Source organism: Myotis nattereri, assembly GCF_964212035.1.
Source record: "Myotis nattereri genome assembly, chromosome: 2".
Lineage (NCBI taxonomy): Eukaryota > Metazoa > Chordata > Mammalia > Chiroptera > Vespertilionidae > Myotis > Myotis nattereri.
In genome coordinates this window covers 209,798,666-209,868,380 of record NC_138076.1, presented here as the reverse complement: position 1 = coordinate 209,868,380, position 69,715 = coordinate 209,798,666, and the positions used below count along the sequence as shown (strand labels likewise).

Sequence of the window (69,715 nt, the reverse complement as noted above, 5' to 3'; positions counted from 1 at the left end):
TGTGCAAACGAATCCCCTGGGGATCTTGTTAGAATGCAGATTCCGGTCCAGCAGCCTGGGATGGGGCCTGGGACTCTGCATTCCACCAGGCTCCCAGGCAAGGACAACACAGAGTGTTTGGAAGGGAAAGTTCTGGGTCAGCTCAGCAAAGTTCCTGGTCAGTCGTGAATCTCCCGGGCAGGTCCCGGACCAGACTGTAGGATGGGGTCACCTGCCTCATGCCAACTGTGTCCTGAACTGTGTCCTGAACCTCTTTCCTGAAGGCCTGCTGCCTCCTGCATGCCCCACACTGGGGATAGAGAAGCATGCGTTGAGTTGCGGGGGGTCACAGACCATGGGGAGCTGAAGTCTGGTAAGGCAGAGCACGGAGTTACTGTTGAAAGGGACCCTGGAGGCTACGACCCTGTTCCCATTTTACAGATGGGGAACCTGAGGCTGCAAAGCTGACTCAAAGTCTCAAAAGTAATTGGCGAGGCCAGGACTTGAGCCCCAGCCCTCTTGCTCTTGGCAAGATTCTTTCCTTCCCCATCCCAGTCGAGAGTGCTTGGGAGAAACAACGACCGTGGTGGAGGAGGTTGGGAGGGGCGGGGTGACCCTGGGCCCCATGCAGATCCAGAAGGGCCTGAACACTTCCGTCTGGCTGGGCCTTTGGCTATATTGAAAGCATGAAGACATACCCAAATAGGAGTGGGAACGTCATACTGTGCTTTAGGTTTTTGACTTTGGTCAAATCAGCGCCCAGGACACAACCTACCATTTGTGGCTCCTTATTTGGAAATAACCTGCAAAGGCAAAGTGGGTCTTCCCTGAATATGAGGCACAAGCCCACAGGCCTCCCGACCCCCACCGGCAGCAGGACCCTCTGTGTGGGACCAGGAGGCTCGGATGGAGGATGGAGGCGGGAGGGCGGGATGCCGGAGGGGACCGGTGTGAATGTAGCTGGGAAGGGAAGGTGTCTGTGTCTGCTTTGTTCGCTGCTGCTCCCCAGGGTCTAGAACGGTGCCTGGCTCCCCGGCGGCTCTCCGCCTGTATTGCTGGGCGATGGTGACTGAGCCGGGGTGTGGCTGGGGGACGAAGAGAGGCAGGGAGGCAGGGGACTCTGATGACCAATCCTCGGTGTGCAGAGCGGGCTCTCTTTCCTCCAGTTCTGACCGAGTGAAGCTGGCGGAGAGCTGCTGCCCGGGTCCGGGTCCTGCCTGCTGTGTGTGTGATGGGCCGGGCCAGCTCCCCTGGAAGCATCAGCACTCCTGCCTGTAAACGGGGTATGTCACCTTCCACCTTCCAGGGCTCAAGGCAGCATCAGACCACCCTCTGAGGTCCTTCCTGGCTCTAGCACCCGAGGAAAGATTGGGAAAGGGGAATTCTGAGGGGAAACAGAGAGAGGGGACAGAGGGACAGTTTTTTGTGGCCTCAGTACGAAGCGTCTTGCAGACGCAGGGGTTTCAGGGTGATGAGGAGTGGAGAGCACGTGTGTGGTCCCGCATTGACCAGCACACGCAGTGCATGGCTACGGTTTCCAACCATCCGGCAATTAGATCGCACTCGTTCGATCGGGTGTACCCCTGAGCTGGGCTGTTGGGGTCCCAGTTCCTTATGTTCACATAGGGATGTCTGAGAGTGATGTTCTTTTTTTAAAAAATATATTTTTATTGATTTCAGAGAGGAAGGGAGAGGGAGTAAGAGATAGAAACATCAATGATGAGAGAGAATCACTGATCGGCTGCCTCCTGCACGCCCCCCACTGGGGATCCAGTTTGAAACCCGGGCCTGTGCCCTGACCGGGAATCAAACCGTGACCTCCCGGTTCATGGGTCGACGCTCAACCACTGAACCACACTGGCCAGGCGTGAGAGTGACGGTCTCGTGCTATACGTTTCCACACAGAGGGTCCCCGCGCTCCCTGGGTTCCAGCTGGCCTGTGCAAGCCCGGACGTTGTCCCGCCCCCTTGACGGTTCCCTAGAGACGGCCTTGGCTCCTGCGGTTCACACATTCCCCCAGCCCTCTCCACCCTCGCCCTCTCCAACCATCAGTCCCCGCCAGCCTGGCAGTCCGCCAGGGCTATGTCCCGCTCTCCATGTCTGTTTTCTGGTGTCAACATTTCCCACTTTTTGACATTTGAAACACTTGCTTGCCTTTGGCACCCGGCTCCACCCCATTCTCTGAGTTTCCTCAAAGGTGATGCGGTGGTTCTGGCACCCCGGCTCCCCGGCCACATCTGGACTCGGGGTCTTTTGACTTTGAGATAATTGTCGATTCGCGTGCAGAGATCCATGTCCCTTTTACCTGGTTTCCCCCAGTGCGAACATCCTGCAGAGCAAGAGCACAGCGTCACACCCAGGGCGTCAGCACGACACAGCCAAGATACAAGGTGGCCGTCAGTCACCACAGGGACCCTCGCTTTAAAGCCACACCCACTTCCCTTCAGGCCCTACCCCCTCCTTCATTCCCCCCCCCCCCCCCCCCCCCCCCGCCTCCCCGCCAGCACGAACCTGTTTTGCATCTCTGTAATTTTGTCATTTCACGAATGTTACAGGAATGCTTTGTGGGGTTGACTTCTGTCACTCAGCCTAATTCTCTGGAGAGCCATCCAGGTTGGTCTGTAGATCAATAGTAGTCACTCCTTTTTATTACTGAGTAGTTTTCCATCACATGAATGCCCACCGTTTGTTTAACCACTCCGTCGTTGAAGGACATCGGGGCTGTTCCCAGCTTGGGGCTGTTCTGAATTAAGTTGCTATACACATTCCTGCACAGGTGAGTTTGTGAGCCGTCCTCATTTCTCTGGGATAAACGTCCCGGAATGCAATTGCTGGGCTGCACGGTAGTTGCACTTTTAATGTTTAAAAAGAAATTGCCAAACTCCTTTCCAGAGTGGCTGCACCGCTCGAAGTTTCTGCCGGCCGTGGAGGAATGAGCCCGTGTCCCTGCGTCCCTGCCAACAGTTGATGTTGTCACTCTCTTTCATTGTAACCGTGTTGATAGGTGTGAAATGCTATCTCATGATTTAATTTGCATTTCACTAATGGTTAATGGTGTTGAACATATTTTCTAGTGCTTATCTGCCATCTGTATCTCCTCTTCGGTGAAAGGTCTCTTCATGTGTTTGCCCATTTTCTAATTGATTTTTTCCTTTTTTTTTTTTTTTTTTTTTTACTGTTGAGAGTTCATTAAATGTTGTGGCTACTGGCCCTTGGTCAGATACTTGGTTTGCAAATATTTCCTCCCAGTCTATCGTCTTTTCATCTCTTAACTTTTTCCTGAGGGAAAAGTTTGAAACTTGGATTGAAGTCCAGTTGTCAATCTTTCCCTCTGTGGGTCATGGTTTTGGTGTCAAGTATGGGAACCGTTTGCCTAGCCCTTGATCCCAAATTTTTGCTCCTGTGTTTTTTTCTAAAAGTTTTATAGTTTGACATTTTACATTTCAGCCCATGGTCCATTTTTTCAAAATATATTTTATTGATTTTTTTTTTTTTTTTTACAGAGAGGAAGGGAGAGGGATAGAGAGTTAGAAACATCGATGAGAGAGAAACATCGATCAGCTGCCTCCTGCACACTCCCCACTGGGGATGTGCCCACAACCAAGGTACATGCCCTTGACTGGAATCGAACCCAGGACCCTTCAGTCCTCAGGCTGATGCTCTATCCACTGAGCCAAACGGATCAGGGCCCATGGTCCATTTTGAATTGATTTTTGTATGAGGTGTGAGGCTTAGGTCAAGTTTTTTTTTTGTTTTTGTTTGGTTTACGGATGTCCAGTTGTTCCAACACCATTTGCTTAAAAGTCTGTCTCCTCCACTGAATAACTTTTGCATTCTTATAAAACATTAGTCAGGAACATTTGTGTGGTTAATTTCTGGGTTCTCTAACGTGTCCCACTAATCTATGTGTCAATCACTCTGCTAATTGCTGTAGGTATATAATACGTTTTATATGCCTTGTACATACGCTTTATAATAAATCAAGTAGGCTGCTTCCTCTCATTTTGTTCTTTTTAAAAATTGTTTCAATGATTCTGGTTCCTTTGCTTTTCTACTTAAATTTTAGAATAATCTTGTCTATATCTACAAAAAATCTTCTTGGCATTTTGTTTGGTCATGGTGTATAATTCTGTTCATATATTGCTGAATTTTACTTGCGGATGTTTAGTTAAGGATATTTGCATCTCTAGTCATGAAAAGAATTGGTTTGTAGTTTTCTGTTTTTGTTCTCTGTCTCATGCTGGTATCAGGATAATATCAGCTTAATAAAATGAACAGGGAAGTTTTCCCCACTCTTCTGTTTTTCTGGAAGAGGTTGTGTGGGTTCGATATGAATATTTGTTAAACAGTTGATAGAATTCTCTGGTGAAACATCTGAGTCTGGAGACTTCTTTTGAAGGAGTTTTAAGATTACAAGGTCAAATGATCAATTTCATATTGAATGAGTTGTGGTAGGTCGTGTTTTTCTAGAAATGAATACATTTCGTTTAAGTTGCCAAATTTATGTATGTAGAGTAGTCTGTAGTATTTCCTTATTATCCTTTTGAGGTCTATAAGGTCTGTAAAGATATCTACCCCCTGTTTTGTTCTGATATTGGTAATTTGCATCTTCTGTTTTTCTTTTTTTGTACATCTTGCTGGAAGTTTATCAATTTTATTAATCTTTTCAAAGAAATAGCTCTTTGTTTCATTTATTTTCTCTACTAGAGACCTGGTGCACGGGATTCATGCACTGATGGGGGGGCGGGGTGTGGCCTGCAGGGATTGCCCTCTGTGGGAGAGCAACTCATCCCAGTCAGCCCAGCGGCTGTGGACCTGCGCTCTGAGCGGCTGCTCCCTGGTCCGGCATCTTCCGTGGAGCTGGAGCACTCACCTCTCCGGGGGACCCAGTTGAGGCCGGGCCCAGGGACAGTAGCACTGAGAGGTGGCGGAGTGGGCCCCAGTCCCACGGCGGTCACGAACCCGGCTTCCCGGCCTCCGGACTCAGCTCTGCAATCCCAGCGGCTGGCTTCCGGAGGAGGCAGCAGGGAGCGAGGAGGAGGAGCCTGGGGCGAGGAGGCGATGATCATAGCCCCGCTTCCTGCCGGTCGGCCCGGGGTTTGCAGCAGGAGCAGCCCTGGTCCCAGTCACCTGAGTGGCGCTCCCACTGTGGTAGGACACTGACCACCAGGGGCCAGCTCCTGTGTTGAGTGTTTTCCCCCTGGTGGTCAGTGTGCATCATAGCGACTGGTCTACTGGTTGTTCTGGTTGTTCCACCGTTCAGTTGCTGGGCTTTTATTATATAGGATTGTTTTTCTGTTTTCAGTATCATTGATTTCTGCTTTCATCTCTATTATTTCCTTGTTTTGCTTATTTTGAGTTAATTTTATTCTTCTTTTTCCTAGGTTCTTGAGGTGGGATACTTCACCTCTTTCCTAGTGCATTTAGCGGTATACTTTCCCTCTCAGCACGACTTTAGCTGTGTCCCACAAATGTTGCTATGTTTTATTTTCATTCCGCTCAATATATTTTTGGAATTCCCTTGAGACGTCCTCTTTGATCTGTGGATTATTTAGAAGTGTTTTTGTTTAGTTTTTAAGTATTTGGGTATTTTCTTGTTAGCTTTCTGTTAGTGTTTCCTAGTTTGATTCCATTGTAGTGAGAAAACAACTTTGTATAATTTTAGTTATTTAAAATTTACTGAGTTTTTTTTTTTTTTTTTTAATGATCCAGGATGTGGTCTATCTTGGTAGATGGTCCAAAGGAACTTGAACAGAATGGGCTGTTTCTGGGTGGAGTGGTCCTATAACTGTCGATCAGATCCTGTTGGTTGATGTTGTTATTGAGTTCTATATCCTTGCTGATCTTCTATTTGTTCTATCATTTATTGAGAGACAGTGTTCAAGTCTCTAACTATAGTTGGGAACATGTCTACTTCTCCTTTTAATTCTATAAGTTTTTGCTTTACATATTTTTGCAGTCCTATTATTTGGTGCATACATGTTTAGGATTGCTATGGCTTATTGGTGGACTGGCCTTTTTATCATTATACAATATTTCCCTGTCCCTCTGGTAATTTCCTTTGCTTTGAAGTCTACCTTATCTTATACTACGATAATTGCTTTTGCTTTCTTGTGATGAATGTTTGCATGGTGCATCTTTTCCCATTTTTTTTTACTCTCAACCTGCTTATAGCATTATATTTGAAGTAATTTTCTAATAGGCAGCATAAAATCGAGTCATGTTTTTTAGTCTTCTCTGCCAGTCTTTGTCGTTAATCTGTATACAGCGTGATTAATGTAATGATTGGTGTGTTAGGGTGCAGTTCTGTCATTTTCTTTCTTCGGTTTTCTGTTTGATCTGTATTTGGACATTTGGGGTGCTGTGCTATGAGACTGTATCTTATTCAACTTTCTTTATCTGGGTTCCTCTGGCGCCGCCTCAGCAGGGAGCTGGGGATGTCGCCTCATCGCTGCCAAATAAGGTTAGGAGTCCAGATCCTCATTGGCCTCGGTGGATACACGAGGTGGGGGGGGGGGGGTTCTTGTTATCCTTCGGTGGGGAGGAAAGTCCAGCTCCCTCTGTGGCCTTCTCTGCCAGCACCTTGGCAGGGCCCCTGGAGCGAGCGCCCTGTTACACCTGCTGAGGGGGCCAATCGGGGGTTCCCATTTAGTCTTGCTGGCATGGATGGGGCCCCAGAGTTTTGGGAGGTGTTTGGCCAGAGAAGAATAATTATTGAATAATTATTGTCTTAAATGTTTCTGACTTGCTAGCTGCCTCTTTTCTGGTTCTTTGGCTAAAGAGGGAAGGCTTTTGGTGTCCAGGCCCCTTGGCATTGCCAAGTGTGGGATGCACGAAGCAAATGTTAAAAAATAAATCAGGTAACTCATAACCATGGACCCTAAAATCCCCAGCTACTGTGCCTTCTCCTCTTTCAGGGCCTCCTGACGCTGGTTTTATCTCTTATGTCTACAGTTTTCACCTGTACTCAGCGGGAGGCATAAGGGCACGGATGTCTACTACATCCTCCCAGAAACAGCAAACGTTTAAAACGTAAATTTTACTCTTTACCTCAAATGAAGATTGTCGAGTTATTAAAATCCCTTTTTTTTTTAGTACACGTTCACTGCCCATGCAAGGCCCTCACTTATTTTATATAAAGAATATACATGTGTTGCCCTGACCGGTTTGGCTCAGTGGATAGAGCGTCGGCCTGCGGACTGAAGGGTCCCAGGTTCGATTCCAGTCAAGGGCATGTACCTTGGTTGCGGGCACATCCCCAGTAGGGAGTGTGCAGGAGGCAGCTGATCGATGTTTCTCTCTCATCGATGTTTCTTTCTAACTCTCTATCCCTCTCCTCTTCTCTCTGTAAAAAATCAATAAAATATATTTTTTTAAAAAGAATATACACGTGTGTATTTTTAAAAAAACAAAACTCCCCTCATCCCCAAACCAACTCCCTCTCTCCCTCCAAAAGCTCCCCTCTGACGTATTCAATGTCCGCCCTTAGATATGGACGTGTCCTCAGCAAGCATGCAGCTTTTGGGGGAGGTATATGTGTGCTTTACGTTTATAAAAATGGCCTCACGTCAGACGTCCCATTGGACGCACTTCCCTTTTTACTTAAAACGAGGTCTTCTGGGTTTGATGCGTATTGTCCTACGGATGGGCTGCCTTCTGACTGCCATCTGCAGCCTTCACCCTTCACTTCCTCCGAGGGACGCCTGAGTCTCCAGTTCGCAGCCCCTGCACACGGTGCTGCCGGGAACGCCTGGGGCGCCCGCCCCCCCCCCACCCCGCCCCCGTCCTCCCCGTCCCCATCCACCTGGTTGGACCGTGCCCCGAGGTTTACACCGAGGCTCGGGGTGGCTGGGCCACGGGCGCTGTCACAGCTGCTTCAAGTGCCCGCAGATTGCTCCCGCGGGCAGTGTCCGGGAAATCCTGGCGGGAGAGCAAATTAAGGCAGTGTTAGGGATTCTTTGGTGAAGCAGGTATTATTTTGGCAAAATGAACAACGGCCCCCTAAGTCGTGTTCGGGTGTATACATAACTAGGCAACATCACTCAAGGTTCCCCTGAGATCGGGGGAGAGTCCTGCCCGGCCCAGCGGAGGGGACTGAGCATGGGGGGTGGGGGGAACATTCAGAAGCAGGGAGAGACTTCAACCCCAGAGATCCCAGAAGCGGAAATAGCCGCTGGGAATCGGCATGCAGGGGAGGTAGAGGGGGCAGCCCTTAGTATAGGGCCCGCCACACAGTCGGCGTTGCATTAATATTTATTAACTGGACGGACGGAGGGAGGGATGGCTGGTTTGTGCCTCTGCACACGTGTGCGTGGGGAGGTCTGTGCTGCTGGGAATTCCAACCTTTCCCCCTGCATTGGCTCTGCCAGCCGGGGTGCGCACCTGGGAAGGGACAACCTGTGTCCTCGAGGCCCCAGACCCCTGCCTGTGGCCACCCTGCCTGTCTCAGACGGCCTCCCGCCATTCACTCACTCACAGAAACTCCCAGACGCCTCCCTGGGCCAGGCCCTGTGCGAACCTCCTGGGAGTCTTATTCTCCAGTTGGTTGTGAGGACTTTCCCTTTCGGGCATTTATTACGACTTGTCAGGGCCTTTCTAATCTAACCTGTTAACTTATCACAGTTTCGTTCACAAGCGTAGGTGTTTGGCGCATAGCAAGTGCTCAATAAATGCTGTGGAGGGAGTGTCGGTGGGATAAAGGGCGAAAAGAAGGTGCATATGGCTCCCGAGGAGGGAGTGACCGTCCCTGTCTGGGGCCAGGAAGGAGGGCTTCCTGGTGGAGGTGGTGCCCTCACAGCAGGGTGTTTGCCAACTGGATATGATAGGCCCAGGCAGAGGGAACCCTCTGCATGTCCAGGGAACTGAGCTGGTGGGAGCCGCCTGGAGGTCGTGGGCAGTGTAAGCGAGGGGTTCTTGAAACATTTTTTACTGAAGAGCAATATATGTCAAGAAAAGTGCTCATATCGCGTGCCTGGCTCAGTGAATCTTCACAGGCTCCATACGCCTGCAAGGCAGGACATCGCCAGCCCCCGGGACCCCCCTTGCGCTTCCCCAGGCCTGTTCCTCCGGTGCCCCCAGCAGGAACCATGGCCCCGGCTTGGGCAGGGTTGCACGTGGTTTTGAAGTTCACATAAATGGAATCACCAGTGTACACTCCTGTGTGTCAGCTTCTTCTTCTCACGGTCGTGAGATGGGTCCAGGCGGTTGTGGGGCACGGACCTCAGCCGTTCTCCTTCCGTTCTGCTGTTGATGGACAGGGGGGTTAGTGCTGGGTTTGGGCTGCTCTGAATCAAGCTGCAACGACTGGTCTTGCACGGGCCTTCCTGTGGACGTGGGTGTGGCTTTCTGACAGACACATACCGGGAGTGGAATTGCTGGGTGCAGGGAGAGCTTGCGTTCAGCTTCTGTAGACGCCGACCCGTTTCCCCAGGTGGGTGACCAGGTTACACCCCTTCCGCAGCCGCGTTTGAGCGCTCCTGTTGCTCCACAGCCTCACCAACACTCGATGTTCTCTGCGATTTTATTTTTAGCAATTTGGGTCGGTGTGTGGTGGTATCTCGTTGTGGTTTTATTTTGCGTTTCCTTGATGACTAATGATGTTTTCATGCATTTATAGGCCATTTGAAGATCCTCTTTTGTGAATGGCTCGTTCAAAGTCTCTTGCCCTTTTTCTACTGGCTGCCACTCTTTTTGTTTTTTATTATTGATTTGTAAGCATTCTTTATATATGTTGGATCTGAGTCCTTTGTCAGGTACATGTTTTGCAGATTTTCAGCGAAGGATTCAGAACCTGGCACTGATGTGGTTGAACTGTGTTTCTAAAAGCTCCCCCTGGCTGCGGGGTGCCGGACAGACTGACGGTAAGACAGGAAGGTGGGTGCGACGGTTGCGATGACCAGTGGGGGCCGGGATCTAGAGATACTTCAGCAGCAGACTTGACAAGCAACATCTGTCATGTCATGTCATGACAAAAACAAGATGCGTGCCGTGACAGACAGAGGGGGCGACAAGGCTGACTTCCAGGTCTCCCTGGCTGGCTGAGGAGCTGACGCATTCTGCCCGCCTGGCCTTGGGCAGCCAAAGGCGGCTTTGTCCTCCCAGGCTCCGCCCAGGCCTGTTGGTTGGAGATGCTCTGGGGTCGCCGTCGGGACACTGGAGAGAGCGCGCAGTGTAGAATCTGGGTCTCCCCTGGCAACCAGAGGACAAACATCCCCCCCAACACGCACATGGCTGGGCTGGTCCAAGACGACCCTAGGCCCCCGATGGGTTGGCAGCTGCGGGATCTGGGCCCAGCGGGGATGGACAATGACCCCCTGTCTGCAGGCTCCTCACCCCTGCTGAGCCCCGGGGCAGGGTGACAGCCCTGCTCCAGCCCTGGGAGTGGGTGGGGACACCCTATGGTGTCTGGGCTTCTGCTGAACATTGGGGACCACACGGGAATGGACCCCAGGCCTGAACCCCTGGCTCACTTCCTTTTTATTTTATTTATTTACTTTTATTTTTATTGATTTCAGGGAAGAAGGGAGAAGGGAAAGAGAGATAGAAACATCAATGATGAGAGAGAATCATCGATTGGCTGCCTCCTGCACGCCCCCTACTGGGGATTGAGCCTACAACCCAGGCATGTGCCCCGGCCAGGAATCAAACCATGATCTCCTGGTTCCTAGGTTGACGCTCAACCACTGGCCGGGCCCCTGGTTCATTTCTTGACACACGTCCTGCCCCCACTCTGTGTCTCAGTGCGTACCTGGGAAAACCCCCGCCTCTGCAGCTCACACATGGGTTCCGCCCATCTCAGCGCTTCTTTGCTGGTGGGATTGAACTGCACACTTCCCTTGCATTGCACCGGGGACGTAGCACGCACCACGTGTCCCACTGTGCTCGTTGCTTCACCTGTGGGATGTCCACCCGCCTCCCGGTGACCTCCAGTAGAAGCATCTGTGTCTTCGTCCTGTAAATGAGGACACTGACTTGCCCAAGTTCACACAACCAGGGTGGCAGAGGCGGGACGTGAACTTCGGCCAATTGGACACCTTGGCCCCTGTCTTCTAGCTCCCGGGGGATCTGAATGCCCTCTGCACCAGTGGCCGCATCATTACATTACTCTGTGTGTGGGAAGGGCCTGACTCTGCTGCTATGGGGAGGGACAGTCTTGAGAGAACTCAGGTTCATGCCCTGGCCTTGCCCTGCCCTGCCGGGCCACCTTGGGTGAGTCACTTTCCTCAGGGCCTCAGCCTCCCCATCTGAGCAATGGGGTGATCCCTACCCAGCCTTGCTCCCAGGTTCTTAGTGAGAAAGGCATGGAAGGACCCGGATGGGAGAGGCCATTGGCTTTGTCACATGCTACTTGTTTGGGTCCCCCCCACCCCCCCCCTCGTGCCTAAGCTGACCTTTCCTGTTCCCTTTTTTGGTGTCAGGGGAGAGTCCGATCACTCCCCCCTCCCCCCGGCCTCTCCAGCCTGCACTTTTTCCAGATTAATCAGTCTGCAGCTGCCCCGCGCCCCAGCAGGCCTGGGTTCCGGCCAACGGCGGCCGCCCCCATCCTGGGCTCCAGGGCCGCCAGATGGGCAGCTGGTCCTGGTGCAAGAAATAGCCTTGAGGGGAGATTTCCCGCTTTCCGGCGCTCAACCACTTCCTCTCTGACGGCATGCAGTCTCCAGAAGCTTCTGCTGGTGGCCTGGGGTCACGCCTTGGGTCTTTGTTGTTGTCGGTCGGTGTGTCTTGTAGCAGCAGATACTGGGGGGCCGCCTCCTTGACGTCCATTCTCTGATGGAACCCCACGTTTCCCAGCCCATGGCTGAGTGGGGTCGACACCGCCCCAGCTCCAGGTGGGCTCCGGTTTAAGCCAATCACTAAATACCACCTGGGATTGGTTCAGGGATGGACACATGACCCAGGACTTGAGGTCTCCGGGAGGTAGACTTGCTCTCGCTACTGGGTGTGAAGAGAAGCAGGTGGACCCAGACCTGACTGGGGGCCATTCTGACACCCCCAGGGGAGGTCAGGCCGGGAAAGGAACAAACGAGATAGAGGCAGAGAGACCCGGTCCTGTCCGTCCGTCTGTTTGCACGGCTGGGCCAGACTTCGCTTGAAACCTCAAATACCCCTGTGCTTTCCAGTTGCTGGACAGCCATAGCTTTCGGTTCTCAAAGCCAGAAGGTGACTCAGAGGCTTTAGGTTCAAGGCCCCTGTTTTTCAGATGCAGCACTGAGGCTCACCACTCTCCACCCTTGTCCCAGCCCACTGACTGTGGGCCCCAGGGCTGCGGCCCATGGGAAGGGGGTGCGAATCCAGCTGTGCCCAGAGACCCCAGGCCCAGACCTGTGGCCAGGCCTCTGGGAGACCTTTCTCCTCCCCCGCCCAGTTCATCTGAGGAGGCGGCTGTGTTCTGTATTGCTAAACCCAGGGTAGGCCCAGCACGTGCATGGACTGGAAATAGCTCTCATTAATAGCCTTCAGGGTCAAGTCCAAACAACGGAGCCTGACATCCCAAACCCGGTCCCCTCCACCTTCTCTCCTTCATCCTCTCTACTCCTCTCTTGCAGCAAGAAAGGGAAATTGTGGCCACTGTGCAGCCCCTCAGTCCTGAAGAAAGTTATGGGGCCCAAGGGACGTGTCCCTTTAAATTCACAGCCATGGCCCGGCCAGAGTGGCTCGGTGGTTGAGCGTCAACCTATGAACCAGGAGGTCACAGTTCAATTCCGGGTCAGAGCAGATGCCCAGGTTGTGAGCATGATCCCTAGTAGGGAGCGTGCAGGAGGCACCCGATCAATGATTCTCTCTCATCATTGATGTTTCTATCTCTCTCTCTCCCTCTCCCTTCCTCTCTGAAATCAATAAAAAAATACATTAAAAACATTCACAGCCATGAACCTCAACTTGGCCCTGGGTATCTGTTCCAATTAGCTATTTCTAGCAAAGGCTTCAGGCAACAGTAACTTCATTATCTCTCATGGATTCTGTGCGCCCTGGGCCTGGGAGGGGCTGGGCTGGGGTGCTGAAGGTCTTGCAGGGTGGCGGTCAGGTGGTGGCTGAGGCTGGCGCATCCGGTGCCGTCTCTCTCTCTGGGGACTCGGAGCTCTCCCCGTGCTCCCTTTGCCTGGCCTGGCTGGCCTTCCTCCCAGCGTGGCGGCTCAGGCCCAGCAGGAGTGGCCTCCATGGTGGCAGGCTTTCTCGTGGAGCCTCAGAAGAGTGGCGTCCCATCGGCCACACGTGAGCCCAGCCTGCCCAGGTGACGGGAGAGGAATCAGACGTGACTTCTGAGTGGGGGAGCGGAAGGTTCCAGAAGTGCTTGTGGGGTGAGAGCTGCTGCCGCCACCTTGGAAACGCTGCCACCTTTCTCTGGTCCACTCGCTCCTCTGCACCTGAGAGGCTCCTGCAGGCCTTCCCCGTTCCCCACGAACCTCCAGGGCCTTCGTCCCTTACCAGGAGCACGTGGCCTTGCTGCCTTTCCCCTGAAATGACGAAGGATCAGGGCAGAACTCCCACATGCTCTGGCCCACACCTGTGGGCTCTGCACCCCCCACCCCGCTCTCGTGGATGGAGTACCTGTGCGTCTCCCTAAGGCAGCCCTTCACCGGTGCCCTGGATCGGGCTGTGCCCCCTGTAGGCCACACCCTCCTGTAAGCCACACCCCTCCTGTAAGCCACACCCCTCCTGTAAGCCACACCCTCCTGTAAGCCACACCCTCCTGTAAGCTACACCCTCCCGTAAGCCACACCCCTCCTGTAAGCCACACCCCTCCTGTAAGCCACACCCCCTATAAGCCACACCCTCTCCTGCACCACCACTCTCTCCTCTGGGGACTCCCTCCCCAGGAGAGGATGCCAGCTGTTCTCTCAAAAACAACCCAAACACCAAACGGAGCAAAATCCATCCCTGCTTCACCCCATCGGTCAAGTTCTCTGCTCCCAGGTCAGCTCTTACCTGCAGGACCGGACAAGAGTGCAGGCGGCCCCACACTCTAAGTCAGAATATGGAAATACTATAAACACGACACCCAGCTGTGAAATCAAATATCTCCTCTCTTTCCATTGAGAAGTAGACCTTCGTGAGGGTTTGGAGTTAGACTTCTCCTACTTCCGGCCCCTGGTGGCCTGGGGAGAGCCAGCCCGGGCCCTGCTATCCTCCTTTCCTCACCCCCGCCCGCCTTGACCAGCCTGGGGCCCCTGTGTGTGGACACGCAGCCCAGCCGAGCGCTGTGCAGCGCCCTGAAGAAAGCAGCGGTCCGGTGGCCACAGTGTGGGCGGAGACCCTGGAGCCCTGGCCTCCTGCTGCTTCCGATCCGGCCGCACCCGGGAAGAGCTGCCTCGACTTGCCCTTTTAGTTTTGAATCCTCACCTGAGGGTATGTTCATCGATGGTTTTTAAAAATATATGTAATTTTATTTATTTATTTTTATTGATTTCAGAGAGGAAGAGAGAGAGAGAGAGAGAGAGAGAGGGAGAGAGAGAGAAACATCAATGATGAGAGAGGACCATTGATCGGCTGCTTCTTGCATGCCCCCTCCCGGGGATCGAGCCTGCAACCCGGGCATGTGCCCTGACCAGGAATCGAACCGTGACCTCCTGGCTCATAGGTCGACGCTCAACCACTGAGCCATGCTGGCTGGGCTGTTCACTGATCTTAGAGAGGAAGGGAGAGAGAAACATGGATGTGAGAGAGAAACATTGATTGGTTGCCTCCTGTATGTGCTCCACCGGGGATCAAACCTGTAACGTAGGTATATGCTCTGACTGGGAATTGAACCCACAACCTTTTTGGTGTATGGGATGGGATGACACTCCAATCAACTGAGCCACCTGCCTGGGGCTCCACTCGCCCTTTTGAAGTCCCCTCCCCCCATTCTCTCCGAAGTCTCCCTCTCCTGTGCAGCTCGCACCTGCTCTGCAGGAACGAGTCTCTCTCCTCCTCCATGCTGCTGAGTGCTGAGCTCCTCCCTGAGGACTCGGCTCTCCTGGGCCTCCCCCTCCCCGGCTGCTCAGGCTCCTCTGTGGGTCCCTCCTCATCTCCCCGACTTCCCAATGTGGCGGGGGCGGGGGGGGGGCAGGCTCAATCTTTGGCCTTCTCTGCCCACACCCATTCCACGGGCTCTCATCCCATCTCGTGGCTAAATTGCCACCCACAAGCCAATGATGCTCAAAGGTGTGTCCCCAGCTGGGACCTGTGCCTGGCTGTCGGCTCCGCACCTGCCCATGGATGTCGGTCAGCCCTCACCTGTCCCACCTCAGCGCCTGCTCTCCCTGCTCCCGACCATCTTAGACCAGCCCTTCCCCAGCGGCCCATTCTCCCAAGTGCTGGAGCCCAAACCCGGAACTGACCTTGACCCCTCTTTCCTTTACCCTCCCCCATCCCATCCTCTGCAGACACTGCCAGCTCCTTCCCTACTTCCCACCACCTCCAGCTGCCAGCCAGCCTAGCCTCCACCGCTCCGCCGCCCCTCCCCGCCCCCACCCTCCAGACACACGGTGCACTCACCAGGCAGGGCCTCGATCCCCCTCTGCACTGCCCAGCACACAGTAGGTGCTCACTCCGGGTTTGCTGACTGGGGCTGCACATGGGGCTTCGTTTTATGTTTTCCATCAGGCCTTAGTTTCTTTTCCTTTAAATCATGTTTATTTGTTGTTGAGTTCGTCTTTACTTTGTTTTTTATTGCCTATTTTCTGATTATAAAACTAAAGCGCGCTCATTGCAGAAAATGGTGACAATATGTAAGAGTGTAAATGAGAGGAAGATTACTCATAAGTTAGCAACCTAGAGATAGTCATTATTCACATCTGATGTATTCACTTCAACTTTTTCTCCTGGGCGCACATCTTTGCTTTTACCAAATCTTTCACTGTGAACATTTCTTATGTCTGGTCTTCATCCTACCTCACGGCTACATAATATTCCGCTGTGACAGTTTATTGTAATTTATTTAACAGAGCATTCTACACACAAATGATCATGACACATGCACCGCCTCGCCATCCTACACACACACACACACACACACACACGCACGCACACACACATGCACACACACACATGCACACACTCACATACACACCGACCCCCACCCCCCTCCCCCAAACACACCAGGACACGCTCCCGGGCGCCCGGCCGCCACAGCAGAGGTGGCTTCCCAGCAGAGGGTGACCAGTGCACTGGTCATGTGGACCCAGCTGGGTGGGGCTCCAGCCTTTTCCTCTGACTGTTCCTCAGACAGACAGATGTCGAGACAGACACAGACAGGACAGGCAGACAGGGCGAGCAGGAAGTAGGCAGAGGGGGGCCAGGAAGGAGGAGGCAATGGCTTTGGGGTGTTGAGCGGGGTCAGGTGATGGGGAAAGTGGGGTGGTTGGGGGCAGGGCCCTGGCGGCCCCCGAAGGAGCAGGCTCCCGACAAGGGCAGGCGACAGAAGGGGGTTTCCTCTGCTCAGCACTCTCAAGGGCCTGCAGAGGGAGGTGCATGGTCACAGAACCGAGAACTGGAAACTCAGGATCCTGGGACCCGAGGGGCTGAGCGGGGCGGCCAGGAGGGACCATCTCGTGCAGCCGTCCGATGATGGTCAGTGCAGGCGCTGGGTCCAGTGGTTCGGGCCTCTTGGGGCTCCTGACTTGAGCAAAGGGGCTTTTCTGCCTCCCCATGTGGCCTGGCCCAGGCTTCTGTGGTCTCTGTCCCCAGAGCCAGAGTGAGCTCTTGAACTGTGTAGCGCCATGGGCATCGGGTGCAGCTGCCTGGAGGGTCGCCAGGCCTGGGCAGAGGGGCTTGGGTGGTCCTTGAGCTGCCACAGGAGAGAGGGAGACTGGCATCCCAGACTTGACCTCAGATGTGTCCTACTGGCCCCCACCAGGCCCTGAGCGATGCCTCCAGGACCTTCAGCTGCACAGGGCAGCCGGGGGGAGAGGCGCAGGGGCCAGTGCCCGGGGTCACCTGCATCCTGTGGCGAGGAGGTCTCCGAGGCAGACCCCTGGGGAGCCGCCCTGGCCGGACTCCTTCCCAGAGTGCACTGGCTCTCACGCGGCTGAGACCAGAGGCTGCAGAGAAGCATGAAGAATGAACTCAGCTCTGGTGGCTCTGGGGAGGAGAAGCAAACACACGGGGTCCAGAGTCAGCTCGACCTGGCCACGTGGGATCCTGGACAAGTCATTTCCCTCCCGGGACCCCCAGGCACAGCCAGGCAGGAGGCTCCGGGGCCTGACCACCGGGGACTGCGGTGTTTCCAGTTCTCGGAGCCTGGGAGCCGGCAGGCCATGGCTGCGGAGGGAGTTGGCCCAGATAAATAAACAGCGGGAACCACCGTAACCTGCACTAGGCCAGGCTCAGCACAAAGAAGGGCTGGGTTCCTGCCCTTGGCCAGGGAAGAGGCTCTGCAGAGAGGCAATTACCAGATGGCGACCACAGCGCAGCAGCTCTGAAGTCGGAGACAAGCCTCCCATTTTGCAGATGGAGAAACTGAGTCCCAGCGACGGAAAGCGGCTTTCTAGGCCTCTTCCCTCCCCACCCATCCACCCTGTCCCCTGGCCATTTTCCAGAGCTGGGGGGGCAGGCTGGGGAGCCCTACAAGGGAGAACTGAAAGCAGAAACCCCTCTCGTGTTGATTGACTGCTCCCAGGCCCCCCAGTTCTCTCCTTCCGGGTTGGGGTTTGTCTGCTCCTGTGATAGCTTGGGTGAGTGGGACTGGTAAGAGAGTGTCCCCTGTCCCCCCAAATCCAAGGAGCACCCCAAGTGGGACACTGCTCTGCCGCCAGGACAGAATGGCACTGGGCCAGTGCCCCAAGCAGCGACAGCGAGAGGCAGCTGGCGGGGCTGCCGCCAAGAATGCCAAGAATGCGGAGCCAAGAATGCAGAGCGGCTGTGTCCTTCCCGCTCCTCTTCCTCCCCCAGCGGGAGAACAGGATATTCCCTGTGCAGGGAAGCCCGAGCCCTGCCCCCTTATGGGAAAGCCGCGGGCCTGTGGGCTCTGCTGCTGCCCTGGGATGGGCACTCGATGCGGGGGCGCCCAGGGGGCGGGGGGCTGGCACTGCTGGGGACAGCAGGTCTGTGTGGGTTCCGCTTGTGTTGAGGACCTACTGTGTGCTAAGTAGTTACTCACGCAATCGCACAAGCTTGGGAGACTGTTTTACAGGTCAGACAGTTGAGGCTCAGAGGGGCCAAGGAACTTGCCCGAGGGCACCAGCTGGCAAGTGGCAAAGCCAGGCCTGATCCAGGCCAGTCCGACTCCGATGCTCTTAGCCATTAGGCCGGGCGTCCTCAATGCCACTGTGCTGCTGGGGGCCATCCCCGGCCCCCCATAAACCCTGCAGAGGATGGGCACCTGGTCTTCCTGGCAGTTGGCAAAGGGTCAATCGGGAGGTCTGTCTCTGAGCTGTGGGGGCTTCGGGGGCTGGAAGCGCAGCCCGGGACCCCCTCCCAGTTCCCGCAGGGTCCCAGCACCCAGCAAGCCCAGAGCTTGGCCAGAGCTCCTCTGGGCCCTCTGTGCCAGGCAGGGGCAGGGGAGGCTGTCACTCGAGGAAGGGGGCCCCCCGGGAGAGGAGGGAGGGCTCTGGAAGGCTGAAGGGAGATGCAGGGGCAGGAGAGAACCTGCACCCAGACTCCAGTCCTGTGATTCTAGGGGTCTCTCTGTGCCCCCAGCTGTGCACCCATCTCTCTCCTGATCCCGGCCTTTTGCTGGGCTGGCCCTCTGGCCATCACCCCTTGACTGAACCCAGCCCTGCTGGCAGGTGGGCGACAGATAGGACTACAGAACCTTGGGCTGTGCTGTGGGGGATGCCCAGACCCAGGCCCGCCCCAGACCAGGCCTCGAGTCACTGGAGAACAAGGAGCCATCTGCACGGGGTATTAACCCATTAGAAACAGGGAGGACCCCCCAAAAAAGAAAGAAACAGGGGGACCCAGGCTCATGGGCGCCAGGCCACCTGCTCAGTCACAGAGCTGTGATTTAAATCTTGGTCTTGTCTCTGGCTCCCACCAGCCCTCAAGGGGGTCTGGCCTGGTCTTCCCACCCGGTCCCCTTGCCCCTGGCTCCCGGCTGGTTCGGTTCCAGCGTGCTGTCCTGCACTGGCTCCGGGTCCCTTGGGGAGACCCGGGTCAGGTAAACAGGATCCCAGCGCACTCCCTGACCTTGTTTACCTCCCGAAAGAATGTCAGGGCATTCTTCCCCTTCCCAGCCTGTGAGTCACCCCGCAGCAATGCCAGGCTCCCGCCACTGCCTGCCCGGCCCCCGGTCAACCCCTCTGGACCCCGGCCCCTAGCCTACTCACCCGGTGATGTCAACCGTGTCCCCCTTCCCCCCTCCGGGGAGCCCACTGGGCCTTGGGTCGCCATGGCGACAGCTCACAACAGGAAGCCAGGCCCGCGAAGGCCTGCGCTGGGCCAGAAACACAGGAAGCAGCGCTGAGCACTGCACAGCATTGTCAGCCCCATAAAAAACAAAACAGAACAAAAAATTTAATGAGAACAATTAGCCCAAAGAAAAAGGGAAAAAAAATAGGCCAACAAAACAAACAAAGCCAAACACCCTGAAGGCAGGAGGCTGGCGGAGCTCCAAGGACCCCGTGTTTCCCCTCCCGACACAATGTCGGTTAAATAATACTTCCTTCTCAGAAGGCTCCTGGGGCGTGGGGGTGAGGGGTCCTTCCCAGAAGCTCCTCTGTGGAGCCCCCCAACTTCTGAGGCTCCCAAGGCTAGCCCGGCTGTCCTTGGCTCCTCCCAGCAGCCTGACCCAGCCAGCTCTGTGACCTCCACTGCAGGCTCTGGGGGGCCAGATGGGCTAGTCATCCCCCCACCCCCAGGGACATCCCCCACCCCCAGTGCTCCCCAAGGCCTGCAGGGGCGGCACCAGCTCAGTGGAGAGCGCACAGGCACTGGGCACAGATGGCAACTCGACTGCTGCCCCCCCTGCTGCCGGCTGTGAGCCTGCGGTGACCACTCTCCTGAGCCTGAGTGTCCTCCCCATTTTCCCAGCATCACCACCGCCAGCACCGTCCACCCCACCCCGCTGAGGCCTGTGAAGCTTAAACGAGTTGGCGCATGAACTGCATCCACTCCGTGCGCTGAGGGAACTGGAGAAGGAATGAATGAATGAACCGGCAGAAGTTCCGCGGTGGCGGCTGCAGCTCAGCATGGATGCGCTCAGACACCACCAGGGGCGGAGGGGGTTGGGGGCGGGAGAGACGGCGCCCCCGTCAGCACAGGGGGGCCAACAGAGGCTGGGAGACTTGGTGGGCTCTTTAGAGGGGACCAAGCCCTGGAGGGTGGGGGGCAGCGGAGAGTCTTCAAGGCCCCCTCTCTCTCAGGAGCTGAGGGCTCTGGCCCAGTGGCTCTGCCTAGATGATACCGTCTAGTCTGGTACCCGGCTGGTGTCTGCCTGTGGCTGGGAGCCTGCAGCTGGGGTGGCGGCGGGGGGCGGGGGGGAGGCAGCTGGAGGCAGAGAGACCCTGGGCAGGACCACGACCCCGGACAAAGCGGGCTCTGGGGCAGAGGAGCCACCATTGAAGTCCTTGGGAGCGTGCTGACGATGGATAGCACCGAGGGACGGGGGCAGAGCAAGGCCATCGCTGCAGCCGGGGTTGATCCAGCACCTGCTGTTGGCCTGCAGCTCCTGCCGATGGCCAGTGAGAGAACCGGGCACTCCACGAGGCAGTGCCGGCCGCGGCTGGGCCGTGGGCGGCTGGATGCTTAGGGGACAAGGTTGACTGTGATGGCCCCAGGCCGTCCGGGAGCCACACGGAGGACGCGGGCCAGGAAAAGCTGATAGGAGTTTGTGGAGCAGCTATGAAAGGGGTAGCCGTGCTGCTCGGGGGACCGCGTGCGCACAGGTGTGTTGGTGAGAAAGCCGTCTCCTGGGCGTGGGAACTGGGCCCACGTGACTGCAGTGGAATTTGGTGTCACATTAAGTGCAGACCTGATGGGAAAGCACGAGTTGAGAGCCAGACCGTGGAAGGCCTTGAGTGCCACGTCCAGGACTCCGATCCTGATGCTCAAAGCACAGAAAGCCAGTCTGGTATCTGATATTTCTGGACAAATTAGGAATTGGGGTGGGGGGACCCACCAGGGAAAAGCACAGGAATGGAGGTCAGGCAGTCTGGGGTTTGCCGACTTGGTTTCTTTTATTTGAGCGCAGTAAGAATGACGCAGTAGGCGCTCAGTCAGGATTTAGTGACGGAACGAAGGATGATCACCTCATACTGAGGTATATATTTGTACACATTGTCATTAATTCCCACCTCAGCCCTATGAAGTAGGCCTTTTCTTCCCCGCTTCTACAAATGAGGAAATGGAGGCTCAGAGAGGTTGAGGAAGCTGCCCCAGGCTGCACAGCCTGCGATCCTGGAGCCAGAGTCCAGCCCAGCTGGCTCCACCTGCCGTCTCAGGCAGGCCACCCTGCACCCCCAGGCCAGGCCTGGGGGACACCCAGCTACGCCTCCGAGGAGCCTCCTGAGTGAGTGACCTCAGTTTCCCAGCCGCGGACTGAGAGATGGTGCAGGAAGCCCAGGCCCCTCTGAGCTCTCCCACCACTGGCCTCAGGGGCTGCAGCGCTGGGAGCACAGTGGAGACCATGGAGCGCAGAGCGGCTCCCAGGCCCAGCTGGGGGAGGGAGGGCCGAGACAAGGGGAAGCCTGAGAAGAGATCGGATAACGGGGTGGGGGTGGGATTGGGGGGGCGAGGGGGCGGGGGGGTATCCCTCAGGAGAAGAGCAGAGCAGGGCTGAGCAGGGGAGGAGAAGCAGATGTGAGGGGCAGGCGCAGGGGCAGCCAGGGCGGGAGGAAGTCATCTCAGTCCCGGGCCCTGGGCCTGCTCAGCTGGAGGCCAGGCCCGGGACGCAGCGGGCGGGGGCGGGTGCTGCACCTGAGGGCTCAGGTGCCGGAACGGATGTGCCTGCCCACACCGTCCTCCTGCCTCCTCATCCGGTGCCCCGCACGCACCTGCCCGCGTGGGGAAGGACACGGATCCCTTCCAATCCCGGGGGAAATCCTCGTGGGGGTGTGGAGATGGGCTGCAGGAAAGGGACAGGGCGCGTGGGCGGCCGTGTCTGCAGCAGGTGAGGGACAGGAGGGGCCGCTGGGGGACGATAGAGCAGCAGGTCTCCTAGGACGGGAGGGGGCAAAGGGTCGTCACCAGGAGCTGAGGAAGGGCCCTGGCCTTGCAGCCACGGAGCCGAGTCCTCCTCTCGCTTCTGCTCCACACGGGGGGTGGGGGGGATGGGGGAGTAGGGCGGTGGGGGGGTGGGGACTTTGTGGAGTTGTTCTCTCTGGGCCTCAGGGTCCTGCCTGTGAAGTGAGGGGCTCTGGCTGTAGGCAGAGGCAGAGGCAGCAGGCCGGTCTGTACCTATGAGTGTGGGTTGGCAACTGGACTGTCGGGACGCAACCCTGGGCCCGCAGCCACACCAGACAGACCGTGGGGAGGCATGTTAATAGCACACGGTGCAGCCTGGCCGGCGTGGCTCAGTGGCTGAGCATCGACCTATGAACCAGGAGGTCACGGTTCGAGTCCCGGTCAGGGCACATGCCCGGGTTGCGGACTCGATCCCCAGTGGGGGGTGTGCAGGAGGCAGCCAATCAGTGATTCTCTCTCATCATTGAAGTTTCTATCCCTCCCTCTCCTTTCCTCTCTGAAATCAATAAAAACGACACACAGTGGGGTATGGTCGACAGAGTGGAATGTTCTGGCTCCTGCGCTCACTGGCTGTGCAGCTTGGGCAGGATGCTCAGCGTCTCTGTGCCTGTTTCCCTGCAAGAAGAGGATTGTCACAGCACCCACCCGCTGGGCTGCCAGCCGCGGAGTCAATGCACCTACGCCGGGCAGGTTGTGGGTGCCCACAGAGCCACCCCAGGGTGCTTCTCCCTGGGGTCCCCTGAACAGCGTCACTGCCAGGCCCTGTGTCCGCCCCGGCCCTCGGGACAGAGATGGGAGCAGGTGGAGGAGCAGCAGGCGAAGTGGGAAACTGGCTGACCCAGAGGTTGGAACGGTCGTCCTCGCCGCGGTCTCCCGGCCCTGACCACGGTCATCCTGGGGTGGGGCCCCGGGTCCGGCTGGCTCTGTCCGCCCCTCTCCCTGGACTGAGCCCGTGGGGCCTGCAGAGGAGCTGGCTGGGCGGCGCACGGCCCCAGGGAGAGTGCGTGGCCTGTTTCTCAGGCGGCACTTGACCCTCGGGCTTCAGCGAGCTCCTCTGTAAAGGCAGAGCAAGAGGATCACTCAAGGGGGGCCTGCGGGCCTGCGCCAGGAGGTGCCCCCAGCCTCCTGACCTGGGCCTTCCCTTCCGAGTCCAGCTCCCCCTCTTCCACCGGCTGCGCCCTCTACTGGTTGTCCCCCAGCAGCTCAGACACAGGATCAGTGTCTGCCCTAAAGCAGCGGTTCTCAACCTGGGGGTCGAACAACCCTTTCACAGGGGTTGCCTAAGACCATCGGAAAACACATATATAATTACATATTGTTTTTGTGATTCATCACTATGCTTTAATTATGTTCAATTTGTAACAATGAAAATACATCCTGCATATTAGATATTTACATGACGATTCATAGCAGTAGCAACATTACAGCTATGAAGTAGCAACGAAAATAATTTTATGGTTGGGGGGTCACCACAACGTGAGGAACTGTATTAGAGGGTCACGGCGTTAGGAAGGTTGAGAACCGCTGCCCTAAAGCAAACGAGCCATGACCCCCAGCTCCCACCTATCCTTCTCTCCTCTCCCCTTTGTCCGCACGCCCTCTCCCCATCTTCCCAACGCCACTGCGGTTGCTCCGTAGCTGTCACATCTCTCCCGAGCCTTCAGCACCTTCCATGCCTCCCTCCCGCGGGGCCCCAAGATGCCTCCTCTTCATTCTCCTCCGACCCCTCGTGGCTCCCTCTCAGTCTGGTTGGCTTCCCCTGCCAGCCTGGACCCTCTGGCCTTGTTCCTGGAGCCTCTGCCTCCACCCGCTTCCCTCCTCCCAGTCCCAGGCTCCGCATCCACATCTAATCCCTCTCCGGCAGGATCTTGTGGGCCAGAGCCCACCTCCTCGCTGTGTGACTTTGAGCCAGATACTTAACCTCTCTGTGCATCAGTGTCCTCCTCTGTAAAATGGGGCTAATGGTGGTTCCTACGGCGGTGGAGGGATTAACTGAGTAACAAAAGCACTCAGAATATGCCTGCACACAGCACGACACAGTACCCAAGTCCCACAGCCAGTACGAGGCCGAGTGGGCGCTTGAACCCAAGACCCATACTCCGCCATTTTTTTCTTTTGCTTGTTTGACACGCCTGTCACCCAACACACTCTCCCCTGAAAGGTTTTGCAGTGTAAAGCCGGCCTCCCATCTCCTGTGGTGGGAGCTCGGGCACAAACATGAAAAGATGGAACACGACCCCCTGAGGACTCGACGTGACATCAAGGCCAAGAGGGACCCTGTTGTGTGGCTGCTGCGCATCCTGCAGGAGGCTCTGGCCTCCCTGGGACTCCATCTCAGGAGGGAAGTTGGGGACAGCGCCCAGGGCAGCCAGACACCTGGGCGTCTGGCGCCACCTGGTGCTTAGAGCGAGTCCCACTGTCCTCCGGGACTCGCCCTGGGGACTCCGGCCCAGCATCCTGCAGCCAGCCCTCCGCGATGGTTTTTCCCAACCCTTTTATCAGCCCCACCTTGAGCCCTCGTCCCCTGTGCCCTGCTGAAGGCCGGCCTCTCACTGAGTATTTGTTTATTCACTCAACAAGCACTACCCCCTCTTGTGTGCCTGGCCCCCAGCAGAGCCCCAGGATGGTGAGGTGAGATGAATAAAACATGTTCCCTGTCCTGGGGCACTCCCAGTCTGATGGGGAGACACACACAGACTGACAGCTGAACCAGGACTGTGACTGAGAGAAGCCCAGAGGCTCTGCTGGGGGCGGGCAGAAGGGTAGTCCAGGGGGCTTCATGGAGGAGGAGGCATTGGGAGGAGGGGTGCGGACTGCCAGGAGGAGAACAGACAGCATGAGCCACTGAAGGGTGGCCGGTGTGTGTGTTTTCCGACACCACCAAGCAAAAGTCACCTCCTCAACACAGACTCAGAGGTAGTCAAAGGGTTCGTTATGAATATCAAGACACCTTTACCACTCTTATCACTTAGGCACTTCCAAGGGTTTTGGGAGCTCTGTGCTACAAATGGGGAAGAAGACCAAATATATATATATAATTTTTTATGATAATCACAATAATTAGTATGGAGCAATGCTGTCACTCTGGCTGCCAAAGCTGGAGGTGGCAGGGGCTGAAGAGAGAGGTGCTGGTGGCTTGATCTGGGAGAGGGGGTGGTGGTGTGGTGTTGACACCAGGGGTTGGGAGAAGGGGATGGAATTGAGAGGTGGGTGGGAGGTGAGCCAGAGGAGGGTCTGGGACACCATTCAGGGTCTGAGAATCTGCATGTTTATATTTAAACATCAAACTTTAAAAGAATATATTTAATTTTATTATTGATTTTTAACATCAAATGTTCACTCGCCATTTGTATGGTGAGAAAATATTTGCAAAACATCCTATCTAATAAAGATGTGATATGCAAATTGACCATCACACCATCACAAATCAATTAACTGAACAATACAAAACATGATTATCTCAATATATTCAGGAAAAGCATTTGACAAAATTCAACACTCTATTATAATAAAAACCCTCAGAAAATTAGGAATAGAATGAATCTTTCTCAATCTAATAAAGGGTGCCTACAAAAAAAAATCTGTAGTTATAGTTGATATCAAAACTATTGGTAAAAAATATGAGTGCTTTCTCCCTAACATCAGGAAAAGGCAGAGATGTCTGCTTTCAATACTTATGGTCCTCGTTGTATTGGAGGGCTTAGCCAGTGCAATAAGGCAAGAAAAAGAAGGGCATATAGATTAGAAATAAAGCAAAACTATCTTCACAGACATGAAATCTGGGTGGAATTTACAAAAAAGCTCATAGAACTAATTAATGAGTTTAGTGATATTGTAAGATATAAGGTCAACATTAAAAAATCACATTTGGGCCCTGGTTGGTTTAGCTCAATGGATAGAACATCCGCCTGTGGACTGAGGGGTCCCAGGTTCGATTCCAATCAAGGGCACAGGCCCAGGTTGTGGGCCTGATCCCCAGTAGGGGGCATGCAGGAGATAGCTTATCAATGGTTCTCTCTCATCATTGATGTTTCTATCTCTTGCTCTCCCTCTCCTTCCTCTCTGAAATCAATAAAAATATATTTTTTAAAAAATCACATTTGGGCCCAGCTGGTGTGGCTCAGTGGTTGAGTGTCAACCTATGAACCAGGAGGTCATGGTTTGACCCCCAGTGTGGAGCGTGCAGGAGGTGGCCGGCCAATGGTTCTCTCATCATTGATGTTTCTCTCACTTCCTTCCTCTTCCTTCCTCTCTGAAATAAATTTTTAAATAATCAAATTTGCCTTGACTGGTGTGGCTCAGTGGATAGAGCGTTGGGCTGTGGACTGAAGGGTCCCAGGTTCGGTTCCAGTTGAGGGCATGTACCTTGGTTGTAGGTTCGATGCCCAGTAGGGGACATACAGGAGGCAGCTGGTCAATGTTTCTCTCTCATCAATGTTTCTAACTCTCTATCCCTCTCCCTTCCTCTCTGTAAAAAGTCAATAAAAATATTTTTAAAAAATCAAATTTGGTTTTATTTAGTATTCATAAAAGTTTGAAATTAAAATTTTAAAATACTACTTACAATAGGAATGAAACACTTATGTATAACTCTGACAAAGGTGTGTGGCAACCATACCCCCAAACTACATTGCTAAAATAATTAAACAAGGACTAAATGTCAAGTGTTCCTAAATGGAGAGTTATAACATTTTCATAGATTGGAAAATTCAATATTGTTAAGACATAAGTTGTTTCCAAATTGAGCTACAGATTCAACATAATCCCAATAAAAATTCAAGCAGTCTTTCTGTTTTTGTTTTGTGTGGAGCGTGCAGGAGGTGGCTGGTCAATGATTCTCTCATCACTGATGTTTCTCTCACTTTCTCCCTCTCCCTTCCTCTCTGAAATAAATTTTTAAATAATCAAATTTGCCCTGACTGGTTTGGCTTAGTTGGATAGAGACCTTGACAAAACATATACCTATATAGAAAAAAAAAATGAACCTCACATCATATACAAAAATTAACTCATAATAAATCATACACCTAAATGTAAGAGCATTTGTCTTTTGAAATATACAATTAAGGAAGTAAGCCCTACAGGTTTGGCTCAGTGGACAGAGCGTTGGCCTATGGACTAAAGGATTCTGGGTTCGATTCCAGTCAAGGGCACATGCGTGAGTTGTGGGCTTGATCCCCAGTAGGAGGTGTGCAGAAGGCAGCCGATCAATGATTCTCTCTCCTCATTAATGATTCTATCTCTCTCTTCCTCTTTCTTCCTCTCTGAAATCAATAAAAATAAAAATAAAAATTCCTTAAAAAAAAAAAAAGACAGAAAATAAAAGACAAGCCACAGTATGGGAGAAAATATTTGCAAAACATCCTATCTAATAAAGATGTGATATGCAAATTGACCATCACACCATCACAAAGATGGCGACACCCAGTCCCCCAGCCCTGCCGGAGTCCCCCCGTCCTTTCAGCCCCACTGGGGGGCGGCAGGGGCACAGTGCGGCAGGACCCACCCACTGCCCCCCATCTGACCCAGGGCGGGCCTGAGGCGCAGGCAAGCCTTTGATGTCGGCTGCCCAGCTGCCCAGGGCCGCCTGAGGCTCAGGTAACCAGGGCCGGCCAAGGCTTGCACTGCTGGCAGTGGTGGAAGCAGAGGTGTGACGGGGGCGTCGCCTTCCCCTGATGGCCGGGTCGTCTCCTGCCCCTGAGGGCTCCCGGACTGTGAGAGGGGGCAGGCCGGGCTGAGGGACCCCCCTCCAGTGCATGAATTTTCATGCACCGGGCCTCTAGTATATGTGATAAAGGACTTGGAACATATAAAGCATTCTTATAACTCGAGAATAAGAAGACATACAACCTGAGTTTTAAAATGGACAAAAGATTTGAAAACACAGTTTATCAAAGAGGATACGTGAGTGGCAAATAAGCACATGAAAAGATGCTCGCCATCACTAGTCATTGGAGAAACGCGAATTCTCTACATTATATCAGTACGCATGCTATAAAGAGTTAAAATAAAAAAGACTGCTGGTATCAAGTGTTGGCAAGGCTATGGAGCATCTAGAACTCTCAAATAGTGTTGATGGGGATGTAAAAGAGTCCGGCCATTGTAGAAAACAGATTGACAGTTTATTTATTACTATTAATGTTGACATACGATATTATATTAGCTTCAGGTGTACAAATTGTGACTCAACATTTATATATCTTATGAAGTGATCACTACAATTCTAGTAGCCTTCATCACAGTACAAAGCTATTACAACTGTCTCATGTACAGCTTAGGGAATATAGTTAATAACTAGCGGCCCGGTGCACAAAATTCGTGGATGGGGGTGTGTCCCTCAGCCTGTCCTGCACCCTCTCCAATCTGGGACCCCTCGGGGGATGTCCGACTGCTGGTTTAGGGCCGATACCTGTGGGATTGGGCCTAAACCAGCAGTCGGACATCCCTCTCACAATCCGGGACTGCTGGCTAATTGCTCACCTGCCTGCCTGCCTGCCTGATCTCCCCTAACCACTCGACCTGCCGCACTTGCTCGCCCCCAACTGCACCCCCCTGCCAGCCTGCTCGCCCCCAACTGCCCCCTCCCCGCTGGCCTGATTGTGCCCAACTGCTCCCCCCCTCCCCCCCAGCCTGATCACCCCCAACTGCACTCCCCTCCTGGCCTGATCACCCCTAACCACCTCTGCCTCAGCCCTGCCACCATGGCTTTGTCCAGAAGGTCTCCCGGCCTAATTAGCATATTACCTTTTTATTAGTATAGATATTGCAATGCTTCTTACAAATGTCTTGTTGGATGAGAAAAGTAACCTCCTATTTGTTTTGTTTTTTTATTATTAGTTAAGGTATTACAAATGTGTCCTCATCCCCCCCTTTAACCCCCAACCTCCCCCCCACACACAAACTCATGCTCCCATCCCCCCGTTGTCCATGTCCATTGGTTTGGCTTATATACATGTATACAAGTCCTTCTGTTGATCTCTTCCCCTTACCCCCGCCCTCCCCTACTTTCCTTCTGGGGATTGATAGCCTGATCGCTGTTTCTCAGTCTTTGGGTCTGTCCCTTTTCATCAGTCTATGATGTTCTCTATAATCCACAAATGAACCTCCTATTTGTTGAAGGCACTGTGTTGTATTTTCGGTCACATAGAGCTTTTTTTTTTTTTTTTTTTTTTTTTCATAGAGCATTTTTAACTGGCCCCAAGGTTAGGATTTTAGATTCAAAGTAATTTTCCCTTAGAATTTGCAGGACTTCCTTTGCTGCCCCTGGCCTCTCTGTTATTGGTGATGCCAGACTAATTCCTGTTCCTCTCTTTGTGATTATTTTTTAACAGAAAGCTTTTAAATTCGTGTTCTTTTTCTTCTTGATATTCAGACATTTCTTAGTGTGTCTAGGTGTTGGTCTTAAAAAAATCCATCCTGCTTATCACTTGACAAGCTTTCCAGTTTGGTGTCTGCGACCCTGTTCAGTTCTGGGACATTCTTTTCCACCATCTCCTCCCCTTTGTTCTCCCACCTTCTCTTTCTGCAACTCCTGATAGCAGATGCTGGGCCAGGATCAATCTTTTCGAGTTTTGTCTTTGCTTTCATATTCTCCGTCTTTGTGTTCTATGCTCTAGGGTCCACTAACTCGTCTATTAATTTTTAAATTTTCAACAATGTTTCTCAATGTTCAAGAACTCGTATTTTCTGATTGCTCCTTTCTCATAGCATCTCGTTCTGGCTTTCTGCATGTGATGTCTCCTAAAACAGCTCTGAGGCACTTTTACCACGAAGTTATCTTTTGTATCCTGAATTATTTTTATTTTCTTTTGAGTCAGTTTCCCCCCCCCCCCATTACTCTTAGTATCTCTTCCAGCTACAGTTCTCCCCCAACTCTCAGTATTTTTAGGGTAAAGATAAAAACTCTTAATACAGCTGAACATGCTCTGTATAGTATGACTCCTAAATTTTTTTTTAAAAAAATCCACTTCAGAGGATATTTTTTTTATTGATTTTAGAGAGAGTGGAAGGGGGTGGGGGAGAGAGAGAGAAAGAGAGAGAGAGAGAGAGAGAGAGAGAGAGAGAGAGAGAGAGAGAGAGGGAAATGTCGATGTGAGAGAGAAATACGGATTGGTTGTTAGGGACCAAACCCACAACCCGGGCATGTGCCCTGACTGGGAATCGAACCGTGACCTCCTGATTCATAGGTTGACACTCAACCACTGAGCCACACTGGCTGGGCTGCACTCCTGCATTTTTGTTCCAGTAGGTTGTCTGTCCTTCTTATTGATCCCAGGGATTCTGTCCATGGTCTCCTTGGTCAATTCTGTGTGTTTAAAATATCTTTTTTTATCTTTTACCCCTTTGGAGTCTTTCAATAAAACAAGTTTATAATTTTAATGTAGTCAAAGGTATCAATGTTTCCATGCTCTTTGCTTCTTGTGTAAGAATGATTCCCTAGCCTGGCCAGCATGGCTCAGGTCAGGCAAATGCCCGGGTTGCAGGCTGGATCCCCAGTGTGGGGCATGCAGGAGGCAGCCGATCAACGATTCTCTCTCATCACGATGCTTCTATCTCTCTCTCCATCTCTCTTCCTCTCTGAAATCAATAAAAAAATATATATATATCTTAAAAAAGAAATGATTCCTAGCTCATGTTAATAAAGATATTTTAAAATATCATCTAACAGTTTCAGTTTTGCCTTCCACATTGAAGCTTTGAAGTAATATGGAGTTCATTTGGGGGATGTAGGAGGTCAAAGTTCATCCCCCCCCCCAATATGGCTAACTAGTAACTCCAGCACCATTTATTGAAAAGCTCGTACCCACTGACCAGCAGAGTTTGTCTCTCTCTGTCTCTGCCTCTGTCTCTTGGAAGGGCTTCCATTTTTTCCATTGTCCTATTTGCCTATTGTGTCAGCAGTGCACTGCCTTATTCGCTCTTGCTTATAATGTCTTGGTATCTGCTAGAGACGATGCCATCACCACCACCTCTCCCTCCTCCCCCTCCCCCTCCTCCTCCAGGAATTCCTTGGCTAGTCTCAGCCCACACACATCCATGTACATCTTCATTCAGCTTATCCCGTTCCCCCCAAAATACCCGTGAGTTGCATCAGGATGGTCTTAACTCTATAGACAATTTGGAGGAAACCGGCACGGTTCCAACACGGAGTCTCTCAATCCATAAATTTGGCCGAACCCTCCATTTTTAGATCTTCTTTTATGTCTCATAATAAAATTTTATAGTTTTATTCCATAAAGACCTGGTACATTTTCATTATACTCCTAGGTACTTTATATATTTTTTATTACATTATAAGTGATATATTTTCCTCATTATAGATTTCTTTTTGTTTATTGCTGGCTTAGAGAAATACAAAACAACATATTTTTGTATATTGATTTTTTTAAAATTAAATCTTTATTGTTCAGATTATTACAGTTGTTTCTCTTTGTTCCCCCCATAGCTCTCCTCCACCCAGTTCCCACCCCACCCTCTGCCCTTACCCCTCCCACTGTCCTCATCCATAGGTGTACGATTTTTGTCCAGTCTCTTCCTGTACCCCCACACCCCTTTCCCCCTAAGAATTGTCAGTCCACTCCCTTTCTATGCCCCTGGTTCTTTTATATTCACCAGTTTACTCTGTTCATCAGATTTTTTATTCACTTGGTTTTTAGATTCCCTTGTTGATAGATATGTATTTGCTATTCATAATTTTTATCTTTACCTTTTTCTTCTTCCTGTATATTGATATTTTAAATTGACTAATTAATAACTTGGAGATTTTTTTGGATTTTCTATATAAATCTGAAAATAATGACAGTTTTGCTTATTTCTAATCTTTCCACCTTTGTTTTATTTTGTTATCTTACTCTCTAGGACAGCACTGTCCATATATGCAGGCCACATGTATAATATGAAAATTTCTAATAGCTACATTAAAAAATTACATAGGCAGGTGAAATTAACTTTTATGATATATTGTCATGAAACCCTATGTATCAAAAATAATATTGTTTTAATATGCAATCGATATAAAATTATTAATGAGGTTTTCAGTAGTTTTTTTCATACTAAGTCTTTAAAATCCAATGTGTATTTAATTTTGCTCTTACATCTCATTTCGGACTAGTCACATTTCAAGTTCTCAGTAGTCACACGTGGCTAGTGGCTACTGTACTGGGCAACACAGGTCTGGGATAGCCAATGCAATGTTTATTGGAAATGGAGTTTGCAGCCATCCCTGCCTTGTACCGATCTGAAGGGGAGTGCTCTTAACATTCACTAGGGGAGTTGCTGTAGGCTTCTCGTAGACACCTTTACTAGGATGAAGACATTCCTTGTATTCCTAGTTTGCTACAAGCTTTAAAACACAAACAGATGTGGGTACAGAGCCACCACTCCCCACCTTTCACCCCCAGACCTCCCATTGAGGAGATTGAAGAGTTAATGCAGGGCATAGCCAGGGGTCTCTTGGGCTCTGCTGGGTACCATGAGAGGAACGATATGCATTCAGGTTTTCTTTTGTCAGTTTTGGTAAGTTATACTTTTTTACGAATTTGCCCATTTCATTAAAACATTTAAGCTATTGTAATACATAGTTATTCATAATATCATTTATATTTCCTTTTTTTTCAATGTCTGCAGCCTCTCTAGCTTTTCATTCTTGGTATTAGTTAGTAGTGCCTCCCCTTTTTTCTTGATCCATCTCATCAGAGGTTGTCAAAACTATTAGGCTCTTCCTAGAAATATTTTTTTTGGTTTTGCTGATCATATTTCATTCTTTTCTGCACTTACCGTTATTTTTATTTCCTTTTGTTTTCTAGTTTCTTCAGATGGGTGCTTACTTATTACTTTCAGCCTTTTATTTTTTCTGAGTTTATTGCAAGCCATAAACTTCCCTTTAAGTCTTGTTTTAGTTGTATCTCACATTATTTTAATGTAATATTTTCACTCCCATTCAGTTACATATATTTTATAATTTCCATTATGATTTTTTAATCCATCAGTTATTTAGAATGTACTTCTTAATTCCCAAACATATGGGGCTTTTGAAGTTAGCTCTGGCTTATTTGTGTTGTGGTAAAATATATATATATATATATATATATATATATATATATATACTATCTGATTTCAGACTTGAAATTTCTTGAGATTCACTCATTTTGTAAATATTCCACACATCTTGCGAAGGGGAGTATTCTGCAGCTGAAGCCAGAGTGTTCTAGAAAAGTCCAGTAGACAAGTTTCTTAATCATATCCTTATTGAATATATATCTGCTTATTCTACCAATTCCAGAGGAATGTGTTTTAAAATCGCCCGCTATAACTGTGGATTTGTCTATTTTTCTGTGTAGTTCTCTTCTTTGTGTTTCTTATATTCTAAGACTATTTGCATGCAAATTTGAAATCGTTCTATCTTTCTTGTGAATTGGACCATTTTCATTCTGAAGTGACCTTCTTTATTTCTGTGATGGTTTTTCCTGACATTAACAAACTGCATTAGCCTTCTGTTCTGTCTCTGCATGCCCTTTTCCCATCCGTTTACGGCCACTCTTTCAGTGCCCACATGTTTCGGAAGTGACTCCTCTGGGTGTCTCTTGCAAACTGCACACAGTTAGTTGGATTTTATCCAGGTGAGAATCTTAGTATTTTAACTACAACATTGAGTTCAGTTACATTTGTTGAATTATAGTATATCTGTCATCTTTCTGGCCCATTGATTTTATATTTTTCTCTCCATCCTTGCTTACTTTAGGATTGATTGGGTTTTCTCATTCAATTTTTGCCCTCTCATAATTCGGATAAATATCATATACTGCAATTTCATTCTTTTAATGTTTACCCTGTAATGACAGTTGCATTATTAACTCATCAAAGTTTAAGTGTATTTGGTATCTATCTTCCCTTTCCTCTCGAGGAATAAGGAGCTCAGAACACTAACTCCAGTCGCCCTAGTTCTATGCCATTGTTCTGTGTAGTTGAGCTCTATTTCGATCCAGAAGACAAGGCTATTGTTTTGTATTTTCAATGTTCTCCATTCCCTGTTGCATTAGACCTGGGTCTGTGATCGGCTTCCTCCCGCCTGAAGTACCTCCGTTGAATGTCCTTCAAGGAGAATCTGCTAATGATAAAAATCTTAGTTTTTGTAAATGTTATTTCCCTTCGTTCTGGCGAGATATTTTCACTGGATATCTAGTTTTTGGAAGAAATTTTCACTGGGTATAAACTTCTAAGATGATGTTATCTTCCAATTCCTCTGCCTTCTGGCTTCCATTGCTTCTGATAAAAAGTCAAATATAAAGTTGTCATTTCTTTTTTTCCCGTGCTCCAGGCAGCAGCGTTTGGACTTGGTTCCGAGAGGAATGGGGAGTTGGGGAAGTTTTTAAGCGCTGGGCCGACCCAGCCCAATGCGCCTTTTAGGAAGCGCCCTCGGGCTTTGTGCGGACGCCGGTCGGAGGGACGCAGCTCGGAGAGGGTCGCTGCTGCGGTGCTGAGACGGACGAGGCCGAGGGTGTGGAGGGAGGAGGCCCCAGAGGCGGGAATGGGGGGGACTGCCCTGGGCGCTGGGAGCCACAGGGGCACGGATGACTGCGGTTCCTCGCGAGGATGGATGGCGGTGCCAAGAGGAAACCGAAGGGTGGTTTGGATGGGTGGCTATAAGGAGTTTGTCCCGGACCTCAAGATCCATCCATGCCACCAAGAGCTGAACACCTAGCGTGTGCCGAGCGCCGTGGGGCCGCCAGGCAGCCAACCCCGTTCTGTGCGCACTTTCATCCGCCGCGGCCGCACCTGCCGCGAATTATTGCTTCGCCCGGGGCCCTCGAGACGGCACCCGGCACCCGGGTCTGACCCGGACGCGTATGCACTACCGCTACGGACCGACGGACGGATGGAACGATGGACGTGGAGGGGCCTGCTCTGCGGTGGCCGAACGGTGCGTCTCCGCGGCTTGGATCTAGGGAGACCGCGGTGCCGCGATGTCACGACAGGTGGGGAAACCTGGGCCGTGCCGCCCTTCGGCAGCGCGGGGTCCGCGGCCCCCTGCTCCTTAGTGGGAGAACCTGTGCCCGCTTCCTCATCTGCCCAACCCGGGCCGTGCCGCTTCCGGCCCATCAGAGTCCCCGGGAGGATTTTAGGAAACGCATCTCGGCGTGAAGACCTCGCCCGGCTGGGAGCCGAGAGGAGCGCGCGCCGAGTTAAGTTCCGCGGGCTGGCGGCTGGGGCGCTGCGCGGACCCTGCCTCCCCGGCGGGCGGGGCGGGGCCGGAGGTGAGGGCGGGGCTCCCGCGGGGCGGGGCCGGCGGAGAGGGCGGGGCGGGGCCTGCCGGGAGCGAGCCGCGCCCCCGCCCCGCCCACTCCCGCGCGCTCCTCCGCTCGCTCGCGCCGAGGAAAACGTTGCGCAGGTTCAAAAATGGAACGTCGTCGGCGTGAGGGAGCGCGAGGGGGTGTGCGCGCGTGCGCGTGCGCGTGCGCGCCCGGGCGAGGGTGACCGGGACCCCGCCGCCGGCCCGAGCATCGCGCGCCGCAGCCGCGGGCCCGCAGCTCCGCCCCCGGCCCGGCCCGGCCCGGCCCCGGGCCCGCTCGTCCGCCGCCCCGCATGGAGCTGTCAGCCATCGGCGAGCAGGTGTTCGCCGTGGAAAGCATCCGGAAGAAGCGCGTGCGGAAGGTGAGGCTGCCGGGGGGCGGCTCCCGGGACCCCGGTGGGGTCCCCTCGCGTTCCCAGCCCCGTCACCTCCCCGCTGGGGGCGTGGGGAGATGTGTGGTGGGCGGCCCAGGCGGCCCCGCGCGGCTGGGCCTGTCCCCCCAGCCGGTGCCTCAGTTTCCCCCGGCACCTGGGAGGGCGAGTGGAATAAAAGTTGTCGCCCCGGGATGCTGGGGCCGCTGAGCCGCCGAACTGGAGACTGGGCTCAGACGTAGGGGTCCTGGACGCCATCCTTCCCCCACGCCCCGCTTCTGAACGTGGGGAGACTGAGGCCCAAGTCGAGGAACCGGCTTGCCTAGTGCGTTCGCGTGGGAACTGGGTCTCGAACACAGGACTCTGGACTCTTGGTACCAAGACCTTTGAAGTTGGAGGCGGGGCTCCGGGACAGCTCAGCCTCCGAAGTCGACCTGCTGGACTTGGACCTCCTCCGCTCCGCTCCGCTCCCACCTCCATCTCCTCCTCCTCCCGCGCACGCCCCTCCGGCTTCCCCGCCTCAACTTTCCGCCCCGCCCCGCCCCGCGGGGCCCGGCGCCGCCCACGGTGCGCGGCTCCGCCCCCTTCGCCGCCGAAACGCCCACCTGCCTTCGGGGACGGCCCCGCCGGCGTGGTCCGCGCTCCCGGCTGCAGAGCGGGGTCGCCGCAGGCGGGAGCCGGGGTCGGAGTCGCGGGGGAAGCTCCCCTCGAGCGCTCACCACCGCCTTCCCCCCGCTCCTCTGTGCAGCCCCGAGGGACGCCCCCGGCCGGGCTGGGCGGGTTCAGAGGCCACCGCCCCGCTTTGACGGAGGCAGAAACCCAGGCCCAGGCCCAGGCCCAGGCCCGGGAGGTGAACGGATCAGAGTCACCGGGGAAGTCAGCGATGGAGGGAGAGCGAGGAGCCCAGGGCGGCTGGCGGCTGGCGCCGGCCATCTCCTCTTCTTTTGTGATAGAAAACTCAGTCTTGGCATCTTGGGCTCAAGGTCACGGTGGTCCATGAGCTTCTTTTCTTTTTTTTTTAAATATATATTTTTATTGATTTCAGAGAGGAAGAGAGAGAGAGAGAAACATCAGTGATGAGAGAGAATCATGGATCGGCTGCCTCCTGCACGCCCCCTACTGGGGATGGAGCTCACAACCAGGGCACGTGCCTTTGATGGAATCGAACCCAGGACCCTTTAGTCCACAAGCCCGTGCTCTATCCACTGAGCCAGTCCGGCTGGGCCATGAGCTTCTTTTCTTCCCCATCTCAGATGGGGCTGAACACGGTCCTGAGGTTGGGCTGCCCTCCCCCTTCTCCCCTCCTCCAGTGTGTCCTCGATTTTAATTTATTCCCCAGAGCCCAGCTGGTCATGGAGTGTAGCCCAAGCAGCTGCAGTGGGTCCCCTCTTCCAGGCCAGGCCGGAGGGGTAGTGCCAGCGTCATTCCTTCAGCCATTCATTCAGAACAGATTTACGGAGGATCTGTTATGTACCAGCCACCATTCTAAGCCCCAGGGAGGGATCACTGAGCTGGCATCCTGGCAGAGGAGATGCCGTGAATGAGGAAATAAACACAGATGCCCTCCAGCGGGCTCCGTGCTGCACACCGTGAGGTGGGGGGGATGGCATTCGAAAGCGTGGCCGGGACAGGCCTCTTGGAAGAGGTGGCATCTTGGTCTCAAAGTTCCTGTGTGGACAGGAAACTTTTAAAGGCCCCTGTCAGCTCTGAGGAAGGGAGGGGTCTGCTCTGTTTTCTAACTCCTGGAGGAGTGACCATCGTGTCCGTAGGTGGAGGTTTGTCAGCCTTCTCCGGGTCCTGCCGGGTCTTTTGGGTTGAGAGACGCACTGGCCTGTCACCTCTGGCCAGAGGCAGCCTCTCGGAAGGGGCTGGTGGGATTGGACTGAGGAGTTTTCTGACCTGGAGAGTCTTCTGACCTAAAGATGGTCTTAGCACTCGGATTCTAGACACTGGGTCTTTGGTGATGCACACCCCCATGTGGTCTCCGTTTCCCCATGTGTCACAGGAGCCCCAGAGGTGTCTGGGGCCGGATGCACTTCTGTGCTCTAGTAGGGAGGACATCTGGGGTGGTTGCGCAGCAGCCAGAGTTTGGAGGGGGGTCTCTGGATTGGTGGGGGGTCTGGTGGGGGTCTCTTGTATGTGTTGGGGGACATGTATCTGTAGAGGGGGTTAGGCCGTACTGTCCTGTGGGTGGTCATCGGGGCGGCTGTGCATCTCACTGTGTCTGCTTCTCTTTCTTCCTAGGGTAAAGTCGAGTATCTGGTGAAGTGGAAAGGATGGCCCCCAAAGTAAGGTCCTTTGTGTGTGCGTCTGCCTGCCTGCACCTCCCTCCGCCCGCCGGTGCCCTCTCTCCTGCCTGACTTTCAGCTCCAGCTGCTCTAGCTTGGCCAGCGGGCCTTGATGAGATCATCTTCTCTAGCTTTCAGTTGCCCCTCTGTCAGCTGAGGGGCTTGGAGCACATGAGGGTCAAGGCGGGCCCCAGTTGCCCTTCTCACCTCCCTCAGGTTAAGTTCCATATCTGGTTGGAGGCACCCCCCTCACTCCCCCGCTTTCTGGCTTTTCTTGGCACCTGGGAGGTGAAGGCCCAGCATCTAGGGTTCAGAGATGCCTGCTGGAGGAGTGGAGGGGCTGGGCAGGGGTTTATGAGACTGGGTAAGACAAGGCTAGCCAGCGGCGCATGAGCCTTCAGTGACATAGAACTAGGGACAGTCTGAGCCCACCTTGCCTTTGGACAGCTCTCTCCAATCTACAGAGCAGGTTCCCATTCAGTCTTGTGAGGCAGGTGGGGTAGTAATCTCTCTAAAAGATATAGAAACAGGCTCAGAGAAGGTAGGCAGCTTGCCTTGGATCACACAGCAAGTGAGGTCAGAGTTGAACTAGGCCTCCCCATTTTCAGGTACCTCCTCTGTGCCTCCTCCATCTCAGAGTTGGGGGGCAGGGAGCTGGTCTAGGACCTCTCCCAGTCTCTCCACCTCTCATGCTGAGACCCAATTAGAACCTTCACACCAGCCAATCACCTCCCAGCAGGGAGTTATTTGAAGAGGGTGGGGACGGAGGGAGTCGTGGGGCCTTCCCATTGGTCTGTAGGTGCCCCGCCCCCCTGCCCTGCCAATAGAAACTGGCTCCTGGAATCCCCCTCTACTCAGAGCCGCTGCTGTCTGTGCCAGGCACTTTCTGCAGTGCTGTGCTGAAAGGGGGTGGGGGTGACGACTGACCTGTATTGGGTCGTGGAAGTGTCGGGAGGCATGGTGGAGAAGACAGCAGCGAGGACAATGGCCCACGCTGCCTCAGCATCTTATGTGCAAAATGGGTTCAATAGTCAAGGCCCTGCCCCTCCCCCACAGGCTTCTTTACCTTGTGGGGCATCCTGAAGATTCGAGTTGGTGGATGGCCAAGCAGATAATGCATTTGTCCATTCCTCCTGTCCCTCCTGCCCCTTCCCAAACACCCCAGGACTGAAGGAGGGTCCCTTACTCTCTGGGCAAATGAGGCGTGGACTTCCAGCCTGGGTGCAGGACAGTAAGAGTGCGGGAGGACTAGACAAGGGTGCGGGGGCAGCAGGGGCATGGGCTCCCTGAGCACTGGTGCCCCTGGCTTCTGCACCGGAAGGCATCGCATGGGAGTGTGGTCCCATCCCAGTAGCCTTCAAGGCACTGTTGGCTATTTTTCCTCCTCTAGACTCCATCTCTTGAAAGACTTCCTTCTTTAAACAGCGGCACTTATCCCACTTTTATTAATCCCAGTGAATATGTCTGCCCACTGGAGCTTCCATCAGCAGGAAGGACGCAGAGCTCTAGGAGCAGTCCCTCCCTGTTTCTGCTGGCAGAGCCCCAGCCCTGGGGCCCACTTGTTTCTTTTTTTTTTTTTTTTTTCCAGGTGCCAGCCTGAGTCCAATTCCCACTTGTTTCTTAACATGATGGGACCACTAGATGGGCTTCCATGACCTTTTATGACCCCCTCAAGGGGTTCTGGGAGCTCTGTTTGACCAGATGACAGGTGCACTTCTGGCTCCCCCACACTTTGGTCCTGGGTTCCTATCCACCTGTGAGCCCCAGGAATGTAGTTCCTAGAAGGGTCATAAGAAGAGAATTGCCAACTCCATGCAGCATGGTCCCCACTTCATGCCATTCACTGTGTCACCCACTTCACTTGGGGGAAACAGCTCCAGTCAGAGGGAGAAGCAGGAGCTCCTTTGTAACCATTTGGTCTTCCCTCTCCCCTCGCCAGGGGGTCTGGCTTGGACCCCAGCAGGTGGGGAGTGGGGAGTTGGGCAGGCTGCAACCTGCAGGCCTGGGAGCCTTGGCTAGGGCAGTGCCAGCCTCAGCGGGGAGGGGATCCAGATCCTCCCGCTCCTCACCCTGGCCAGGCAGGCCTATATTAACGACAGAAACAGCAGAATGCTCGCCCTGTGCCTGTTCAGCCACAGGCTTTGCCTGTTTTCTCTCCAAACGGCAAAAAAAAATGACTGCCCTTCCTCCCCAGCAGGTGGGGCAGAGGAGCTGTCTTGCTAGTTATGGAAGGTACAGCAAATAGCACGGAAAAGGGCTGCGGTCACAGGGCAGAGGATGTTAAATCAGCTACAGGTGCTCTCAGCCCCGAAGAAACCCTCAGACATACTACTCTGATTGCAATCTGCCCAGGACTGCGGTCCTTCCTTCCGTTTTCACTAGTGAATGCTACCGCACCTTCTAGGGTGGACCGCCTCCATGGAGCTTTCCTAATGTTACTGTCAGTGGGCACAGCAATAACCAGGCTGCTCAGCAGTCAGTCCCTAGTATGATCAGACATTGCCTATTGATATATGGCAACCCATTTTACAGATGGGAAGGCAGAGATCCTCAGCAGAGGAGCCCTTGCCAGGGCGTGCACTGGGATGCCTGCCCCCAGGGCTTGCGGGTCTAGCCCCTTTGGTACACAGTGGGCTCTGGCCAAGGTGACCCAGGGTGATGGCCTGATGGTCCACTCAGTGGGACGTGCTCAGGCTGTGGAGTCAGACCAGGCTGCCTTTGAACTCAGTTCTATATATTTAACAACTGTACGACCCAAGGCACAGCCCTCAGTCCCTCTGCATCCGTCTCGCTACTTGTAAAAAGGAGGCCCCGGCGCACAGAGCCCGCCGCGGGCTGCCCCAGACGGCACACGGTTCCTAACGGTGTCCGAGGGACGCAGGAAGGGCGCGCCTCCCTCCTCCAGGACGGTTTGGAGTCCAGGATGCGGGCCTGGCAGCTTCTAGTGCTCTCTAGGCTTTCGAAATGGATTTAATGAATGCTTATTTGCTTTCATTATGTACGGTACTGAACTAAGTGCTCACAGGCTAACACAGCTAATAGTCACATCAACCCTAGGGACTATTTTGGTAGCCCCCCTTCACGCAGAGGTAAAGCGACTTGAATCACTTGCTCAAAGCCACCCCTGCGGGCTGGCCACCAACCCCGCGGCTGCATCTCATTTGAGCCGCATTACTTTGGGGGGGAGGCTGGAGCGGGCCTTGGTCAGTGGGGCGCCCCCCCCCCCCCCCCCCAGCATAGCCGGAGTCTGCGCACACGGGGCTGGAGCAACTGCCGCTGCCTGTTTACCCAGCCGGCCCGGCAGCGGTCACGTGGCCGTGTTTACCTCCCAGCGGGCACGCGCCGTCCCCGCCCCCACCCCCCATTGGTTGGCTCGGTCATCCGGACGCGCCTCCTGCCTCCTGCGTGCGCGCGCGCGGCTCCGGTGCTGCGGAGAGAGGGCGGGCGGGGCCAAGTGGGCCCCCGCCTCCCACGGAGCGCCCCGTTCCCGCCCAGCTCGTACCCAGTTCCCCAGCCCGCCTACTGTCGCCTAGGTTGTGGACCAAGCCGCCTCCTGCCCTTGCGCCCGGCTGTTCCTGAGTCGGGTTTGCCTCTGGATCACCACTGAGGAGGGGCCCTGTGGCCTCCATTTTGGGGTGCCCCGGTGTTCGACAGATACTTGTGCAATCCACCTCCCCTTGCTCGCCCTTCTCACGGGGCAGGGCCAGGCCTCCTGCTGCCAGGTCTGACCCTGTGCTCTTGCCTCAGGTCCCACGGATGGATGCCCCAAGCTAATAACAGGCCCCCCTGAATCTACCAACCTTTTCCGTGCACCTACTGTGTGCCAGGCCCCCAGGTCAGACACTGAGGACTTGGTTAGTTAGGCAGTGCCCCTCTCCCGAGGACATCCCAGCTCAGTGCATGACATGTGAGGTACCCGAAGGTAGAGCGTGGCGGAGATTGAGCTGAGTTCCAACCACAGACTGGCACTCGCGGTCACAGTGGCCTCGGCAAGATGCTACCCTCGGGCCTCAGTGTCTTCATCTATAAAATGGGTTACCTACCTCTTCCGGGTGTTGAGAGGAATGGATGAGTCCCCGGCAGTAGTCTGCGCTCACTCCTTGCTGTTGATGGCTGTGGTGCTGCTAGTGATTCTAAGATGAGGAAACTGGGATCCAGAGAAAATTAGGGACTTGCCAGGAGCCTAACAACACTGCAGCAACATCAACAAAACTGGGTGAGGAGGTGGGGAAGTGGGCAGGGCAGAGGACTAGAACAAGGCAGGGACATTTCAACAGCCAGAAAAAGAGGAGGCAGCCACAGCAGGAACACAAAACTCCCCCTATTACTAGTTTCAGCTGAGAAAACCCAACCTTGAGGAAATAAAACTATGAGCCTCTGGTTGGTCATAGTTTGGGTTTTACCAAAATATACATTTAACCAGTTTTAGTTTCACTTTCTTTTCTTTTCTTTTTTTTTTTTTTTTAGTTTCGCATTTCTCCGGGGTGACACTGCAGTGGCTTCTAGAGCCATTCCCAGAGCACCTGGCAGCTGGGCCTGGGCTGAGTGCTTGGGGAGGGGTTACATCTGCCCACCAGGGCGCCAGCTGCATTCAGTAATTATGGCAGGTGCCAAGGGCAACGAGGGGAGAGGGGATGAGAGGACCGTTCATCCTGGGAGTGGCACAGCTGGGAGAGGAGCTACAAGAACCTGGCTCTTGAAGAATGAGTAGAGTCCTCTGGAGGGACTGTCCAGATGGACTGCATTGCGTGTACAGAGGAAGAGAGGTGACTGTGCCTGCTGAGGCTGAGCATGTGGCACTGGGTATGGCTATGTGGTCCTCAGGGCACGGCCCTTCGTTGCTGAGTCACAGGGCCGTACGGGGCCGACATGAAGTAGCCGTGCAGCAGTGTCCGTGGAGAAAAGGAGCCGAGGAGTCTGTTCTCGGGCAGCTTGTTGTTTGTGTCTGGACTGGACACCTGTAGGTTTCACAGTCCCAGGACCGTTGCAGATGAAGGTTTCGGCTTAGCTTGTTTGGAGGCCACAAGGCAGGGCCATGCCCAGCCTCCTCCTGCTTCGTAACCCTCCCCTGAGACCTGCTCCTCTCCCTTCTTACCCAGCAGAGCCGGTGCGCCTCCGCCAGGATCACAGTCCAGTGCTTAGGTTTTGTCTGTGCATGTACATGTGCACAGATACCCAAAGGCATAATTGTACATTTGTGTGTATATTTATTAGTATGCATGCACATATGCACAATACATGTTTTAAAATTTTAATTTTTAGGCACTAGCATCTGTTTATAGTGAGTGGTACTGTTTTATCCAATTACAAAAGTCATATACAGTTAGTTTTTTAAAAAATTTAATAGATGAAAAAGTGAGCGTCTTAAAGGCAGATTCTAAGTAAATAACGGAGCAGTGGAACAGGGTGGCTGAGCTCAGGAAGTGCCGCGCCATCTCGGTCCAGGCCTGTCCCCGCAGGGAATACGCTCTGGTCCGGAGTGCAGGAGATCCCCTGGGGAAAATCCTAGCGGGTCCTAGCCCTATGACCGGTGCTAGACATTTACCAAATTCCTGCTGTGTGCCAGGCCCTGCCACCAGGCACTTCACAGCTGGCCTCGATGGCACAGGTGTGCGCCCAGAGGGGAGGGAGCGGCTCAGCCTGGCAGAGGCTGTGCTGGGTCTGGGGTTTGAGAAAGGAGTGGGGATAGCAGCAGTGATAAACACAGAGCACTTCCTGTGTGTCAGGCCCTGGCTCTAAACACGTAGACACACGATGCTTTTTCCAGCAGAGTCTTTCGCACATGGGGAAATCGAGGCACAAAGACCTTAGGGAAATCGTTCAAGGTTTTACAGCTTCCAAGGGCAGAGCTGGGATTTGAACCCAGGCAGCCTGTCTCAGAGCCCCTGCCCTTTATTACGGGCTCTTACCTCTTCTAGGAAGGGCCTGTGGGACGTACCGCCCTGCCCTCCCCTGAATTATATCCCATGAGCTGCTGAGGTGGACATAGGTCTCATCACACCTTTTGTAGGTAGTATGGTGAGTGCTCAGAATGAGGGGGTTCGGGTGTCATTGGAACCCCTAGGAGGCCCTGACCTTGCTTGGCTGGCCTGGGACAGCTCCGAGGAGTAGGTGACAATTTTCTGGACCAGGAAGGGGCGAGGGCCTGCAGACAGTGGACCCTGGCGGAGCAACTGTGGCTTCTGTGAATGCAGGGGAGCGCGGGGCAGCTCTGACCTGTCGTTTCTCTCCCAGGTACAGCACGTGGGAGCCAGAGGAGCACATCCTGGACCCCCGCCTGGTCATGGCCTATGAGGAGAAGTAAGGGGCTCCGCCTGCATGGGCCGGGCTGGTCCACAGGCCGCTCGGGGGTTTCCTAGGCAGCCTGCTCTGCCTTGGCTCTGAACAAGGCCCGGGCATGGGCGGGGAGGGGTCCTGGCAGGGACACTCCGGTCCTGGCTGCAGCTGGGGGAGGGTGGTGGGTACCAGCTCCAGGGCACCGGGGGCCCTGGTTACATTCCTGTTGCTGGGTGATGTTGGCCACTTCCCTCCCCTCCCCAGGCCTCGGTCTCTCTGCTGCCACGGGGCCACCCCAATAACTCCTGCTGCGGCTTCTCCATAAGGTAGGGGTTTCAGTCGCCGTGATGAATGTGAAATGTGTCCTAGTGATGCCCTACATGTGAGGAGCAGCAATATCAGTAATACCCAGGCAGCCCTGGGGGAGAGACCAGAGACATGCACCCTGGAGGTCCCTTAGCAAGAGAGGACCACCTGATGAAACTCAGGGAAGGCCTGTGAGACGGCTGGTTCTGGTCCTCCCCACTCTGCCCCCTCCTAACTGAGTGGCCCTGGGCAAAGCCACCAGTGTCTCCATCTCCCACGTCTGCCAGCGCTCTGCTGAGATTCCAGGGTGGTTAGTGATTGGCAGCTCCTCCCATTCCCATGAGGGCTGCTCTCAGCGGGGAGCCTTGGATAGCATGTGCTCTCTGCTGGTGTGGGGCCTGTGAGCAGCACCCAGCCATTCCCTCTGCTGTGAGGCCAGAGTTACTGAGCTCCTGCCAGCAGGCAGCCCGCGTCCTGCAGCTTCTCCCTCACACTGACCTGTCAGTGCGGACCGTCTCCTGAAATCAGTCCCTCTGGTCACCTCCTGAGGCAGGGAGGAGGGTCATCTGACAGCTGGGGAAACTGAGGCTCTGAGGAGCCCTGGGACTTGTCCAGCAGCCCCCCAGCTGGGAAAGAGCCCGGCCCAGGCTCCTGACTGTAGGGGGAGGCCCTTCCTTCCCCCCTCGGGCCCCCTTCTCCCCTCTCCCCCCAGGACGTCTCCTGCTGCCAACTCGAAGGACCAGTTCTCACTGCTCCTGCCTTTAAAGATGAGGGTGACCTGTCCCACAGCTTCTTTCTGGTCCCCAGTGCTCGTGCGGCCTTGACCAAAGTGGTGTGGCCCTGGGAGAGAGTCGGGCAGCATCACAGGCCTGGGTTAGAGTCCTGGCACCTGGCTCTGCCACCCACCAGCTGTGAGGTGTCAGGCAGGCCTTTCCCTCTGAGCTCGGCCTCCCCATCTGTGCGATGGGTATCAGGGGCCGACCTTTGGGGCTTGCTTGGGAAGCAAAGGTGTGTGAAAGCCCTCTGCAGCCTGTGCGTGTGGCTCACACGCGTGAGTATCTCCTGATGGTAAATAGGGGTCAGCCAGTCATTCTTTGGTTTCTCCAGCAGGTCTTGATTGAGATCACAGGATGTGCAGGCATGTTCCAGCGCTGGGGTCCCAGCCAGGCACAGCCGCCACCAACGCCCTGCCCCATGTGGCTCACATCCGTGTGGAGACACGCAATAAACAGTGCTCTAACATACGTGTACCGTATCAGAGGCTGACCCCTGCTGCAAAGATAGGGAGAGGGGTGCTGGTTCCTGGGGAGTGGGCCAGGGGTGTCTGAGCAGGACCTGAGCGAAGTGAGGGAGGGAGCCCGGTGGGTCCTTTAGAGATCACCCGGGTGAGGCACAGGGAGTGCAGAGGCCCTGGGGTGGGGGCCTGTGTGTGAGGAGCAGCCTGGAGCCAGTGTGGCTCTGAGTGTGGCGCCCGGAGTGGGTGAGCTGGAGGCTGTGGGGTGAGGGAGGGTGGGGACAGTGTGGGAGGCAGGGGCATCTGAAGGAGGGGGTGGCACAGCTCAGGGAGGGCAGCGTGAGTCCTGGTAGATGGCTGGCGTGCTGCTTTGAGTCAGAAGTCGATAGTTCAGGACAAACTCGGAGACTTCTGCAGGCCCACTGTGTGACACTCTCACTCCTTCTCTCAGTCTTGGTGAAAAGGAAGTAAAAGGCAGTGAGGCCCATTTAACACGTGCTTTGCAGGGTTTTAATGAGACCCAGGGGGCCAGTGAGGGGGTTTCACTGGGGGACCTGCACACCAGGGGGCACTGAGAGGCACTGGGCTTGCTGGGCCCTGACTCCTTGGCCGTCTCAGCTCTTTAGCCCTGGACACAAATGGTCAGAGCGTCTGACAGATACCAGGCTCTGAGTTGGTAAGGTTGGACAGAATGCAGGCCCCTGCCTCACCCTCTCACCTGCACTCCCTGCAGTTTGCAGACAAGAAAGGGGGAGGGGCTGCATATTAGGAGCCAGAATCATATGGCCTGGGCTCCAGGCCTGTCCTGCTGATCCTGCCTGGGACCCTAGGCCTGACCTCCCCGGTTTGGAACCAGAGCTTAGCATTTTCACCAGTGGCGGGAGGTGTAACAATGTATGTTACTTAACCTCTCCGTGAGGGTAGTAATAGTACCTCCCTCGTAGGATGGTGTGAGGGTTAAAGCTTTAGAGCAGTGACTTGTCCAGTGTCCAGTATGTGATCATCATAATCAATAAGTCATGTAAATGTAATTGACATGCTGTTATTTTCCCCTGAGGCCCTTCTCTTTCCTCCTCTGCTTCCCCCCCTTCCTCTCTCTCCTTTTTCTCCCCTTTCTCTTCTTCCTCTTTATTACTTTAGCCTCCTACTTTCCGTTTTCATAAATACCAGGGACATCTCTCACTCCTCTTGAGAGCCTAGTGATGAGCTGAGAAGGGAGCCTCTCGCTCCAGACAAGGACCCTGAGGCCAGAGAAGTGACCAGCACAGTCTCCTGTGGGTCAGTGCAGAGCTGGGCCTGGAGGGGGCGCCTGGCCCCCAGCACTGGGCTCTGAGAGAAGCTTGTCAGCATGAAGGCTGGGAGGGCTGTCCTGGTGAGCTGCCGGGAGAGCGTGTCACAGCGCCCTGTGCTGCTCCCAAAGGCTGCTTCTAGGTCCCCAGCGCCATGGGAGGGAGGGCTCCACCACACATGCAGGATGTGCGCCCCTCTCTCTCTCTCTCTCATCAGCTGGCCCCTGCTGTCACCAGGTCTCACTCTCTGGCCCGCTGGAATTTAATTTACAACATCTCAGAATGTTCCTCTTCTCAGGGCGAACTCCTGCCCTCACATTCTACGACCACGTGGCCTCTTCGGCCCGTTCACACTTTCTGAGTGTGAAGGAAGTGAAATGGGCAGAAGGAAGTGACTGGGTTTTCCCACCACTCGGGCCCTGTCGGCAGCTCTGTGGTGACTCTGGTGTGTGTTGTGTGTGGCTTTGTTTGCAGCCTCACGTGTGCCTGTGTTTTGCACTTGGGATTTGGAAAGGCCCCCAGCCGTCGGTCATCTCCTAGGGACTCAGCACAGGCTAGTTTCTCTCCTCTTCCCTGATCGGACAGTCAGAGAGGTGGGCGCTGTTCTCCCCACCAGTCACGCAGATCCCAGATGGGGGCGCAAAGGTGGGAGGGATCCTTCCCATTCTCACCAGTGCCCTGGGCACTCAGGCGGACTTGATTGACAGGTTCTGCACGACTCTCCAGAGTGGAAACTGGAACTGTACTCTGGGGGGAGGTTGCTCCCAGTAGCATGGGGAGCAGAGCTCTGGCGTGACCTGGGCCCAGTCAAGAGCCACAGGCTTTTGGAGATTCCCCCCGTGGCTGTGCTGCTGCCTGGGCAGCTGGGAAGACCGAGGCTTCGGGAGTTCAACATGTGGCCCCGTTGCCGTGGCCCAAAGAGAGCCACAGGGAGGGGGCCCTGTCCTGGCACTGGGGGGTGGTCTGTGAAGGATGCCCCTCCCCCATAGACTGCGGAGGGCAGGGTGGAGGACCCTACTTGCCCTTAAATGTCACCAGTGTTTTCTTTTCTTCCTCCGTCTGCTCTGCACCCAGGGAGGAGAGAGACCGAGCGTCGGGGTATAGGAAGAGAGGTCCGAAACCCAAGCGGCTTCTGCTGCAGGTAACCGGCCGGCGTTGTGCCCACCCACCGGTCCCCATGCCCCCCCGCCATTGCCCACTAGTTGAGCTGAACCGCTCCCCCTCCTCAGCCCGCCCAGGGTGCTGTGAGCGGGCGCCACTGGGGGGGTAGGGCCCATGGGAGTAGTGGGGGAAGTCGGAATGTGGGGCTGGTGCCGCACACCAGTGGGAGGATGCTGCGGGTAGGAGAGTGGATGGATGGCTCATGGGCTCCTAGGACTTTAGAAGCTTAGAACTTTGTAAGCGAGCCTTTCTGATATGCAGAATCCCTACAACACAAAATTGTAATATTTGAGGTCCTGAGAGACAAAACTTTAGAACTGAGGAAGCATGAGAGCCTGGCATTTTAGAATTCCAGCAAAGGCGCCTCGGCATCCTGGACCCACCGTCGGGGAAAGTCCTAGAAAGGTGTCACCCTTTCCGGTCCCTGCCGCAGGTGGGCCTAGACGCTGTGGCATCTGGTGCCCAGGTCTTGAGGGCACTGTGCTTTGCACTGAAAGGAAGGTGGAGTCTGAGTAACGCAGTTTTGTGGTTTGAGGCCATCATGCTAGGTGATCGGCTTCTCCGAGCCCGAGTTTTCTCCTGGAAAAGCGGAATGGTGGGACACCGCTCTCCTTCACTTACAGCCCATCCAGGGACTGGGAACCAAAAATAAGTCTTCTTGGTCCGCGTGCAGGTGCGTCAGGTCCAGCCGCCTGTCCGCTCTTGATTGTAGACCTCCCGAGGCTTTTGCAGACAGATGGCCTCCCTCACGCAACGGGCGTGTTCCCTGGGCTCCGCGTAAACGGTCCCAGGAAGGAAAGGGACGCCTGTCAGACGTCTCCGTGCTCAGCTCTGTGCTCAGTGCCCTTCACAGGGGACACACACCTCCAGGGAGGGGTATTATCATCTGTGTCTGTGTAACGATCCCCCCAACTAAGCAGCTCAAAGCAACAAACACTGTGATTCCCATGGTCTCCGTGGTCAGGAGTCCAGGACTGCATTCGCTAGTTCTTCAGTGATTCTAGTTGGGGTGCAGTCATGATGTCGGCCAGGGAGCTGCTTCCGAAGTGCTCCTCACAGCAGCGCTCACGGGCGTGTCAGATGTTGCAGGGCCTGTTCTTACCCTGTGGACCTGCCAGAGGGCTGCTGAGGGCCTCACGGTGGGCCACTGGCTTCCCCCAGGGTGGGCGATCCAAGCAAGAGGGAGGAAGGAGCACAGTGTCTTTAACGACCTCGCCTTGGCAGTCCCACCGCACTGTCTGGCCCTCCCCCCCCCCCCCCGCGAGGGGACTCATGGGTGTGCGGTCCCGGGGCGGGTGTGTTGGGGTCATCTTGGAGGCTGGCTACTACAGCTGAAGCTCAGGGGGGTCGGTAGTCTACCCAGCCAGGGTCAGAGCTGTAAAGCCCAGATCTGACTGCTGCTCCTGGGTCCCTGATAGCAGTGCTCTCCTGGTGAGGCGGAGAAGGACAAAGATGAGTCCACCTGGCAGAATTGTGGGTTTACTGGGCTTGTGGTGGTCTGCAAGCCAGGGTGAAGGGTTTTGATAAAGCTACATGCAGGATAAGCCCTCCTTGCATGGCAGTATTTTCCCAATGCCCTCCCAGTTCCGCCCTCCTGCCATCACCAAGACAACCTGCACCCCACACCCCCAGAATGAGCATTAGCAGGTAGGACTAGAACAGAGCCTGCACCTGTGGTCTTTGCTCCCACCTGGAGGTGTCTGGCCATGGGTCCCCTCTGATGGCCTCGCTCTCTTCCGGGACCTCTTGCCTCTGGTGAAGGTGGCAGTAGAAGGTACTACCCCAGAGTTATCTAGGCCCTCCCAACATTTTAGCACAAGGATCTTTCCTGGACTTGTGTAAGTTACCCCAAAGCAATAAGACAAGTCCCCAAATGGCAAAACACCAGCCGTGAGAAGTGGAGGAACTTTCCTTTCAGCCCATTTTAACAAGAATGAGGCAGGGTGTCAACAGAGGCCTAGGCCTGCATACTCACTCGTGCCTCCTGTGCATTCCTCCACTGTGTACCCCAGACCTGTGCCTGTGGCCTCCGTCCCTGAGCCCCTCACAGTCCCTGGGGAGATGAGGCTGCCCTGTGGGGCTATAGGGCTGGGACTGGCTAAGGACGGCTCTCTAGGCTGGGCTGGGGGTGGGGTGATGGCTGCCTCTGGGCCATGAAACATGGGGAAGGGCACTCCGGCGGGAGGGACAGTATGAGCAAAGGCGCGGCAGTGGGTGGGGGGGCTGGGCTGACCCGCCGTGCCCTGGCTTGCCCCCGCAGCGGCTGTACAGCATGGACCTGCGGAGCTCCCACAAGGCCCAGGGCAAGGAGAAGCTCTGCTTCTCCCTGACGTGCCCACTCGGCAGCGGGAGCCCCGAGGGGGTGGTCAAGGCGGGGGCGCCTGAGCTGGTGGACAAGGGCCCCTTGGTGCCCACCCTGCCCTTCCCGCTCCGCAAGCCCCGAAAGGCCCACAAGTACCTGCGGCTCTCACGCAAGAAGTTCCCGCCCCGCGGGCCCAACCTGGAGAGTCACAGCCATCCACGGGAGCTCTTCCTGCAGGAGGCACCGGCACCGGAAGTCCTGCAGGCAGCCAGCGAGTGGGAGCCTGCTGAGCAGCCCCCCGAAGAGGAGGGTAAGGTGCCCAGGCCCAGAGACCCTCGGGGCTGGAACCATCCCTTGAGCCATCAGGTCCAGTTGGCCTAATGCCCAGAGCGGGCATGGTGTGCTCTGGAGGCCACACAGCCTGCAAGGACCCGGGCACCCAGCCCAGGGCTTCCTGTGGTCCCGCTCAGGATGAGTGTCATGACCTCCTCCCATGTGTCCCGTCCTGCACTGGCCTGGCCTGGCTGGAGGCTCAGAGGACAGCCTGGTGCGGGGGGTGGGGAGTAGTCTGCATGCTGCCACCCGTTCCCACCTTCCCGTCCTGTTGTCAGCGCTGTCCTCCATCTGTCCGTCTGTCTTTCTCCCATGGCAGTAGCAGATGCAGACCTGGCCGAGGGACCCCCTCCCTGGACACCCGCGCTCCCCACAAGTGAAGTGACAGTGACAGACATCACCGCCAACTCCATCACCGTCACCTTCCGCGAGGCCCAGGCCGCTGAGGGCTTCTTCCGAGACCGAGGCCGAGACCGAGGCCGCAGCGGGAAGTTCTGAGTCCCCATTTTTACTTCTTAGACTGTTTTCTTTGGGGCTTGGGGTGGGGACTTGCAGAGGGGAGGAGGTGTCTAGGGAGGGTAATTATTTTATTTAAAAATACGAAATGGGAGGAGGGGGAAGATCCCAACACTCTCCCACCATCCTCCCCTTGCTCTGTGGGGGATGTTTACAGAGAGGCCTCCGGGTCTGTTTCTGGCAGGGGTGGGTACCTGGCACTGCTCTGTCAGTTTGGGTACCATCTCCAGAGCAGAATGGGGACAGGGCCACCCCTGCACACCTCCATCACCCTTCTCCCCAGACACAGAGCTGGCCCTGGGAACCAACAGCAGGAGTCCAGCCTCCCCCTCACGGCGCCCAGCCCTGGGGCTGATTTTGCCTTTGCCTCTCTGGCAGAAAGGGGTCTGTATTTTTATCTTTGCACTCCAACTTACGGTGGGATGGCGGCTCCTTTGCCCAGAGGGAGGGTCAGAGAGAAGGGCCAAAGGAAGGGTTAGAGATGGCTGCAGTGTCCTGAGTCCGTACCCTTCAGAGAGCCTCTACTTTCCCTGGGGCAGCTGCCAGCCGAGGCCTCCTGCTGAGAGCTTCCCCAGTCCCACCCTGCCCTCCTGCCCCGTGAGTGTGTGCATGTAACTGCAGACGTGTGCGATGGGTCCTGCAAATCTGTTCAGAAACCTTATCAGGTGAATGTGAGGTGATCACAGCACAAAAGAACTTGTCACGGGAACCACACACTCACCCCACCTGGCATAGCCCATCACGTGACCAGATCTGGCCCTACTCCGCTGTTCCTTTGCTGGAAGCTATCGGCAGGGGTCTGGCATGGCAGATGTCCTCTGCTGCTCTGAGCAGACGTGTGCGGCGTTGCCCGGCCCGCTGCCGGCGTGGGGGCGTCTGCAGGTGGACCTGCGCTTCCTCCTGGGGGGCTCTGTTCTCTCTGACTCAGGTGACCTTTCAGCCCTTCCCACTCCCCTCTTCTGCCCTCTCCTCAGCTCAGCCAATGGTGGGTGTGGGTGGTCAGGGAGGGAGGGAGTCCCACCACCTTCTCAGGGCAGCCTCAACTCCCTCCATCCCTCCTCCTTGCATCCTGTGCCCCCTCTGCACCCGACATGCCGAAGCTGGGCTGGCCTGTGTTCTGTGGTGGGGCCTCTGCTGTGTCTTCCTGCAGTCAGGCTGCGGGGGTGGGGGTGGGGGGTGGAGGAGGGGCAGGCTGTGTCTGCCAGCGGGAGGGCACTCGCTTTCTAGTTTGCACCAGTGTGCCCTGTGGTCTGGTAACTCCCCGGGCAGTGAGGAGTGGCTTCTGCCCCATCCCAGCCCTGGAGGCAGAAAAGGCCACAAGGGGGGGTGGGGGGTGGGGGGTGGGGGGTGGGGGGGATGGGGCGGGCGGGAAGTGCAGAAGGGCAAGTACAGGCCTGACTCTCCACCCTCTGCCATTCTGCCTGCCCTCCAGGGCTGCCCTCCCGCTGTGTCCTGAGGCAGGATAGGGCTATTCCTTCCCCAAGCCCCCCTCCCCAGTTCCCAAACCAAAGACACCGCGCCCCATTTCTGTGTTGGGTGCCCTGTTGGCAAGATTCTCAAATCCCCTATCTCTCTCCCCTTCTTCCTTATTTCTTCACTGTCCAGGGTCAATTCAGTGCTTCCATTGGGGACAGTCCCCTCTGGGGGTGACTTGATTCACCCCAGCCTGGGGCGTGGAATCTAGAGGTTTAAGGGGGGTGGGTCAGGGGAAGGAGGGGCAGCTGTGCGCCTGGAGGGAAAGGCAGCTGGAGGTGGGACCTTCCCAGGACAGAGGCTGCCAGCCCAGGCGAGGCCTGGAGGGGGGTGGGCTGGGAGGTCTCTAGTGCAATGCTGTTTGCTCATGGCTTTGGGACAGTCTGGCAGCTTCTAGTATAAGTCATACTCATTCCCCAGGGACACAGGACCTCGTCCTGGCTCACGGGCCCTCCCAGAGAGTGTGTTAGGGCCGCACCACCAGGAGCCAGGCCAAGAGACAGAGTTTAAGAAAGCTTACGTTCTCGCCGCGGGCTGAGCCCCGTATGCCCGCGTCAGCGAGGGAGTGTTGGTGTTCCCTTATACAGGTCGGGTCAGGGCTGTGCCTGAGCAGGACGTCCTTGGAAGACAGCAGGGTGTCTGGGGAGGGGGCACGTGTCCACCAGACCGAGGGAGTGCTGGAGTTGGCGGGGAGTGGATCTTCTTTTGCTTCTGCAGGTGCAGGCTGTTTGCTTCAAGCTATGGGAAACACTGTGACAACATCTCAGAAACATGTCCAAGGAGGGCCGGGCAGTGCGTCCCGAGAAGCTGTGTGTGTAGAATTTGCAGAATCGGGGTGTGGGGGCCTGTTGTGGAATGAGGCAGCAGCAACCAAACCCTTCTTGCCTCTGACTCAGCTCTTTCTGGCCCACGGGTGTCCTGTGTCTCAGAAGAAGGCTGACCCTGCAGAGCCTGCTCCCTGGGGGAAGGGCTGTGGCCTGTTAGGACCCCGCCCCCAGCACATAGACCTCAATGAGGGGTTGGGTGTGGCCTCCTCCCAGCCCTGAGTGTCCCCGCCTCCCACCTTGCCTCGCTTCCACACTGAAGGCCAGTACTCCAGGGAGTGGATGCTTCGAAAGATTGGACCTCCTGCCTCCCTTGGCCCACCCCCACCCATTTGTACTCCCCCCCCTCCCCCCGTGGGATCGGGCAAGGCCACTCCTCATGGAGCAACCGAGCCCATGATCATCACCCCATTGAGCCCGTTGCCAACGTCCCCTCCTCCCCTGCTGGGGAAGGCGCTATGCTTCCGCGTAGCTTCGCTTTAGAAGTGGCCAGCCTGGCCTCCAGGTCTCAGCACAAGAACGCTTCCTTTGCACAGAATGAGCAGTGAGCTTTGTTCAGACGAAATGAATGTATTGGGAGGGGCTGGCACGAACCGTCCCCAGCACCTGCCTCTTGTGAGTGGGTGCGTGCTGGGGGAGCCGGAGTGGATGCAGAGCTCGGGTTTATTTTTGTACTGATATTGGTAACAGACTGTATAGCATCTATTTATTTAGATGATTTATCTGGTAAATGAGGCAAAAACTATTAAAAACACATTAAAGATGATTTTTAAAAAGGTGATTGGGCATTTGCTTCCTCCTTTGATGGTGTCACAGCTGTGCCGGGGAGAGAGCTCCGCCCCAGAGCTCAGCCTGGGGTTTAGGTCGCGGGTCTGCCCGGGCTGAGCATGAGCACGGACAGGTCCGTTTTCTGCGGCTCCAGAGGCAGAGTGAAGAGGAGGACAATGATGGGCGGGGAGTGGTTGGGAACTGGAAATGCGTGCAGATGGGTGCGTGCCCACCTTTGTGGTCAGGGTTCAAAGGAGGGGTGGGCGAGGTGGGTTTGCCAAGGGTGTGCTTCTGTTGCCTCTTAGTTCGTGGCAGGTGGGCAGGTGGGGGGTGGGGGGCAGCGGCTGGCCTTGCTGGCAGCTCCTAGGTAACTCCCTGTAGAGAGTGGGGACTGAGCGTGCCTTGGCCTTAGCTTTGAGCATTGGCCCTAATTTTGGATCCTCAAGAAAAGTCCCGTGGGCCCCCTGGTACAAAAGCCCGCCCTGCCCCTCAGGCATGTTGCCTGGGCACAGCCTTCTGCGCGGGCACGACTGCGTGGTTAGGGCGGCCTCTGGCCGGAGGCAGTCCTCTCGTCCTCGGCTCTTGTCCCCTTGTAGGAGGAATTTGAACAGGAGACAGCACGCAGCAGCCACAGCAGGTGCACGTTTACTTGCAGGAAATGAATGCACTCACACAGCCAATGTAGGTGCCCCGCTGAGGTGGGGGTTTGGAGGACTTATACCCCCAGGCTGGAGTGTCCCTCAGCAAGTCTCCCCTCCCTCATTTCTCAAAAACATACACGTCTCCAAGCGATAGGCTCCTTCGCCCCGGTGAGAGACACTCCTCTCCTCACAGACGGGTCTGTCGCCTTCATTCTCTCATTTTGTTTGTCTTGTCCCACACGTATCCCCTCCAAGCCCCAGTGCCCTCCCCAGCTCTGACAGGGGGAGACGGGGACTTAGGTTATAGTAACACCAGGTGCGCGGCCAGGTCCTGAGCCAGGAATGTGAACCATGCCTCCTACAGCCGCCCCATACCCACGTATTACTTTCCATGGTTCAGTTACCCACAGTCAACCATGGTCCGAGAATAGTAAATGGAAACTTTCTGAGATAAACAATTCATCTCGGCTGGTGTGGCGCAGGGGCTGAGCCTCACCCATGAACCAAGAGGTCGCCGGTTCGATTCCCAGTCAGGGCACATGCCCAGGTTTCCGGCTTGATCCCCAGCAGGGGTCATGCAGGAGGCAGCCAATCGATGTTTCTATCTCTGTCTCCCTTCCCTTCCTCTCTCTCAAATCAATCAAAAAATATTTTTAAAGAGAGAAATAAACAATTCATACGTTTGAAACTGCCTGCCTTTCTGAGTCGTGTGATGATGTCTGGTCTTCCCTGTGTGCCAGGCCCAGGACAGGATCACCCCGTGGTCCAGTGCTTCCGCCCTGTGCAGGCAGCCACCCTCCCCCACACGAGAGTCACCTGGCTGTCTCCGTGATGCCCAGGACTAGGACACAGGCCCTGCTGGGGATGTGACCCCAGCAAGCCCAGTGCCTCTCAGTGCCCCCTGGTGTGCAGGACCCCCCACGCCCCAGTGGAGCCCCCTCCACAGCCTCCTGGGTCTCATTAAAACCCTGCAAAGCACGTGTTAAATGGGCCTCACTGCCTTTTACTTCCTTTTCACCAAGACTGAGAGAAGGAGTGAGAGTGTCACACAGTGGGCCTGCAGAAGTCTCCGAGTTTGTCCTGAACTATCGACTTCTGACTCAAAGCAGCACGCCAGCCATCTACCAGGACTCACGCTGCCCTCCCTGAGCTGTGCCACCCCCTCCTTCAGATGCCCCTGCCTCCCACACTGTCCCCACCCTCCCTCACCCCACAGCCTCCAGCTCACCCACTCCGGGCGCCACACTCAGAGCCACACTGGCTCCAGGCTGCTCCTCACACACAGGCCCCCACCCCAGGGCCTCTGCGCTCCCTGTGCCTCACCCGGGTGATCTCTAAAGGACCCACTGGGCTCCCTCCCTCACTTCGCTCAGGTCCTGCTCAGACACCCCCGGCCCACTCCCCAGGAACCAGCACCCCCTCCCTGTCCCCTACCCTATCTTTGCAGCAGGGGTCAGCCTCTGATATGGTACACATATGTTAGAGCACTGTTTATTGCGTGTCTCCACACGGATGTGAGCCACATGGGGCAGGGACGTTGGTGGCTGCTGTGCCTGGCTGGGACCCCAGCGCTGGAACAGTGCCTGCACATCCTGGGATCTCAATCAAGACCTGCTGAAGAAACCCAAGAATGACTGGCTGACCCCTATTTACCATCAGGAGATACTCACGCGTGTGAGCCCACACGCACAGGCTGCAGAGGGCTTTCACACACCTTTGCTTCCCAAGCAGCCCCAAAGGTCGGCCCCTGATACCCATCGCACAGATGGGGAGGCCGAGCTCAGAGGGAAAGGCCTTGCCTGACACCTCACAGCTGGTGGGTGGCAGAGCCAGATGCCAGGACTCTAACCCAGGCCTCTGATGCTGCCCGACTCTCCCAGGGCCACACCACTTTGGTCAAGGCCGCACGAGCACTGGGGACCAGAAAGAAGCTGTGGGACAGGTCACCCTCATCTTTAAAGGCAGGAGCAGTGAGAACTGGTCCTTTGAGTTGGCAGCAGGAGACGTCCTGGGGGGAGAGGGGAGAAGGGGGCCCGAGGGGGGAAGGAAGGGCCTCCCCCTTACAGTCAGGAGCCTGGGCCGGGCTCTTTCCCAGCTGGGGGGCTGCTGGACAAGTCCCACGGCTCCTCAGGGCCTCAGTTTCCCCAGCTGTCAGATGACCCTCCTCCCTGCCTCAGGAGGTGACCAGAGGGACTGATGTCAGGAGCCGGTCCGCACTGACAGGTCAGTGTGAGGGAGAAGCTGCAGGACGCGGGCTGCCTGCTGGCAGGAGCTCAGTAACTCTGGCCTCACAGCAGAGGGAATGGCTGGATCTGCTCACAGGGCCCCACACCAGCAGAGAGGACCTGCTGTCCAAGGCTCCCCGCTGAGAGCAGCCCTCATGGGAATGGGAGGAGCTGCCAATCACTAACCACCCTGGAATCTCAGCAGAGCACTGGCAGACGTGGGAGATGGAGACCCTGGTGGCTTTGCCCAGGGCCACTCAGGAGGGGGTAGAGTGGGGAGGACCAGAACCAGCCACCCTGGCTCCAAAGCCACCCACCAGACCCAGTCTTTTTCTTAAAAATATATTACTAGAAACCTGGTGCACAGATTCGTGAACCAGTGGGGTCCTTTGGCCTGGCCTGGGCCCTCTTGCAATCCGGGAGGCATGCTGGCTGGGGAGGTACCACACGAGGTGTCCAGGGCATGTCCAGCTATCTCGCCCAGTCCCCAATTGGCAGGACCACACCAGCAAGGCAACCTACTGGTTGGGCGTATTCTCCCTGGTGGTTAGTGTGTGTCATAGCAATTGATCAAACGGTCAAATGGTCAGACACTCAGCATATTAGGCTTTTATATATATGGATTAATTTCAGAGAGGAAGGGAGAGGGAGAGAGGGAGATATATCAATGATGAGAGAGAATCATTGATTGACTGCCTCCTGCATGCCCCCCACTGGGGATTGAGCTCACAACCCGGGCATGTGCCCCTACTGGGAATCGAACCCTCACCTTCTGGTTCACAGGTTGATGCTCAACCACCAATCCATGCCGGCCAGGCCCTAACCTTAACAAATTACCACACACCGGGTGCTCTTAGCAGCAGAAAGCTATCCTCTCACAGCTCTGGAGGACGGAGGTCTGAGACCAAGGTGTCCGCAGGCTGTGCTTTCTCCGAAGGCTGCTGTGTCTGCTACAGCTGGGCCTGTCCCCCTGGTGTTGCCCTAAGTCCTGGACCTGTAGAACCTCCCTCCAACCTGCCCTCACATGGCTACCCCCTGAGAGTCCGTGTCACCTCTTCTTACAGGACACCAGTCAGATTAGAATAGCACCCCCCGCACCCCCCGCCCCACACACACTTCATCTGGCCTCACCTTAAATGACTCCATCTGCGAGGACCCTATGGCCAAATAGGGGCGCATTCTGAGGCTCTGAGCAGGACGTGATGTGGAGGGGATACTCTCCAATCCAGCACATGCGTGCTTCCCATTTACTGCTGAAAATCTCACATGTGCGGTAGAGACGACGCATGTCCCAGTGTTAATGCTCCTGTTTCAGCATGTATAGCCCCTGATGCTTACCCAGTTACCAGCATGAAGGCTCCATTTCCTGAACTCCTTTGCTGCCAGGTGTGGCTGGGTGACAGTCCTGGCCAGGAGATGTGGAAATAAACTCCATATGGCAGCTTGTGGGACCTTCCTCAGCAGCAGCAGCTAGCTTGGTCACCTGCCCCTTTCTCCCCCTCTTCCCCCAGCTGGCTGACAGGACACAGGGGTTCCAGGCGGCTGCACACTGGGCCCCGAGGACCCAGACCCCATGTATCCTGAGGCTGGCCTAGCAGTGAGCTGGGAGCCTCGTTGGTCCCACGTGACTGTGGAGTTGTTAGGGGCAGACATCGAGGAGTGGGGACTAGCTGTAGTTGTAAGAAGTATGAATCATGCTCTGGTAGTGGTGGTTGTTCTGTTCTAATTAGAGGAAGCACATGCTGACCTGGCTGAGACTTGTATCCCCGGGACATGGGAGTTAACCTCAGAATGCAGCCCATTCTCCTTTTTCGAGAACTGCCGGTCATCATGGAAAGATTCACCACCTTGTTGCTGAAACAATCCAGTCCCGAGACGCCCGTCCTTACCAGTTCCCAGCCTGCACTGCCTGTAGCCGGCACCATTCCCCTGGCCTGCTCCCCATGCCCGTCACTCCTACTTCCCATGTAATCTCTGTCCTTCTACCCAGTATCAGCAGCTGGTTTATGGGGAAGAGCGGATTTTCATGGATGACCTGCTGCTCTCCCTCACTGCCGGCCTTATTGGAATAAACTCGGATATACGACTCAACCCTGTCTCTGCTGACCTGGCTCAAGTAGTGACAGGCAGCCCGGACCCATTTGCTGTCTGGCTTCAGAGTCATCGCCCAGCTCTGCAGCTAACACCTGGACGTTCCTGTTGGAGGTTAGCGACCACCCAGGGCGGCTGGGCTGCATGGAGACAGTGCTCCCGCTGGCCTGGAGGGTTCCTGCACCACCTGAGCTGGGCAGAGTGCAGGTGTGCCAGGAGCAGGAGGGGCTGTTGGGAGAAGATGCCCTTGAGGTCCCCATGGATCTCAGACTGACCTTCTGCTTTGGTCTTCATCTCCAGGCGGAGGAGAGATTCTGAGCCGACCACTTTGCCTGGTTCAATGACCCAGTCAGTCAAGAGTGTGGTCCACACCTGTGCCTCCCTCCTTGTGAGGAGACGGAAGGAAGCCGGTAGGTAGGGGCGGGACCACGGGAAAGGAAGTAGAACCGGGAACCCAATGAGGCAGAGTTACTAAGGCACCCAACTGGGCGGGGAAGGAAGGGCACTCCCCAGAGAGGCATGAACTTTAACACGTATGGATACTGCTGAGATCGCATGCAGATAACCAATCACAAGGCAGTAAGGCATATAAACCAATCCCAAGGATGTTGCCTAGGCAGAATTCTTTGAAAAGACCACTTAGGAGCTAGCAAGACTGCCCACCCCCTAAAGTAAAAGGCCCGCACTTCCTCTCGCCCTCTCTCTTCTCCCTGGCAGCAATGGCTTCCTGACGTTCCTTCCTGTGTTGGGGGAGCCCACCCCTGTGTCCATGTGGCCTCCACACATGGACTATTAGACTTTAATTAGCTTGGACACTGAACTACTCCCCCCGTCACATGGAAAGGAGGCTCCAGACACCGGACTGCACTTGGAACCCCAGCTACCCCTTCTCCAGGACTGGCTTCTCCCAGTAAACTTTGGTTTCATTAATTGCGGGGAGGGTGGTGGTGGTGGAAGGCTCCAGGTGGTTGGCGGACGGGCCCCACCCCCTGGTTGAACTCCTGGAAAAGGGGAAAATTTGCATATTAGCCTTTTATTGCATAGGGACTTGGGGAGGGGAGCTTCAGGGAGCTGGAGAGAAAGCTGTGCTGCTTCAGTTTTAGCGAGGGCTCTTCCATTCAGCCCCGGGAGCCAGCCACTTGGAGACATCATTCTGTCCCAAAAATAAAGTCATGAATCTTCCTCAGTCCCTGAGGAGACAAAAACACACACACATTAGCAACTTATCAGGACCATCCTGAGAACAAAGGGAGTTGAGCAGGAAGAGCTTTTACCATGTAAACAAAGGCCTAATTAAGCATAGCTGCTCAGTCCAACCAGTGTGGCTCAGTGGTTGAGCAGCAGGCTCTGAACCAGGAGGTCAAGGTTCGATTCCCCATCAGGGCACATGACTGGTTTTCGGGTCCAATCCCTAGTGTGGGGCGTGCAGGAGTCAGCAGATCAATGATTCTCTTTCATTATTGATGTTTCCATCTCTCTCTCCCTCTCCCTTCCTCTCTAAAATCAATAAAGATATATTTTTTAAAAATAGTTGCTCTTAATACTAGGCGCATTCACATCACAGGGGCTGGGCTACAGGTTGTTACTAAGGAAGCCGTAGCCACCGAATGCAGGCATTCTCTGTCTCCTCTCTCTTCTGATGGCCACACTCATACACATTCATGACCCCTTGTGTTCGGTTTAGTAACAACATTTGGTTCATGTGGTGAGATGGGAGGACCGAGGAGGGGGGAGCACCTTTGCTGGGGGAGAGGGAGGCGCTGAGGGGTGGAGGGAGGGAGGGTCGGGGTGGGGAGGCACCTGAAGGAGCAGAGAGGCCCAGACTCAGGTGAAGGTTGTGGGAGGTAAGGGGTGGGGGGGGGGGGGGCGCGGGAGGAAACTCATACCAGAGGATTTTATCAAGCTGCTGCTGCAGAGGACCATAATTTCGACGCACGTTCTTCCAATATGTGAACTTCCACCCCCCGTTGTACACAAAGTTATCCCAACAGTATTTAAAATCTGCAGCAAAGAGGGGAGAGAGCAGGCAGGTCTGGCCTAGGAGCCTTTCTCTCCTGAGCCTCCCCTGGGCAACCCCACTCAGGGCCCAGTTTCCTCTTTGCCAGGTGTCTTCACTCCTGCCTCAGTTTCCCAAGTCCCCCTGCCACTCACTCTCCCTGGGTGCTTCTACATGCCCCCCACCGTTCCTGCCCAGCTCCCTCTGCTCTCACCCTCTGGAGCCATCATGGCCACCTTGGCCCCTGCAGCAACCAGATCTCGAAGCCCCTGCTCATCTTCATCCTCATACAAGTAGAGGCGGGCGGCAGAGATGCTCAGGTCCACGTTCTCATGATAATTCAGGAAGCCAGCCACCTGCTCTGCACACTCGAAGCAGGGGCTCCAGGATATGTACCAGGTGACATGGTATTGCGCATCAGGACACTGAATCTCATCAGGAAACAGAACCTTCTCATGGAACCAATCCAGGAAGCAGAGTTCAGCGTGGCCAGGATACAACTGGGAGAGATGGAGAGAGGGTGGGGGGACCCTCGTAACAAAGCAGGCATGTGACAGAGCAGGCATGTGACAGGACTGGGGGGTGGGCACCAGGGGACAGGGAGCAATAGTCTCAGGGTCATGTTGTTGATTGATTTATCCCCTTTTTATTTTTTAAAAAATATGTTTTTATTGATTTTTATTTTTTTAAATATATTTTTATTGATTTCAGAAAGGAAGGGTGAGAGGGATAAAATGTCAATGGTGAGAGAGAGTCATTGATTGGCTGTCTCCTGCACGACCCCTGCTGGGGATTGAGCCCACAACCTGGGCATGTACCCTTGACCTGAATCAAACCCAGGACCCTTCAGTCCGCAGGCTGATGCTCGCTCTATCCACTGAGCCAAACCAGCGAGGGCTATTTGTACTGATTTTTAGAGAGAGGAAGGGGAAAGGAGAGATAGAAACATTGATGAGAGAGAAGCATGGAACAGCTGCCTCCCGCACACCCCCCACTGGAGATCAAACCTACAACCTGGGCTTGTGCCCTGAATGGAATCTAACCAGTGACCTCTTGGTCCAGGGGTCGATGCTCAACCACTGAGCATCGCCAGTGGAGCGATCCATCCCTTTGTAAACTCCTCCCCTCCCTGATGTTTTATTTCCGCATCCCTTCCCACACGCACCCATGAACTGCAACATCCCGAGGGCCCGCTCCAGGCCAGGCCGCTGGGTCCAGGCTTGTTCCCTGGGTGCTGTCTGCCGGGAGGGCCCAGAGCCGTGCTGCCCACAGGGAGCCACTAGCACGGGTGTCTACTGTGCTCTTGAAGTGCGGCTCGCCTGCACTGACGTGCGCGACAAATACGGAATACACTCCTTATCTCCGTGACGTGGTATGGAAGAAGAGTGTAAACTATCTCACGAAGAACTTTTATATTAACTACTAGAGGCCCGATGCATGAAAATTCGTGCAAGAGTAGGCCTTACTTCACCCGGCTGCCGGCACCAGCTTCCCTCCTCCGGCCCCTGGCAGGCACCGGGACCCGGGTCGCTTTGCCCAGCCCCGGCTTCGTCCGGAAGAACATCAGGAATGGTGTCCAGAAGGACGTCTGGTCTAATTAACATATTACCCTTTTATTATTACAGATATGTTGAAACAATATCTTAGATATATTACAAAGTACGTTATCAACATTAATTGATCGATTTCTCTGAAAGTTTGACCCCTGGGTACTAGAAAGGTTAAATGACCTGAGTGACCCTGATTACACTCCCATGGGAAAGTACTGCCCAGTGACACCTGTCCACCCCATAAGGGCTCTGAGTAGTCTGCACTTTGGGTGGAGAAGGGAGGGCTGGTGTGTGCTGGATGCTGCACAGGAGACCTTAGTGCTTGGCTCAGAGCGGGTGGGAGGCAGGCAGGAAGTGGGTGTGGGTTCTCCCCTGGGGGATCCCACATCCTGGGCCTGGAAGAGGCAGAGGGTAGCTGGGGGAGGACCTAGCCAGCAGAGCACTTCCTAGGGCCCCATAAGGCATTGGTCACAGCAGCCCCAACTGTCCTAGACCCTCTTTCTTTTTTTTCTTTTTTGCAATCAGCATTTTAATAACAAAGATACTATTTTTAACATGGTCACGTATACTTGGCTAAGTCCAGATTTTAAAAAACATAAGTATCTAGCCCAACAGTTCAACCATACAGTTTTGTACAGAACATTCCGCAGGTCAACAGAAAATGCATTTCAGCACAAAAAATATTTAAAGAGAATCTCTAAGCACCATTTTATTTCTGCAAAACAGATATATATCTTGTACTGATTAAATATCTACAAGTGCTGCCCTAGCTGGTTTGGCTCAGTGGATAGAGCATCAGCCTGTGGACTGAAGGACCCCAGGTTAGATTCTGGTCAAGGGCATATGCCCGGGTTGCGGGCTCGATCGTCGGTTGGGTGCGGGCAGGAGGCAACTGATCAATGATACTCTCTCATCATTGATGTTTCTCTCTCTCTCTCCCTTCCTCTCTGAAATCAATAAAAATATATTAAATATCTACAAGTCCTTTTCCTTTACAAAAATACATATATTGTTGATGGACTGAGTCATTAACAATGACCTGGTCATCTTTCACTTCAAGTTGAATGATTCATAAGCTAAATCTTACAACCACAAAAAGGATTTTTTTAAAAATATATTTTATTGATTTTTCACAGAGAGGAAAGGAGAGAGATAGAGAGAGTTAGAAACATTGATGAGAGAGAAACATTGATCAGCTGCCTCTGCACACTCCCCACTGGGGATGTGCCCGCAACCCAGGTACATGCCCTTGACCGGAATCGAACCCGGGACCTCTCAGTCCTCAGGCTGACGCTCTATCCACTGAGCCAAACCGGTTTCGGCCACAAAAAGGATTTTTATTTGCATTAAGATGTTGCCACTTTTGACAAAAAAAAAAAAAAAAGCTTAAAATATTTTATATTTCAAAGAAAAATCAGCAACACAACTGTACACTGTACTCTACGGTGGTTTTGTTTAACGTGAGGGCTCCTCTACCAAACACTGATGCTCCCGGGACTGCCCCGCACGAGGGCACAGCAGAGCCCGTGCTCCCTCACGGGCACGTGCCGTGGACGACACCTTGATAAGGACACCTAGGCCCCCACCCTCGTTCTAAAGAACACAGCAAAGGAAAACTGACCCCAAACACAGGAGGCTGATCCCTTTACATTCCAATGTGCCGAACGCCTGCTCAAGCGGACTGATGTGCGTCTGTGGATAAATAGTCCGCTTGCTAACTCTGCTGTTGCCCAGAAACATTTACTCTTCATTTGTACTAGATTCGCTTCTTATTCCACGAAGCCCTGGAAGATGGAGGAAAACTAGACCCAGTGTGTAACAGACGCCAGTTGCACTTGGTACTGGGCTTAAAGGTAATGAACATTGAACAGCTGCTGAGCAATGTCTCAGAGCTGGCTCCTAGGGAAAGGGGCATAGCAGATGCACAGACACCTTTAAATGAGCATTTACAATTAAATTATTTTTATTTATTTATTTATTTAAATATATTTTATTGATTTTTCACAGAGAGGAAGGGAGAGAGATAGAAACATCGATGAGAGAGAAACATCGATCAGCTGCCTCCTGCACATCTCCTACTGGGGATGTGCCCCCAACCCAGGTACATGCCCTTGACCGGAATCGAACCTGGGACCTTTCAGTCCTCAGGCCGACGCTCTATCCACTGAGCCAAACCTGTTTCGGCTAAAATTAAATTATTTTTAAAGGTAATATCGTAACTTTCTGAAAAGAAAGTGCTCAAGCATTTTAAGTGTTTGAAAGCACAGAAAAAGATGAAGAAGAAAACACACAATAAGTGACAACTACATTACTGGGAAGAGAATCACTTTTCAATTATTGGGAAACTGCCATTGCTGTAGGAAAAAAATGGTGAAAACCTTGTAATGCGTATTTAAGTACATTTTAATGAGATTTCAATCTCATGTTTTCCCATCAAAACTCAGCTGAACTAGGTCTGCAAGTCAATTCAGCATTAGTTGGTTAGTTTGTGCTTTCAAAGGGTTCAGAGTGTCCAGTATTTTTAATATTTCCCAACCCTTCATATGCCAGATCTCACAGACATGCTATGTTCCTTATTGTGTGTGTGTGTGTGTGTGTGTGTGTGTGTCTCATTTATAACTAGAGGTCTGTTGCACGAATTCATGGACAGGTGGGGTCCAGCCAGCCCGCCACCAATTGGAGTGGCCGGTGCTGATCAGAGTGGGGCCTGCCCAGGGGAGGGGGTTTGGGGGGTTGGCTGGCCCATCCCCAATTAGGGTGTGGGGGGGCTGATCAGGGCCACAGTGTGCATCAAAACAACTGGTCGTTCCGGGGTTCAGGTCCCTTGGCTTTTATATATATAGACTGGAGGCCTGGTGCACGTATTTTTGCACCTGTGTGTGGGCGCAGCCTGCGAGGATCGGCCTTCTGTGCAGGCACTGCTCATCCCAGTCAGCCAAGCTCTATTCCCACTGTGGAAGCACACTGACCACCAGGGGGCAGTTCATGTATTAAGCATTTGCCCCCTGGTGGTCATTGCACATCATAGTGACTGGTTGACTGGTCGTTCTAGTCATTCCGCCATTCAGTCAGTGGGCTTTATATATATATAGATAGCATTTCACATTTTTGTGGTTCTAATCCAGGTATTTAAAGTATGGCAAACATTCATTTTTGCAATTCTCCTACAACCAACATCGTGAGTATCAAGCTTAGCCTGTGGGAGATTCCTTATGATAAACCATAGTACATAACAGAGGATTATGTATAGCCTTAGCCTATCAGAGAGATGTCGGGATGTGAGCATTAACTCTGAGGTGGCCCACAGCCTGAGCTCCCAAGGAGAATGCTTTAAGAAGAGTGCTTACTTTGATGTATGTATGATCTAGATCTGAGACCCATTTTGCTAATTTGGCTGAGTGGCTGAATTCTAATAACAGTCGAGCAAACACTGAGAAAGAGGACAGGGAGGTGAAACAGGCCTTTATGAAAATTTTGCTTTTGAATATGGAAAAAGCATTTATGTATGTGAGTCCAATCGAATATACTCTTTTCTATACACATAAGCCTATCAGCACTTTTAGCCAAGCCTAGATGCCCTTTCCTCCAAGACAGTTTGAAGTCCCTGAAAGAGGTGGAGACTGAGGGCCAGCAAGTTCAATAGACTCTAGTGACTAGAGGAGGCCTCGTGGATAAGTCAAATGCCATTGTCTATGGCAGCAGTCACCAACCTTTCAGCCCTCACGGGCCATCAGTGGTCCACAGACCACCCGTTGGTGACTGCTGGTCTATGGTGATTTGGGAGGGTCAGGCAGGGGCATCCAGGGCTAAAACACAGGACAGTGTTGTGGGAAGAAGCCTCTGGCATTTTCCATATTATCATCTCCCCACATCCTTCCCTGGCTTAGCTCCTGTCTCTGATGACAGCATCATGCGGCACATACCTGGTTTCGAAAGACACCATTTTGATAGTCAAGAAATGAGCCATCCTCCCATGTTTCCACTTCAAAGCAGAGATGGGTAGACTTCGGCCAATAGCCCTCTAGGTTTTTGAAGCTGGAGTAGAAGGTCTTGGGATAGATGCTTCTCATTGGTTTGCAGTGGGCAAGAGAGAAAACAGACAATTCAGTGTTCCTACGAGTTTCACCCATCCAGTGACTCCTGAACACACCCCATGGACAACCTGGGCACCCTGCCTCCCAGTAACCCCTGCCTTCATCTAGGGGAGAACAGCAGGGCAGGGGCTGCAGGGACAGTGGGGCGAGTGGGGGGGCTCCTGTCCTCTCCCTTAGAGCCTGGCTCTGCTGCTTACAACAACACACACCCAATCCCCCAACCCCAATGATTTGAATACAGAAATGAGTATTAAAACTGCCTCCACCCCCAAACATTAGATTTTCATATTAAGGTGCAATTCATGACTGATATTTCACCTATGCATGTTTATTATTATTATTTAACTAGAGGCCCGGTGCACAAAAATTTGTGCACTTGAGGGGAAGTGGGGGGGTCCCTCAGCCCGGCCTGTGCCCTCTCACACTCTGGGAACCCTCGGGAGATAACGCCCTGCTGGCTTAGACCTGCTCCTGGGTGGCAGAGGGCAGGCCCAATCCCTAGGTACAGCCCCTGGTCGGGCTCAGAGCAGGGCAGATCGGGAGGTTGCGATGCCACCCTCAGTCACGCTCAGGGTAGGGCCAATTGGGGGGTTGGGGCACCGCCCCCTGTCGTGCACAGAGCAGGGCCCATCAGGGGTTTGAGGAGCTCCCCCCTGTCACTCAGAGAGTAGGGCCGATAGGGGAGTTGGGGCACCGCCCCCTGTCACACACAGAGCAGGGCGGATCAGGGGGTTGGGACGCCACCACTCTCACACTCAGGGCAGGGCCAATGGGGAGGTTATGGCTCTACCCTGTCACACACAGAGAAGGCCCCTTGGGGGGGAGGGGGAGGTTGGGGCTCTGCACCCTGTGTCACACACAGAGCAGGGCTGATCAGGGGGTTGGGGCGCTGCACCCTGTCACACACAGAGCCGCAGGGCAATCAGAGGTTGGGGAGCTCCCCCCTATCAGGCACAGAGCAGGGCTGATCAGGAGGTTGGGGTGCCTTCCCCTGTCACGAACAGAGCAGGGCGGATAGGGAGGTTGTGGCCCCACCCCCGTCACACACAGAGCCGCAGGGCGACCAGGGGGTTTGGGCGCTGCCCCCTGTCATGCTGATCCCGGTGCCGGGGGGCCTCTCGGCTCTGCTGATCCCGGTGCTGGGAGGCATATTACCCTTTTACTATATAGGATAGAGGCCTGGTGCATGGGTGGGGCTGGCTGGTTTGCCCTGAAGGGTGTCCTGGATCAGGGTGGGGGTCCCCACTGGGGTGCCTGGCCAGTCTGGGTGAGGGGCTGAGGGCTGTTTTCAGGCTGGCAGGTGACGGAAGCTCCCAACTGCTTTTTTTCTTTTCTTTTTTTAAATTCTTGGCCAGCTTTAGCTCTGAGGCTCCAGCTCTTAGGCCTCTGCTGCTGAAAGTAGGTAATCAAAACAATGTATAACTCCAGCTCTGACTCCAGCTCTGAGATCCAGCTCGCTGAAAGCTGGTTTCTGGGGGGTTTTTTTAGCTTCTATATTTGTTAAAATGTTTCAAACTGCAGGCTCAGAGGCCTGCAAGGCAGGCGGGGAACATTGGTTTCCTCCATCACTGAAGCAAGCAAGCCTCATGTTAGTTTCAAGCTGCCTGGCTGCTGGCCGCCATCTTGGCTGGCAGTTAATTTGCATATCTCCCTGATTAGCCAATGGGAAGGGTAGTGGTCGTACGCCAATTACCATGTTTCTCTTTTATTAGATAGGATGACAGGCTAACACCTAAATTCACAGGCTTTGGCTACTGTTCTAAGAGCTCCTTGTATCTGAACTCCTCTATTCCTCCCCAATCCAGGGGCCTCACCCCATTTTACAGAGGAGGGAATGGGACACAGAGAGGGGAGTAGCCTGTCCAAGTCAAAGGGTTGCTGAGTGACAGAGCCAGTCCCTTGCCCAGGCAAAGCCATGTCCAGCCCTTGCATGACGTCAGCTGGCAGCGAGGCCCCATTGGCTGAGAGGTTTTTCTCCTCTCATTGTAAACAGCATTTCCCCCACCGGTGGGTGCACTATAAACGCGAGGGCGGGGATGCCTCTGGGCACAGCCTGACTTTGCTCTTCTGCTCACAGGCACCTTGGGAGACAGGATTTCACTTCCTGCTCAGCGAGCCCCTCTCACTCTGTGTGGATAACGGGGTCAGTAGCACAGAAAGCGGATCCAAGTGCTTCAAGCCAAATGCCCCCAGTGCTCCACTCATCCTTTAGTGCAAGTCTCATGGCCAAGAGGGCACAGGAAAGGCCACAGCGCAGGGGCCCCGCGGGCAGGGAGGGGACAGCCAGCCCACAACTGGCAGACTGGGAGGAGGACCAAGTGGACAGCAGGCCTGGGCGAGGGGCAGGAGGGGCCACTCAGAAGCAACTGTGGGGGCTTCCCCAGAAGAGGGCAAAGCCCCATGGAGAGGGGCCTGCAGAGAAGGTGCCCAGAGCGGGAGAGAAGCCAGGCTAGACCAGGGGAGGACAAGGCTGAGGACAGCGTCACCTGAGGGCCCCCAAGTAGAAAGGGCTACAGAGGAGGACAGAGTGGGGGCAGTACCCGGGCCAGGGCACCGGAGTGGACTCCTGGTTCCCTTGTTGCTGCTGCATTGCCCTTGGTCCCCGGCGC

At 54.5% G+C, this 69,715-nt stretch overlaps 2 protein-coding genes across 2 annotated transcripts; one reads left to right on the top strand and one right to left on the bottom strand.

The window, feature by feature from the left end:
• Positions 1-35,661: 35,661 nt before the first annotated feature.
• On the top strand, positions 35,662-54,522 carry CBX7 (chromobox 7; the record flags this gene model as incomplete). Its single annotated transcript, XM_081084829.1, has 7 exons — positions 35,662-35,730; positions 37,984-38,027; positions 44,262-44,327; positions 48,207-48,273; positions 50,554-50,905; positions 51,248-52,372; positions 53,635-54,522. 6 exons carry the CDS (start codon positions 35,662-35,664, stop codon positions 51,424-51,426), a joined length of 777 nt encoding a protein of 258 aa, XP_080940955.1. The 3' UTR covers positions 51,427-52,372; positions 53,635-54,522.
• Positions 54,523-60,479: 5,957 nt separating this feature from the next.
• On the bottom strand, positions 60,480-67,247 carry LOC308514614 (DNA dC->dU-editing enzyme APOBEC-3C-like). Its single transcript, XM_081084828.1, has 3 exons — positions 66,936-67,247; positions 61,677-61,962; positions 60,480-60,656 (listed from the first exon to the last, which is right to left on the bottom strand). Exons 1-3 carry the CDS (start codon positions 67,140-67,142, stop codon positions 60,637-60,639), a joined length of 513 nt encoding a protein of 170 aa, XP_080940954.1. The 5' UTR covers positions 67,143-67,247; the 3' UTR covers positions 60,480-60,636.
• Between the last annotated feature and the right edge of the window lie 2,468 nt (positions 67,248-69,715).

What these genes read in the sequence shown, in the direction of transcription:
- LOC308514614 (XM_081084828.1), bottom strand. Translation starts at nt 67,142, where the DNA reads ATGGGTGAAACTCGTAGGAACACTGAATTGTCTGTTTTCTCTCTTGCC. An exon ending in ATGGTGTCTTTCGAAACCAG is followed by an intron (nt 61,963 to 66,935) that starts GTATGTGCCGCA and finishes CATCTCTCCCAG; the next exon opens with TTGTATCCTGGCCACGCTGA. An exon ending in GGCCATGATGGCTCCAGAGG is followed by an intron (nt 60,657 to 61,676) that starts GTGAGAGCAGAG and finishes TTGTCTCCTCAG; the next exon opens with GGACTGAGGAAGATTCATGA.